The sequence below is a fragment of the Myxocyprinus asiaticus genome, chromosome 1 (genome assembly GCF_019703515.2).
Source record: "Myxocyprinus asiaticus isolate MX2 ecotype Aquarium Trade chromosome 1, UBuf_Myxa_2, whole genome shotgun sequence".
Taxonomy (NCBI): Eukaryota; Metazoa; Chordata; class Actinopteri; order Cypriniformes; family Catostomidae; genus Myxocyprinus; species Myxocyprinus asiaticus.
The window spans coordinates 48456680-48528768 of NC_059344.1; the positions used below are offsets into that span (position 1 = coordinate 48456680).

A 72089-nucleotide genomic window follows, 5' to 3' on the forward strand; every position below is an offset into this window, starting at 1 on the left:
TACATACAGTGGGGTTCAATGAAGCAACAGCACACGAACAAGAGTGCTATTTAGCAGCTGATCAACGCACGACTGTGAAAGTGATATTGCTTTCATACAACAGTTCAACAATTAAGTAAACATATTGAATAACTAATGTTTCAGGAAAACATTGCTAGTTTGTTTGTTCACCGCCAGTGAAATAGTTCCAGAAGAAACCACAGCATCAAGCACAGCTCTGCTCTTTGAATCAGTGTTTTTGAATTATTCTTTTAACTAAACAAATTGTTCTTGTTCAATTAGACCTTATTCAGAGTAGGGACATCTTTGATTTTTACAGGAATGAAAATGAGGCTGTGAGGGATAGACATCATCTCTTCAATGGCATACATCTTAAAGTATTTTTTAACATTTTAATTAAGTAGGATTATTTTAATTATTTTAATATTTCTTATTTTAAATTCATTTTAAGTCATCTTGAGGCCCCCTTGGAAGTGTGCTGAGGCCCCCTAGTGGGTCCCGGCCCCCTGGTTGAGAACCACTGATCTAGCAGCATTTAGAGAACATGCCATCAGAGATTAAGCAGGAGAACTGCAGCAGTGTCATCAAAATTGGCAAAAGCAGCGGTAGCAAAATAACAACTGAACACTGCTTTGCTTATGAAGCTAAATATTGTATTTGACTTGAATGATGCACATCAACTACTACGCTCTCAGCTTCCTGCTTCCCATATATGGGTTGTCCCGTGAACGTGCAAAATGACTGACAGGCAGAATGTGAGATTAAACAAATAATCTGACCGTGGCTAGTGACTCGATGTCTTTTTGTTTGCTATTTAATAATTTCAATATTTCTTATTGATGTTATGTCATAAATAGTTTTTTTTTTTTTTCTAAACCTTTTTTTTTTATTTTGTATTTTTTTCAGGTTTAAGTCTCTTTTGGATCCCACTGTATCCATATTAACACCCAAAATACATTTCCATAGAAATATTTTTGTAATTTATTCAAATGCAATAATTTGGAAATGCTATTTGTGCCTTGGATCAAACCATGCAGCTCTTTTCTCGTTTCCTAAATAGAGGCACATGTTTTCTCATGCAAAAAAATAAATAAACAAACAAATAAATAATAATACTGTTTTTAAGATCAACATGTATCAGTTTCATAACAAAATTTCATCAAATTAAATTGTGTAATGTTAAACAAAATCAAATGAATACAACTTATTTTTAAGTTTAGTTTTTATTTGATTTAGTAGTAATAATAATATAATAGTAAAACAGAATAATAATAATAATAAAGATCTATTCAATTTGATGGAATTTAGTTATGAAATACACACACACACACACACACACACACACACACACACACACACACACGCTGGTGGCCAAAAGTTTGGAGTAATGCACAGATTTTGCTGTTTCGGAAGGAAATTGGTACTTTAATTCACCAAAGTGGCATTCAACTGATCACAAAGTATAGTCAGGACATTACTGATTACTGAAAGCCATTACTGAAAAAAAGAAAACAGCACCATCACTATTTGAAAAAGTCATTTTTTATCAAATCTAGACAGGCCCCATTTCCAGCAGCTATCACTCCAACACCTTATCCTTGAGTAATCATGCTAAATTGCTAATTTGGTACTAGAAAATCACTTGCCATTATATCAAACACAGTTGAAAGCTATTTGGTTGAAAAAAGAAACAGCTTTCTCTAGAAACTCGTCAGTCAATCATTGTTTTGAGGAATGAAGGCTATACAATGCTTGAAACTGACAACAAAACTGAAGATTTCATACAAAGGTGTACACTACAATCTTCAAACTGGCTCTAACAAGGACAGAAAGAGATGTGGAAGGCCCAGATGTACAACTAAACAAGAGGATAAGCACATTAGAGTCTCTAGTTTGAGAAATAGACGCCTCACATGTCCTCAGCTGACAGCTTCATTGAATTGTACCCGCTCAACACCAGTTTCATGTACAACAGTAAAGAGAAGACTCAGGGGTGCAGGCCTTATGGGAAGAATTGCAAAAAAATTAATAAATAAAGCCACTTTTCAAAAAAAAAAAAAGAAAAAAAGAAAGAATGAAAGAAAAGAAAAAAAAGGAGTGGGCAAAGAAACACAGACATTGGACAACAGATAATTGGAGAAGAGTGTTATGGATCTTAACCCCATTGAGCTTTTGTGGGATCAGTTACACTGTAAGTGCGTGAGAAGTGCCCGACAAGACAGCCACATCTATGGAAAATGCTACAGGAAGCATGGGGTGAAATGTCACCTGAGTGCAGAAAACCTTTCCGGATTAGGTTACCTTTTATTCTTGTTGCTGATTGACCTTCATGGGCTTACACTTTTAGAGAGATTACTTTGAAGTCCATCTCAGAAAAATGGTCATGGTTTATTTTGAATGCTTAAATATTGCATAATAATATTTTACTGCTTTTAACAAGGACAAGCAAAACCTCTCTGTGCAACCCCTAATAAGCCTTCAAATGGAGACCTATTCCTGCGGTACAAGGAAGGAGACATCATCAGATCAGTGCAGTATCTTTGCTATAAACCCTACAAGCTCAAGGGAGCATCTCAGCGGGAATGCTTACCCAATGGCACTTGGAATGGAACTGCTCCTGTATGCATAAAAGGTACGCTGACTCTGTCCCACAACCTTATGCTGTTATGTGGATTGCTTTTGGCATAACACCCTATACTGACAAGTATGAGTCAGATGTGCTGATATGCCTGGTAGTCACACTTTGAATTGTAATCACAAAATATCAGCTATTTTTGAGGTCATTCAGACTTTAAAATGTATCATGATATAAATACTTTAAATGTATGCAATTCTCTAAAAACTTCTGACCTGATTTGTTAGTACCTATACTACAGTACTGCCATTTGAAACTCTGGTTTGATTACAGAAATTATCATTAAAGACTGTCCAAGTCCACCACAACTCCACAATGGATACTCCATAGAGGTTGCAGGCTCTGATGGCAAAATCAAATATGTGGAATTTTTCTGCAACAATTCCTACATTCTCAGCGGGGACTCCAAAAGAACATGCCAGAAGAATGGGACCTGGAGTGGCAGTCAGCCCCTGTGTATCAGAGGTACCATCCTTTCCTCACACAGTCACTAGTGACAGTAACATGTTTTATCATAAATCTGCCTTAAATATCATTTTGGTAGTTTTAAGAGATGTTATGCAAAACTCCAACCTTTGTGGATGTAAAATATACAGTACCTTGATGGATATCAGAAGCAGCATTCTTGTTATTTGAAATGTAAACAAAATCAGCTGTAACATAGTTGAATGTGAAAGTAACATAGTTGAGAATCCTGGTTATTTCACAAAATACAACAACACCATTTACATAGGAAGATATCTGTTTTAACTTACAAAGGAACAATATCTGATTAATTTTGTAAAATCAATTAAATTGAATCCCTAATCATCATGATTCACATGCATGCACGCACACACAAGCACGAGGGAACACACACCCTCAGTGTCCTCTGACACACACAGGCTTAAATTTGGACAAAAATTGATCTATGGAAAATAATTTACAGTATGTGGACACAGTAGGGTCAAGTCAACTATGTTACCCAAGCATTGGGCCTAGACAGTAACTTAGTTGATATGTAGCTCAGTTGAGAGTTGCCACATTTTGACTCATAATTTCAATGGTAGGCCTTGCCTGGCCATCCACATGTCATTTTCTTGATCAGGTTAAAATCAAATTTGAATATATATTTAACTTAAAATTAAAAAAATATTGCAAACCATAACTATGTACCCAACATAGTATCACGTTCAATGTGTTTTTGTTCATGTTTTGTGTTTCATGTCATGTGATTTCCTGTTCTTTGGTTATGCGTTTCATGTTATGTGATTTTCTGTTTTATAGTCATGTTTTTCCTGGTCATGTGATTTCCTGTTTCCCTGCATGTTCATGTGTCTTGTTTTCATTGGTTCATTGTTCACTCATTATCAGTCTTGTCTTTTCGTTGGTTTTAGTTTATTAGTCTTTTTATCTTGTTTATAGTTCTGTCTGTTCATTGGTTGTCTTGTTACCCTTGTCCATGTATTTATACCCTCATGTTTGCCATGGTCCTTGGTCAGGTATTGTTAATGTTATCGCTGGTTGGTTGTCAAGTCAAGTCAAGTCAAGTCAAGTTCATGTTTCTGTTTCTGTTCACGGTTTTTGGTTTTCACGTTTATGAATAAACTGCACTTGGGTCCTTCACATAATCATCGTCTTCGTCTGCCTGTCATTGCCAGCCGACGTTACACATAGTTGACGGTCAATTAATATTCTCCTTGACAATATGCTATTGTAGTTAAAATATTGAAGAAAAAAAAAGTTCACTAACCATGTATTCAAAATGTCGGCCATAGAGGAAAATGACATTACATAATGCTGGTCACATGGTTTTGGGATACACCATTTTTTTGTTGCAGGGGAGTTTGGTTAGTAACATAGCTGATGGAACTTTTGTGGACATGAGTAAAATAAGATATTTTCTTTATTAAATTGTCAAACTCAATCTAAAAATGACTATTTTTCTGAAGTGTTTAGAATTTAAAAATAAATAAAGTATTGATAATGTTGACATAAAAATTCTTTATTCATTATTTTGAACTTAAGACCCACTCACTTCAAAAACAGACAATGCATAAATCCCACATAGGAAATGAATGAATGAGACGATAAAACTGATTTGTCAAATAAAATCTATAAATCAGCCACAATGCAGAACACACAGCAATGAATAGGTGATACTATAACACATCCAGAGTGCGGAACGCACATGCTCGTACACACACACACACACACACACACACACACACACACACACACACACACACACACACACGTTGTTGCGGCTATCCTTATGAGGATTCTCCATAGACATAATGATTTTTATACTGTACGAACTATAGATTCTATCCCCTAAACCTAACCCTACCCCTAAACCTAACCCTCACAAAAAACATTCTGCATTTTTACATTTTCAATGAAACATCGTTTAGTATGTTTTTTAAGTGATTTGAATTATGGGGACACTAGATATGACCTCATAAACCACATTTATAGCATAATACCCTTGTAATTACCAGTTTGTAACCTAAAAAATGTCCTTGTAAACCACTATCACACTGTGAATATGAACACTTCTTGTCTCTTTTACAGCCTGTAGAGAACCTAAAGTTTCAAAACTGGTGCGGCAGAAGGTTTTAAAATTCCAACCTCCTTCCAGGTAGACATTTTTAAATTCTTTATGGCAGTGTGATATTAAACTAGTGTAACTGTTTTAAAGAATTCTGTGTGCTGATGTTATCCCTTTGTTTGTTAGGAAAAGCCCAGTCCACAAGCTATACTCTGCATCCAGACAGGGTGGGACAGAAGCAGTCTCGCTTGACAGAGATTTGCCTGTTGTCACAGATTTGCCACAAACCTTCCATCATCTGTATACCAGCATAGAATATGAGTGTATCTCAACGCTTTACAAGCATTCGGGAAGTGCACGTCGCACGTGTTTGAAGACTGGCAAATGGAGTGGTCGTCATTTTTCTTGTTTACCAGGTGAGGGCAGCACTAACACATTTACAGAACAGCAACACAATTTCCTATTCACTAACATTTTTGAAATACTAATAACCAAAACTTTTTAAAAATAAATTTAATACATTTGACCAAAGCTGGCTTTCACTCTACAAAAAAAAAAAAAAAAAAAAAAAAAAGAATCTGATATAACTCACTTTGGAAATCACTCTGTTGTTTGTTCCAGTATGTGGTAAATTGCCACCAGCCAGTCTTCAAAATTTAACAGAAATTTACTGGCCATGGCATGCTGCCATTTATACCCGTCTCCACCACATTAGTCCTCTTATGGGAAGGACGAAAAGACGGGGGGACACATTTGCCATAGATGAGGATGAGGAGGGAGTGAAAGAGGAGGAGGAGCAGGTAAAAGAGGGCCAGAGGTGGCAGCTCGTCTGCAGTGGGGCTCTGGTGAACCAGCTCTGGGTCGTGGTGGCTGCACATTGTGTGGCGGAGCCTGGAGGGTCTGAACCCCTCAGTGGAGATGATCTAAATGTAGTGATGGGAAAACATTACCTCAGTGACCTCAGAGAGAACAAGAGACTACAGCACATACAGGTAAGAGCTTTCAGATTACGCTCTCATCCTGGATGAAAGCAATCAGGCTTGTATTTCCTGCAGAAAATACTAACGGTGCAAGCACACTCAGTGACTAATTCAATTCTAACATGGACACTTGCACACATTTAGTTAAATTATCAAATTATTTGAGGTTTGAGAGTAATTATCTTTGCATTGAATTGCATGTCATATTTCAGTTTGCAACAATTAATAACCTCTGACATTAAGAGTGTGCAGCCTTTTTTACAAATCCAACAGCATGAGTTCTAGGAAAGCCCAAGGCCAAACTGAGGATACTGCAGACTAAATATACGCTTAAAAACTAAGAACATTCTTATCTATAAGCTATGATTAGGCTTTGCCGAGGTAGCCTGTTGGATTATTTACTTCTGAACTCACCAAGGCTCTTTCAGTTCTGGTCTTACACCTACTGTATCGTCTGTTTCCACACAGATTTCTCAGATCTTATTACATCCACACTATGATCCACATCTCTTGGACTCCGACCTTGCCTTACTAAAATTGGCGGACAAAGCTCGAATCAGTGAATATGTGTCACCTGTTTGCCTGCCACATATGCAGGGTGGGGAGGTCACTGCAAAGCAGGCTTTCCTCACTGGCTGGCCCATAACAGGTCAACACAGGTTAGCAGCTCACACAGATTCTGAGGAACCTCAGACTGGGCTGGTAGAATTAGCTGATGTGGTAAAGTGTGAAAGGCAATACAGCAAACAAGGGGTCCCAATGAGTCTGACTGATAACATGCTGTGTGGTCGGCAACATCCACTCAGCCCGTCAATGATCTGCCCCTCCCAGACTGGAGGGATCATCCTTGTACCCTCCACTGATACCCAACTGACTGCAGGGCTACAGATTTTGTACCCAACTGGAGCGGAAAACACTGATTCTAATCATGCTTGGGAACTACTGGGGCTGGTGAGTTTTGGCTATGATCTCCAGGGCTGTAATCCAGATTTGTTCTCCATTTACACACGGGTGGCCAACTTTAAAAACTGGATTGAAAAGAACATTACATAGAGCTCTATATCAAATAGAGATTTTCTGTACAGTGTTTTTCAATGTTCCACATATTATAAAGAGTGGAGATGAGATTTGTTGCAATTGGCCTTTGATATTTTAAATTACTTTGAACTGATTTATGACTTGGCAATATGATGCAAAAATGATTTTATCAAATGTACAGAACAGTGATGAAAGAAAGTGTGAAACTTGTGATTTCACAACTAGTTTATGCCATTGTGTGAGGATTTGTTTGTGCATGGTAAAATGAAGAGTAAGCATTTTATGTGAATTCAGTCTCTGGGTTTGCAGGCCTTAGCTTGTCTTTGGTCTCAAGCCCGCTTTTCAAAACCCAGTACTCATACTTTTTACACAACCAATATACTTACACTTGTTTTAATTGCAGCCCTTGCCTAAAACTAAAACTGGAACAATGTATTTGTCAAAACAGTGTGGCATTCAGTGTTTTTATTAAACAATTTAACTTTTGATTATTTATTATTATTATTATTTGTCATTTTAGCAAATGCTTTTCTATTACAGGTGTTTTTACAATCATGATTTTTGCTACATGTTCACATGTGAACATCACAGTGTTGCTTCTGAATGTTGCAGTACTAAATTGGCACCATTTTGCCAAGTTACTGACATGCACCATCTCCCATCAGACATTTTTGCATTGGTTCAAGTGTGTTTACTTTCTCCTGTAGTGCAACTGGAAGCATGTTGCGTCAACCCGGGGTGTGTCCACAGGGTGTGTCTCAGTGTCGTAAATCACTATATCGTGAACACGAATTCGGACACTAGCTAGGGTGTTGTTCCACTGATGACTCAATTACCCTCGACACGATTAAAATGTTGCACTTTAAATGCAGCTGGTGTTAATCGGCAACATTGCTGTAAGGTTTTGTTGTAGATATTAAAACATACAGTGTTATTATGAAAGATAAATTACATAAATCAAAAACAAATATACAAAGGAGTGTATTTTTAATCTTTTTATTAAAAAGATTATTTCCATTTCATGAACATTTATGGATGACAGCTAATTCTCTTTTAAGAAAAATAAGGCTTTGACATGTTATATTTGCACTTGCACATGTCATCTATCGACTCGAGAAATGTTTAGACATCCACATGGCAAAGTTTCCGATAAGGAAACATAGTGAGCAACAATGCTCCCTGGTTTTTATGGTGCTTTCTGGGATTCTTTTAGCGAGCAAATGTATCAGTGCACTGTCTGGAACGATTTTGTGATTGGGACAGCTATATAAATGGATGACTTGCTGACGAGTGATCTGACTACTGAGTTAGGAAGCTGATTGAGGCACACCCTCAGGTTCTCACCCCACGTTAAAACCAGGAAGTAATCGCGTTCGCATAATCAATGACGAGAGAGATTCGGTGGTTCCATTTTACCAATAAGGATATATTTTTACTCCACTGATAGTTAGGGTTGGGGTTTGGGGGTAAAGTTTATAAAATATGCATTCGTCTTCACTGTATAACATACTTTACAACTAAAAATAACTCGCTTTAGAACTTGCTTTTGGACCCCCTCTGTGGATATTCCACACAGACACTGGAGTTCATATGTGCCAATATGTTCAAAAACACTTCCTGCTTTGGCCAGTTTGGGCAGTGCTTTGAATATCGGAAAGCACTGACCAAGTTTACCTCAAGAAAAGTCATGAGGCGCCGTATTGGGTGTAAATAAAACTTCACTTACGCAAACATATTTGAAACACTTGCATACACATATGCAAATAACTCAGATGAGCATGTATACTATGGAATGCTCTAACAAATGCATATGAAATGCTTGCACTCAGCACTGTGAAATGCAGATTGATAAAAGTATACATTACACTCACGTATACATACAAACTAGACGCATGCACATTCACTTATGAAACGCTCACGCTTATCTACAAACTCAGCGCATGCCTACACTTATGAAACGCTCATGCATACATTCTAACCCTATGCATGCACATACGCTTATTAAACACTCTATCACTATTTTAAATATTTATTTATATCCACTCAACATAGAAATGCAAAAAGGACATAAATAGTTCAGATGCATGTTTGCAAGAAACTTTGCAGGTTACACATGTCAGTATTCAATCATTAGCATCAAGGATTCAGATAACAACGCCTCCTCCACACAATGCGACTACCAATAAAGGCTGATACAGAACAGTATTTGGCCATCTGTTTGGCCTTCCTTTTGGACATACCTGTAACCTGTAACCTCCTCACTACAAGCCTGTGTACATGGCCTAGACTCCCAAAAATAAAGATTAAGAGTTGACACTTATACCCAATGTTGTTAATACGCTGGTTACATTTAACAGGTTGATATTTAAACAGTTTAGTGAAAAAGACCTCCTCTAGACTATGGTCAAACGCACACCCCACTTTATCTCGTTTACAGTGATGACAACTGGGGTGTTTGCTGTTAAGTTTGAGAATACATCAGGATTTATACACATTTTAAACATGTCATATTTAACAGTAGAGTGTTTAAATATACCAGAAACAGAGGTAGCACAAGGTACATTTTCAGTCAACAAATCTACAATTCTGTCATGTCGGGCGATGTAAAGGCCCTTATATGCTGGACACCCATTTAATACATGACTCAAGGATTCAATTACTTCATTATTGTGGTGACTGTAAACATCTGGAGACATGTCTATCAGGAAACCATAAAGAAAGATTCAACCTTGTTGACAAGACTTGTAGTCTTGCTATTATTTTGAATCTAATAATGTCCTCATCAATTGCAGAAGTTCTCAATATTGAGTGAGAAACTGAGTGATCAGCTAAAGAGAGACATGCCAGTTTACCCTGCAATTTCAGTCCAGTCCAGTGGAGCTTTTGCTGATGTTTGTGCAAGTCTAAAAGATGTCTGCGTGCATTAGTGTCTGGAAGCTGGTACAATGTTCCATTTTGGCTCACTGTTGCCCTGACAGAAGACAACTGGTCAGTTATCAATTCCTCTGAGACTTTCAATGTCTCAGAGGAGGAACGTTTCCACTCCAAACTAACACCTGTCCAGCAGCAAAGATCATTCAGGTTGGGCCAATCAGACCAGACTCCAAAGCCAGCAACGTGTGTGTCCCCAAAAAGCTGGAATCTAGCAAGTGGAACTTTAAGCCGCTTATACACTAATTTATCATGCACGCATATATATATATATATATATATACTCTACGTATATACTGTATGTGCATGTGATTTCATGTGTAAATGTGCGTTAAATTCTCAGTGTAAACGGAAGGCATTTCAGTGTAAATGGAAGTCTTCATCAAAATTAACATGAGTTTAAGGGTGATCTTACTAGTTTTAAAGTTTATTAGTGCTTTTTTGCATTTACAAACTGTAATGAGGACGATGAAAATCTACTTCTTTATAGAGATTTAGATGACCACAGCAGGACAAAGTTAAAGTTAAATTCCATTTTCGTTGGATATTCGCCCAGGGGATCGTAAGGGATCATCTGAAAACTCCACACACTGCTCTAAAACGGCACTGGGATCTGAGAATTCATTGAATTAAATTGTATGTTATATCTATCCTAACAAACACTGTTATTTTAAATAAATAAATAGCTGCCTGTGTGATGGCTATACAAATGAATATACAGTTTTACATTTTTTTTAAATATTACACTGGCGGCCAAAAGTTTGGAATAATGTACAGATTGTGTTGTTTCGGAAGGAAATTGGTACTTAAATTCACAACAGTGGCATTCAACTGATCACAAAGTATAGTCAGGACATTACTGATGTGAAATACAGCACCATCACTATTTGAAAAAGTCATTTTTGATCAAATCTAGACAGGCCCCATTTCCAGCATCCAACACCTTATCCTTGAGTAATCATGCTAAATTGCTAATTTGGTACTAGAAAGTCACTTGCCATTATATCAAACACAGCTGAAAGCTATTTGGTTCGTTAAATGAAGCTTAACATTGTCTTTGTGTTTGTTTTTGAGTTGCCATAGTATGCAATAGACAGGCATGTCTTAAAGTCAATATTAGGTCAAAAATGGCAAAAAAGAAACAGCTTTCTCTAGAAACTCGTCCGTCAATCTTTGTGTTGAGGAATGAAGGCTATGCAATGCTTGAAATGGCCAAAAAACTAAAGATTTCATACAAAGGTATACGCTACAGTCTTCAAAGACAAAGGACAACTGGCTCTAACAAGGACAGAAAGAGATGTGGAAGGCCCAGATGTACAGCTAAACAAGAGGATAAGTACATCAGAGCCTCTAGTTTGAGAAATAGATGCCTCACATGTCCTCAGCTGACAGCTTCATTGAATTCTACCCGCTCAACACCAGTTTCATGTACAACAGTAAAGAGAAGACTCAGGGGTGCAGGCCTTATGGGAAGAATTGCAAAGAAAAAGCCACTTTTGAAACAGAAAAACAAAAAGAAAAAACGTTAGAGCGGGCAAAGAAACACAGACATTGGACCACAGATAATTGGAAAAGAGTGTTATGGATCTTAACTCCATTGAGCTTTTGTGGGATCAGCTAGACTGTAAGGTGCATGAGAAGTGCCCGACAAGACAGCCACATCTATGCCAAGTGCTACAGGAAGTGTGGGGTGAAATGTCACCTGAGTATCTGGACAAACGGACAGCAAGAATGCCAAGGATCTACAAAGCTGTCATTGCTGCACGTGGAGGATTTTTTGATGAGAACACTTTGTCATTTAAGAAGTTCTGAAATTTTTTTTTCAAATTGTAATAGTAATTTTTCATGTTATTAATTTCCTGACTATTCATTGTGATCAACTGAATGCCACTTTGATGAATAAAAGTACCAAAAATGTCTTTCTATAAGAGCAAAATCTGTACATTATTCCAAACTTTTGGCCACCAGTGTGTGTGTGTGTGTGTATATATATATATATATATATATATATATATATATATATACAGTATATACAATGTATTCACATTCCAGGGGTTGTGGTTAGTTCTCAGTGGATAGACAGACTTACTACTTGAGAGATCATTATAGTATGACCAATTATATGAATACAGTATTCAATTATACAAAAATAAAAAAATAAAAAATTATGACCTGTAGTAAGTTTGTATCCTTGGAGCCTACTGCAGCCTTTGGAATGTGAAATTTTAATTTTGATCAATTGTAGTGATTTTTCTTCTGTTCTAATGTATTACTATATTAACAGTATATGGAGAGCTATTGGCAAAATCTCACCTGAAGTCAGTCATCCCACTATATAGGAGCCCACTACAACCACTGGAATGTGAAAGTAACATTTTGGTGAATTTTAGTGTTTTTTTCTTAAATAATTGAATACTGTATTCATATAATTAGGCTTACTGAGATAATCTCACCTGCAGTAAGTCGGTGTATCCACTGGGAACTTTGGAATCTGAAAATAACCTTTTTTCTTTATTTTAATGATTTTTCTTTTTCTTTTTTTTAATGTAATGATTTAAGACTGTATCTGTATAATTGGACATACTGTAAAAAAAATCTCAGGTATAGTAAGTATGTGTATCCACTTGGGAACCTTCAGATTCTGCAAATAAAATTTTTGTGAATTTCAATGAATTTTTAAAAACAATTACTGAACACTGTATTCATACAATTTGACTTACTGTATTAATCTCACATGTAGTAAGTCAGTGTATCTACTGGAAATTCACAACAACCTCTGGAATGTGAAAATTTAATTTTGGTGAATTTTATTAATTAAAATAAAATAATTCAATACTGTATCTGTATAATTGGACATACTGTAAAAATCTCAGGAGTAGTAAATCTGTGTATCCACTAGGAATTTACTACAACATTTGGATTGTGAAAATAAAATCTTTGTGAATTTCAATGATTTTTTTCTCTTAATTGAATAATGTATGGATATAATTGAATTTACTGTAGGCCTAATAATCTCACCTGTAGTAAGTCAGTCTATCCACTGGGAAATTACCACAATATTTGGAATATGAAAATAAAATTGTGCATTTAATTTTTTTTTTTTTTTTTTTAAATAACTAAAAACTGTAGTAAACTGGCAGAAAAATTGTATTTATTTTAAATAACAGTGTTCGTTAGGGTAGAAATAGCATGGAAGTCAGTTTAATGAATGTTCATACGCAAGTAAAGCACTAATAAACTTTAAAACTAGTAAGATCACTCTTAAATTCATGTTGATTTGATAAAGGAGATTTCCTTTTACCCTGAAATGCCTTCTGTTTACACTGAGAATTTAACGCACATTCACATATGAAAATCACATGCACATACAGTATATACAGACTTTAAAGAATGGGTCTTTGCGTTAGAATTTCATAAGTATGTGTGCACGTAGAGTATATATATATATATATATATATATATATGTATGCATGATAAATTAGTGTATAAGCATGAGTTTGTGTGTGTTAAATAAGCGCATGTGCATGCGTATGCATGAATGTTTAAGTGTGTATGCATGCATAGAGTTTGAATGTATGCATGAGCATTTTATAGGTGTATATGTTTGTATTGAGTTTGTGTGTATGCGTGAGCATTTCATAAGTGTAGGCATGCATTGAGTTTGTATATACACTACCGGTCAAAAGTTTAGACACACGTATTCTTTATTATATATATATATATATATATATATATTTTTTTTTTTTTTTTTTTTTCACATTTAGAATAATAGTAAAGTCATCAAAACTATGGAATAACAAATGGAACTAAGGGAATTATGTTGTGACTAAACAAAATCCAAAATAAATCAAAACTGTGTTATATTTTAGCATCTTCAAAGTAGTCACCCTTTGCCTAGAATTTGCAGACATGTACTCTTGACATTTTCTCAACCAACTCCTTGAGGTATCACCCTGGGATGCTTTTTAAACAGTATTGAAGGAGTTCCCATCTATGTTGGGCACTTATTGGCTGCTTTTCTTTATTATTTGGTCCAAATCATCAATTTCAAAACCTTTTTTTTTTTTTATTACATTTTAGTTTTATAATGAAATAAATTAATATGGTAGCACAATTATATTTTTGTCTACAAAACTAATTTCAAACATTTAAGCATTCGCCTTCAGATCAAAAGATTTTTAAGATCATGAAAAACATTTCAGTCAAGTGTTTCAAAACTTTTGACCGGTAGTGTATGTGTGAGCGTTTCATAAGTGAATGTGCATGCTTCTAGTTTGTATGTATATGTGAGTGTAATGTAGGTGTCACGGAGAGACTCACGGAGGCAGAGATATGAACTCCATTGCAGGGTTTTATTGAACAAATGATATGAAGCAGCGATGTAAACAACAGGTGAGACAATCCAGAAACAGCTGAGATGTAAACAGAAGGTGAGTAGTATCCAGGCAGGGTATATTAGCGATTTACAGATGAAAGGTGAAACTCACAACAGTCCTTTGATCTTAGCCAGGAACGTAAACAACACAGGAGAGTCCCAACGCTGGGGAATATGCGTGGGGATAAACGACACCAACATCAGATGAGGAGAACACTAAACACAGCAAGTATAACCAGGTAAGTAACAAACTAGGGAGTCTGTAGTCACAGGTAGAACATAGACAAGAGGTCTGGAGTCTCTGAGATACTAGCGATGAGAACAGACCAAGAGTGTGAGTGAAAGCAAGGTATATATGCAGTCCTTGATTAGCCCCTAATGATGTGCAGGTATGTGTAATCAACACTCAGGGGAGAGTGAGCGGAGTGTGTCGGCAGTGAGGGAGATAGAGAGCAAAAGCCTGGTGGATCCGTGACAGAACCCCCCTTAAAGGGCGACTCCTGGTGCCCAAAGATGGTAGAGGAGGGCAGGAAGAAACAGATGACAGGGAAGCATCCAAGAGGTGATTATGAGGCCAAGGAGGAATTGGCGGACAATCCGGGGACGGGATTGGGCCAGGAGGCCTGGGAGGTGGCCATGGAGCAGGGACAGGAGGTGATTTGGTTGTAGGAGGTGGAGACTTAGGGGGCAAAGCCATAGGCTGATCTGGAAGTGGAGCAACAGGAGTAGAGGTTGGAGGTTTATGAGGTGGAGATCATGGTGGAACAGACTGAACTATAGGAGGTGGAGTTTCTGGGGTTGAGGTTGGAGCCGTGGAAGGCTCGATGAAGGCAGGTAGAGCCAGGGAAGGTGGAGCTGTGAGGGGCAGAGCCAAGGCAGGCAGAGCCGTGAGGGGCTCGAGGGGCGGAGCCGTGGAAGGCGGAGCCGTGGTAGGCTCGAGGGGTGGAGCCGTGGAAGGCTCGAGAGGTGGAGCCAGGGAAGGCTCCGAGGGCAGAGTTGTCATGGTCAGGAACGCCGGCAGCGAATGGGGAATGACTTCCATGGTCATGAGCACTGACAGTGGCTGGGGAATGACCTCTGTGGTCGTGGCAGGCATTGGCTCGTTGGCCGTGGCAGGCTTGGAACTAGGAGCCATGGCAGGCTTGAAGAGAGCTGATAGTGACTGGGAACTGACCTCCATGGATGTCAGTGCTAGCATCGACTGGGGAGTCAGAGTCATTTTCCTTCTCTTCCGGACAGCTAGGAGCGCTGCTGCGGGAATGGTCGAGGCTACAGGCATTGGCTCTGAGACAGTCGAGGCTACAGGCGTTGGCTGTGGCTCATTTACCATGGCAGGCATGGGCGTTGATAACCCGTGAGGAATGGCCTTCCTGGCCAAATGCACCGACATCAGTGGGGGATCATCCACTTTGGAAGACAGTGCTGAAAACAACGAGGTAAGCTCTGTGGCCGTCAGAGCAGGCGGCGGTGGCGGCATGGGGTTCCCGCCATAACCCACAGTGTAAGGGAGAATGTTACCTCCGTGGACATTACCGCTGACTGTGGCGGGGAATCGACCACCAGAGCTTGTAGTGTTAGCCCCTCCCTCCCAAAATGTATTTAGGGGGAATGTTGGGAGAGGAGTTACCTTGGGATTTGTGGTGATGGGAGTGAACTCCTCTGTCCAGCGTGTCGAAACTGGTGAGGAGTAATGGAATCGCCAACGTGGCTCGGACATACTCTGGAAAAGAAAGGTTCTCCGGAAGGGCAGTACGTTGGTGGAAGTTCAGTCCCATACTGTAGATGGATTTGAGGGAGGAGTCCGATATTGTGACTGTAACAGCAAGTTGACAGAACTTTATAGAATATTCCGGAAGTGGAAGATCGTCTCTGAACAGCTCCATAAACTCGCCCGTCCGCTCCATGCTCCTAATAGATAAACCCGCTGAGTTCAAGGTTAGGGTCTATTCTTCTGTCACGGAGAGACTCGGAGACAGAGATATGAACTCAATTGCAGGATTTTATTGAACAGATTATATGAAGCAGCAATGTAAACAACAGGTGAGAATCCAGAAACAGTTGAGATGTAAACAGAAGGTGAGAAGTATCCAGGCAGGGTATATTAGCGATGTACAGATGAAAGGTGAAACCCACAACAGTCCTTTGATTTTAGCCAGGAACGTAAACAATACAGGAGAGTCCCAGTGCTGGGGAATGAGCGTGGGGATAAATGACACCAACATCAGACGAGGAGAACACTAAACACAGTAAGTATAACCAGGTAAGTAAAAACAAACTAGGGAGTCTGTAGTCACAGGTAGAACATAGACGAGAGATCTGGAGTCTCTGAGATACTAACAATGAGAACAGACTAAGAGAGTGAGTGAAAGTAAGGTATATATGCAGTCCTTGATTAGCCCCTAATGATGTGCAGGTGCGTAATCAACACTCAGGGGAGAGTGAGCGGAGTGTGTCGGCAGTGAGGGAGAGAGAGAGCAAGAGCCTGATGGATCCGTGACATTAGGTGTATTAAGCTGCATTTCACATTGGTGAGTGCAAACATTTCATATGTATTTGTTTGAGCATTCCATAGTATACATGTACGTGTATGGCGTCATTTTTATATCACCAGAACTTGAATTTGAAAAAGCCTCTAAATTCATATTTCATATTGAAAAAAGACTGGGTGTAATTTGATGCTATCGAAAAATTTTGCTGTTAATTTTAAATATTTGAAAATATTTTGTGTGAATTCACCTAAAAAAAATTCAGTTTGTGAAATTCAAGTTTTTATTATTAAAGTGGTGGGTTTCAGGTCATGAAATTCAGGTCTCACTATTCAGGTTGTTTAATACGGGTTGAGAAATTCAGGTGGCAAAATTCGAGGATGACATGCAAGGAAGAGCAAACAAACGTTGATGTAATCCATCTCCCTCAGACAATCACTAAGAGATGGAAACAGCTCAAAAAAGTAATATTAAACAACTGTGACAACAACACTGTGAAAACACAAAAAGGTATACTTTAGGGATACATATTATAATGTTTCATTAATGTGTTTTTTAGAAAAGATCAACTTAATCAGTAAATTGGATCCTTCACCTAACAGCAAGTTTCATCAAGAACCTTATTTCATAATGATATGGGCAAAGGACATTTACAAATGGAAACAAATAATCAAATTACCTCTTTTTAACTGCAAGTCTGCAAAAAAATTTTAATAATAAATTTGTTGTTGAGAAGTATTAAATAATAAATCTAAAAATAAAAAGATATATTTCTATACATCTGTTAAACGGTTGTGAGATCAAAAATGGTTGAACATTTATATAACTATATATATATATATATATATATATATATATATATATATATATATATATATATATATATATATATATATATATATATATATATATATATATATACAGTGCATCCGGAAAGTATTCACAGCGCTTCACTTTTTCCACATTTTGTTATATTACAGCCTTATTCCAAAATGGATTAAATTCATTAGTTTCCTCAAAATTCTACAAACAATACCCCATAATGACAACATGAAAGAAGTTTGTTTGAAATCTTTGCAAATGTATAAAAAAAATAAAAAAAATAAATTTTAAAAAAAATCACATGTACATAAGTATTCACAGCCTTTGCCATGACACTCAAAATTGAGCTCAGGTGCATCCTGTTTCCACTGATCATCCTTGAGATGTTTCTACAACTTGATTGGAGTCCACCTGTGGTAAATTCAGTTGATTGGATATATACATACACCGATCAGCCACAACATTAAAACCACCTGCCTAATATTGTGTAGGTCCCCCTCATGCCGCCAAAACATGACCAACCCGCATCTCAGAATATTCTTCTGAGATGCTATACATCTGGCACCAACAATCATGCCACGGTCCAAATCACTGAGATCACATTTTTTCCCCATTCTGATGGTTGATGTGAACATTAACTGAAGCTCCTGACCTGTATCTGCGTGATTTTATGCACTGCACTGCTGCCACACGATTGGCTGATTAGATAATCGCATGGATAATTGTTGTTGCCAGACGGGCTGCTTTGAGTATTTCTGTAACTGCTGATCTCCTGGGATTTTCACACACAACAGTCTCTAGAATTTACTCCGAATGGTGCCAAAAATAAAAAACATCCAGTGAGTGGCAGTTCTGTGGACTAAAATGCCTCGTTGATGAGAGAGGTCAACAGAGAATAGCCAGACTGGTTCAAACTGACAAAGTCTACGGAAACTCAGATAACCGCTCTGTACAATTGTGGTGAGAAGAATAGCATCCCAGAACGCTATACTGAGATGCGGGTTGGCGCTGTTTCGGCGGCATGAGGGGGACTTACACAATATTAGGCAGGTGGTTTTAATGTTGTGGCTGATCAGTGTGTGTGTATATATATATATATATATATATATATATATATATATATATATATATATATATATATATATATAGTACTGTGCAAAAGTTTTAGGCACTTGTGAAAAATTTTGCATAGTGTGGATGTCTTCAAAAATAATGAAATAAATAGTTTTCATTTATCACTTAATGTCATACAAAGTCCAGTAAAAAAGTTAAATCAATATTCGGTGTGACCACCTTTGCCTTTAAAACAGCACCAATTCTCCTATGTACACCTGAACACAGTTTTTCTTGGTTGTTGACAGATAGGATGTTCCAAGCTTCTTGGAGAATTTGCCACAGTTCTTCTATCTATTTATGCTGTCTCAATTGCTTCTGTCTCTTCATGTAATCACAGACAGACACGATGTTCAGTGGGGGGCTTTGTGAGGGCCATGACATCTGTTTGGGAGTCTAACATTTATATTTCCTATTGACACACTAAAGCTGAAGATATAAATAACCATCTTAAGACAAATGCATTTGTGAAACATCTTATGTGCCTAAGACTTTTGCACATACTGTATATATATTTTAAATTAGTTTCTCTGCCTTCAGAGAACAACAGAGTGTGTTTTATCATTACATCCAAGGTAACATGAAACGGGTATATTGCTACCTCTTGTTGTTACTGTAAATAAGTGAAATAATACAGACCTATGGCTGACTGAAACAACAGCCGCCTTTACCTGTTTCATAAGTGTGTTGCATGTCTTGGCTGTTTGATAATATTTATTATAATTATATTTCACTTTCTCTTGCACATTTGTACTAGTGCTGAATGAAAATATAGTGAACTTCGAATGTACAACACACATTCTGTTCCTAATTGTTTAATCTCGCTTTTTAATATTTTTATCAAAATTCTGGATAGTCTAACCTCATATGTATTACATATGTAGACTATTGATGATTTGTCAGTGTCTTATTTATTATGTTTATTTTCAGGCAGACCATGTTACCTTCATGATAATACAAATCTGGGCTTCATCTATATACTTTAGAGAAGTGTTCTGTAATATGCCCTTACTAAAATTAGACAGCAGTATTCCATTGTAGTTTCTTTTGTTTTGCATGTAATGCATGCGTGAAAGATCAAAAGTGTTCATTACACGAGTCATTTAACCTTAAATGTCAGTCTTTTTCTTCCTCACATTTTCTTTTATGGATTAACAATCACACACACACACACACACACACACACACACACACACACACACACACACACACACACACACACATACACACACACACACACACTCATGTTGGTGTAGCTATCCTTATGAGGAATCTCCATAGACATAATGATTTTTATACTGTATGAACTATAGATTCTATCCCCTAACCCTAACCCTACCCCTAAACCTAACCCTCACAGAAACCTTTTTGCGTTTTTACATTTTCAGAAAAACATAATTTAATATGCCATTTCCCTTATGGGGTCCGCTGGCTGGTCCCCACAATGTAGGTGATCTCAGGTTTTACTATCCTTGTGGAGACATTTGATCCCCACAACAGAGGTTAAACCTGTACACACACACACACACACACGCACACACACACACACACACACACACAAACATAATAATAATAATACAGAGGCCTATAAAGTATTCTTTGTCATTTCCTGTAGCTATTATTAATCAGGTATTATTATATTGAATTCCTATACACTCAGTTCGTGCATATACCAAAAAAATAATAATTTACGGTAATGCATGAGCATATTGACCTGTTACATGTGACATCACTGTATGATCACGCTGCCTTTGTGACCAAAATTCCATTTACTTTCAGACAGTGTGCTGCACTGTGGGATGTGACAAAAGCCTGCACATTTTTTGTTTCTATTTATAAATCTTGAAAGTGTTATTGTTGTTTACTTAGCAGAGCCAACATTTACTTTTTTGTTTTATTATTAAAGTTTTATTTTTCAGGTGACACAGCTTCATTTCATCCAAGTCAAGCAGCGATGAAGGGGGAGAACAGAGATATAACACTTGTATGTTTCTTCTGTATTTAGACATTTCAGTTATCTGTGAATGTATCAAATACAGTACATATATTCATATGTTCATTCATGTATAATTTCATAACACCCAGACTATGGTTTGTCATGATTGTAACACATTATAATAATAATGTGTATATACTAATGTTGGTCAATAAACAACACATAAGATTATGAAGCACAGACTTTATTCACACTGCCAGACTACAATGTAAACAGTCATAAACACTGCCTCGGTTGCTTTCGCTTTTTGTGTGTTCCTCATGACTTAAAAGCAGCTTTTACATTCATACAGACGTGATCATCACAGACGTTTTTTATTTTAATCAGACCACAAAACAATACAAAAACATTTGAAACTTCTGAATGAGAGATGTTTACGGTGGTGTACCGCTGAGATTGGCCGGTGTTATGGATCAACCGTGGATCGTGTTCTCTGGTCATGTATGCGTGCATGTGAATGATTTGAATTGCCTTTTCAGCAGATTCGTTCAATGTGAATTGCCAAGGAGCAAAGAAAAGACGTTTTGCTATTATAAATGTAGGCTATATATATATATTTACTACTATATACTCTATGTATAATATACTGTATATATTCATTAATTCATTTAAAATTACTTTTTACTGTTTCCATCGCTTTGCAATTGTCCAAGAGAGAGATTGATTACATCGACGTTCGTTTGCTCTTCCTTGCATTCTCGGATGTCATCCTTGAATTTTGCCACCTGAATTTCTCAACCTGTATTCCACAACCTGAATATTGAGACCTGAATTTCACGACTTGAAATACACACCTTGAATAATAAAAACTAATAATAAAATTGGTGAATTCACACAAAATATTTTCAAATATTAAAAATTAACAGCAAAATTTTTCGATAACATCAAATGACACCCAGTCTTTTTTCAAGATCATGAATTCGGAGGCTTTTTCAAATTCAAGTTCTGGTGATATAAAAATGACGTGTGAGTGCATATGCAAGTGTTTCATATATGCTTGCATAAGTTTGATTTACACCCTATACGCCGCCTCATACAACCTACTCTTTCCGAATTCACTGTGAGATTACTGACACATTTATACAGTTAGAATAGCATGCAAACACACACGTGTAACCAAACAGTTTAAACAAATGTGAAATGCGAACACGGATTGTTTGCTGTTGTCACTAGGCTACAATTGCGCATTTACATTCATATCTTAGGCCTGTAACCATGTTAAAAGATTTATGTATTTTAGGTTACTGTTTAATGATCCAGAATAATAAATAGAATATTGATTTGTGTGTCAGCTTTAAGGATAATCTATTACCACTTTAGGGTCCGTATGGAGCATGGGCCAAATTTGAGTGTTAGCTGTGTTAGCCACTATGCCACACCAATGTGGTATAGGGGCTAATGCGATTAAACAAATTTTGATTTCTACTTGTTGAGAGCATACAATTTTATGTATTTATTATTTTTGTATCAGATATACTGATATAATGATACTTTAACAATTCTGTGTGGACTATTTAGGATGACTAAAATTTCATGCACAATATCAAAGCATCTTGATGCTGGGTATCTCCTTTGAAACTAGAGTTGTGTTCCATTTTCATGCTCTTCTGTGATGTCGTGCATCTGAAAATAGAGGGTGCAGAAGCTTGCTAATCTGTTACTACTTATGACCTGCAGGGTAGGATCCTGACCTTATGTCTGTGCGCATGGCTGCTTGTACGTGTGCTTGTGTGAGAGTATTAGGAAGTGTTGTATTTACAGAGTCTGTTTCATGTTAATAGTGAAAGGGAGTTATAAAACACTTCTCTTGAAGCTGATCAAGTCTAGGCAAAGCTGCATGTTTACGCCTAAGGTTTCTAGGCTTGTCTGTTTAAATAACTTTTTTTTCTCTTTTGATATAATCTGAGGAACAATCAAACACGATTTTTTTTTGTTTGTTTTTTTAACAGTGATATTCTGCTTCCTCCAAAAGATTAAACTTGAAAAGACCTTTCTGTACATCTGCATTCTGTACACCTGCACTTCCAGCTCTAAGGTGAGTCACTAATTTGCATTACAATAATGAGTTAAGGTGGTATCAGCTTACTCATTGCTTACTCTTTTGTAAAATGACACTGTGGGGTGCCGTTTTGTACTCAGCTGATTGGGATGTGGGAATGGTTTCACCTAAATCACCTGAATCACCTAAATAAGTAATTGCTGAAAGTTAAATTATGACTTTTTATTTTTAAATAAATTATTATTAAATGATTTAGAATGTACAACAATTCATGCATAATGCATTGAAAAACGTATTCAATTACACACTTATATACTCATTTAAAATTTTTGCATCATTGGGCTTCTGTAACATAAGCCAATTCTTATTCAAGTTGGCAAATTTGCATGTAGTTCACTTTTTGATTATGCCCACTTGATGCATCAGCACTTTGCAATCCATGAATGAGCCGGTTTCACATCTCTGACCACTGACCTTTGTGTTGCTGTCAAGGATATTATACAGTATGTTTACTCGTTCATATAAGTGATCCACTATTAGGTCCTCTGATACCAGTGTGGCAATAGAGGAAGCCCATTAAATTTGGATTTGAATATAAACCACCTACATATTTTGAGACTATTTGAATGATATACAGTACTTTTTTTTTTTTTTTTACCGTAATTAAACGCATTCAAGTGTTCAAAAAGTGTTCAAAACCTTTCACTATAAGGTGGAAAATATCTGTATCAGGTGGACAACACACAGACATCACACATATGAGCCACCACGTGTTTGTGTTGTAACTTACAGTATTCAAGCTATATAAGTCTTGGGAGTTGTAGTTTATTTGCACACATACACCAGAGCTCTTGGTAATCTTTAGGGTTTGTGTCCTTTTGATTGCAATATTCTGATCATTTTTTGAAGTTCTTGTATTGACAATTTTTGCATTTTTGCATTTAAAATAGTTTTAGAGAATGCATGTTATTGCATGAACGCAAGGTCACATAATTAAAGTGATTTTAAAACCATAGATTTCCTATGCAATGCTGTGTACCATATAGGAATGTACATTTTGTCTGTATATCATAATACATGTAAAGCTTGAAAGTGAAAGTGTGTGTACATAATGTACTCTCACCCGAGTATGTATGTGTACAATATGTGTGTGTGTAAACAATGTCTATGTATGTGGGATTAGGGAGGCTCAGAACAGATTAGTTAATTATAGACACCTGTCTGCTAAGCATGGAGACTGGAGTCAGGTGGATGAGCTTGAAGAGTGTGCTGGACAGCAGATGTGACACCATGTGCCTATGCACGTTCCCTGCATGTGGCAACACACCACACTCTTTGCTTTCACAAAACACATTTTTAGAACTCTGTTAGGCAAGTGGCTGACCAACAGGTTCACTAAAGATAGATTTAAACTAAGGATGCAGTGTTAGTATCTTGTGTCATTGGATACAACTGCATATAGCCATTGTTTTGTCAACACTGATTATTGTAAATTTCTTAGTGCAGTTGGTTTGGTTTTATGTAAGTAGATTGTTTGCTGCGTCATAAACATGAAACATCTCTGAGAAGGCCTCGGTTCTCATGCCGCTGTTAGTTCTCTGTTCTGATTGGATGGACATGAACAAAAGCCTGAAGTGTCAGCGCTTAGAGGTCATGAGAAGTCCCTGCCTATTTCTGTCATGTTGGACCTGCGTTTGCATGCAACTGTAAGGTCATCACAGGGTAAGATTGTGTTTCCCTTAAATGAAGCAACGTGCACACTATTATGACTCCATGAAAGATTTCAAGGAAAAGCTCATTTCAGAGCTCAATAGAGAAGATCAGACCCTGGTGGGTTGATGGAGGGGGTGAAACAATGAGTGAGTGAGAGAGAGTGAGAGAGAGAGAGAGAGAGAGAGAGAGAGAGAGAGAGAGAGAGAGAGAGAGAGAGAGAGAGATAAAGTACTTTAAAATTGAAATTGAAATTGAAAATTGAGAGAGAGAGAGAGAGAGAGAGAGAGAGAGAGAGAGAGAGAGAGAGAGAGAGAGAGATGACGAGAAGTCTCAAGCATATAAGCTACTACTTACACATACTGTAATCTGGGTGCTAGACTCCTCCCTTCTGTTGCCCCGGGGAGCCCTTAGCAGCACCTCTTCGTCCATTTCACTAGCACTAATGGTGGGATAAGACCAATTCATAGAGAGAGGATTGAATCTGGAATGTTTTGTCTGTCAGTGTGATTGCATTAGAGCCATCACTTATTGTACTGCTGTCCATCCGGTGCTTGGAGTTTTTATTGAAATTTCTAATGACCTGGACCGGATTCCCTGATGGATAAATTGTAGATTGACTGTTTATCATTCAAAGCCATTTGTATAGCTCATGGCTGTATAGCAAACTGCTGTGAAGCCATTCCCTGTCAATAACTGCTCTACAACAGGTAAGGTGGATTGATGAAAAGCCTCTCAGGATATTTTTCTCAAGACCTTCTTGATTGCTCTTGCATTGTTGCTGTTTTTGTTTTGGAAATTTTGAATAGCTTTGATGTAATGGGGATTTGAGCTTCATTATTACATTTGGTTTGCAAAGCTATTTGTTTATTTAACTTTCTTTTGTTTGTGATAAGATTATGGATTCTGCAGGTGGTTGCAGCAAATGCCTGTACATTTCTTTAATATTATTGCTTCAGTTAATTAAATACTATAAATGAACTGATTTCTAAAGGGATACAATTGCCAAGCACTTAATCTAGAAATAATTTACAAACTCATTTTGTCACCCGCCCGTTCATGTCAATGAGATTTACTTTGTAATAGATACAAAGGACCTTGGTAATAGATCTAATGGCATTGGAATCAAGTTTGTTTTATTCAATGCATTGCCCTTTTACTTTTATGGTATCTACAGCATTTTCACACAATAATATAATGTTTAGGTCTACGCAATACATTTTGTTGTCAGAACTAAGCAATTACCAATCAAATCTTTTTGGAGAGTTAGATATGCTATTATTTACCATGTCAAACACAAACATTAATTGACACCTTGACTTTTCCAACATATTCGCTACTGTTGTGCAACTCAATTAGCTGCTCGAATGGCTAAAATTATCCAGTTACCAGGCTTATGTCTCAATAGGGCTGAAGCTGTGTGTATCAGACAGCCACTGATTTCCTTGGCATCTTTCAGCTCTTTAATCTTGTTCAGATGAGCCTGAGCCCTGCTACTCTGAGAGTTCACAATGTACACAAACAATACAGGACATTATTTTATGTCATTAGAAAAGATTGTGTTTCTTTTCTAAGTATTTTGTTTTGGAAGTTGGGGATGTAGAATTTGCAGTGAAATCTAATTCATTTAATATTTCCATGCAGGTAATGATCATTGGACAGTACGGGTCCAAAGATGGGTATAGTTAATTAATTTGTAATAGACTGCCTTTTCTTACTAGTCATCTGTATACACCATTGTTAGACAAGACATGCAACTTGGTTGATACTCAACTGGACATCATAAAACATTCTGCAGGACAGTTGCATGTATGTGCTTAATTACTGCAAGCCTAGAGGTTATGTAACCGATCAAGGTTATCTCTGTTGGGAAGGGAAGACTGACTTCTAAGAACCTTTTAATCCAAACCACAAACAGTAAAGCTAAACGACTGTAATGTCATGTGACATGAGATGACTACCTGTACTAGTTGGTGGACAGCTGGTAGAAGACACTAAAGGTAATGACAGAGTGCCAGAGGTGTTAAAAGCATGGAATTCCTGGAAAATTAATTCACAGTACCACTGATGTAAACATACTGTATACTCAAACTTCCACATGATCAATACAAGTTATCTTAAGGCCATTACTTGGAAGCTGATATCTGATATTATAATGCAATATAAACAAAAATCTCCAAACTCATGATTACACTCAAGTCCTCTTGCCTGTACAAAAAAATAAATAAAATAAAAATAAAATACTTTGATAACATGATTACAATATTCATGTACCATGGTATTTACATGGTACTCCAAGGTACTTGAATATCATGGTAGCCTACTGCCATGCTGTGACAGTAAATGTCCAAAACCCATGGTAATAACATATGGGCTTTTTAGTACTTTCTGTTAGTGAATTTACTATTTTATAGAACACATATTACTATCTAGACAAATACTCAGAAACCCAACCAGACATGCCTTTTTGTTTTGTTCAGTAAGAAGTGTGCATTTGCTTTCTTGATTGATTGCATCTGTAAAATCAATGTAGTTAAAAACCTTAGATGTAAATACAGGTTATTTGCACAGCATTATCATGCTGTGTCAAAATGTCAGCAGGACATATCATACACAAACACATCTTGGTCACACATGCTGACAGCAACAACAATTTCTTTTTTTTTCTTTTCTTTTCTTTTTTTTTTTTTACATGATTTATGAATGAATTTTGTTTGAATTGGTAATTCTCAGAAGGACATGGGAAAACACAAGCTAGTACCATACTGTACTGATGATGATCCTCAATCAGATCTTATATATACAGACAGCTCATGCGCCAATTCTTTTCTTCACCAGTGGCAACAAAATGCAGAGGCAAGTGGAGGTCAAAATGCACGAGAGTCATTTGGATCCCCTTCCGCCACCTGAGGAACCCATGTGTGGAGGCATTTGTGACAAAATCACGAAGAACATGCTACTAACACTCACTGTTCTTGGCAAGTTACTTTAGAGTGTGTCTAAGTGTGTGTGACATATATACATTTAGACACCATGTAGTTTGTGCAATACTAGAGGTGTATGCTACTCCTTGGTGAAAGTCTGCTAATGAAACAGCAGTCATTAGTGACTTCGGTAAAATATGCATGGATAGAATTAATTTAATTGCATGAAAGATTTGACAACATGATGGTTCCAAGCTATCCAAGCTAACAGTAAGCCTTTTTCTCAGTTAGATGTTTATTGCAGTTTTTATGCATGTTTGCAAAATTACTAGTGTATGTTCTATCAATTAATGTCTGATGTGATGAATATTTATGTGGAGATGTGTCATAAGATAGTGGCACAAAAGAACATGCAATAAAGTATATCCATTTATTGCACTCTGTTACTGGATTAAAGCACTGAATTCACTAGTTAATAAGCTGACAATATTTTTTATATTGCATGTTACTCCATGCAACTGGCATTTAACACCTAGCAGGCAATATTTGCAGTAGACTTTTTAGCATATGTGGTATGTGCGTCTGAAGAAATAGACCACCATTTGTTAATCAAGGTTCTTTTTGCTTCTGTATTTGGCTATAAGAAATGAGCATCAAGGCCTTAAATTGTTATTTTAATAGTAGTAAAAGACATTGTTTATTTATCTATTTTACACTGATATTTACTCAGTTGGCTATTAATTTCTGATCCAAGCAACATGACCTAAAGACAGATGTCTAAGTTGTGCTCAAATAGTGGAACATTGCCATTGATTCTTTATATTTACTTATTGTAGTGGTTTAGAGTGATTATGAACCCCTTAACAAGAAGTCCATAAATAAATCAAAATATGAAAAGGCTTGTTGTCATCATTTCTAAGCTATATACACAGAAATATATTTGCTATTGGTTATTTGTAATTTTCCACATGTTCTCTACCAAAGCAAATTAGAGTACACTACTACTAGCATAGCTCCATGGAACAACCTAAAATGCATCGCTCAAGGGCACAACGGTGACATGGGCTCTCTTTGTAAATTTCCTATGGTTTAGAGCCTTACCCACCAAGCAATAACCATTCACCAACTAAACCACATCTGTCATTGTTAAAGAAGTGGCAACACATCACTGCCATTAAAGTTCATGTCTAAGTCAAAGTTCACAAAATTTACATTTTGTTTCTTGTGGCAACGATGCATTTCTATACCAAGATGTTAATGGCTGTTCTCTGTCTGTACTTCAGGTGTGATCACAGGCTCCGTAGCTGGTATTCTACTGCGGTATGCATCCCCACTTCCCGCCGATGTCATTATGATTATTGCCTTCCCTGGTGATATTCTCATGAGGATGTTAAAAATGGTGATTTTGCCTCTGATCATATCAAGTTTGATCACAGGTACTGCTACACAATTTGCTTAACACCTCCAATAGTGAGAGCAAATCAATGACACTAATTTTTACCCAGTTATATTGATAATATATGCTGGACAGGGCCTTTTCTGAACATATGGGGGCCCTAAGCGAAATCCTACTTGGAAGCCCCCCGCTATCACCCCCTCGGATTATTATATTCTCCCTTCCCTCTCAGGCCACAAGTGTGCCCCCTATACTGGTCTTATTGAGCCATAACAGATGTCTGAGTCTTACTGGCAGCTTTTAGTATATACTGTATGTGAAAAAAAAAAAAAAAAAAAACGACTTTGCTTTACGGGGCCCCGTGGTGGCTCGGGGGCCCTAAGCGCCCGTTTATACAGCTTATAGCTAGAAACGGCCCTGATGCTGGATAACCTTTCAAATCAATATACCAGCAAACAACAATTAAAAAAAAAAAAAAAAATGTACAAAAAAAATTTAAAAAAATGAGAAATTAAAAATGCAGTTAAATAAATTTAGTCACAGAAAAAATCTGCATCTAAATTTTAATTCTCAGCAACAGTAATTTGTTTAAAAAAGAAAGATTGTAAAAAAGAAGAATAACCACAGAATTAAAGAAAAAGCTTTGCTGTGTGAAACCACAAATATACATTTTATATAACTAAATTTCTTATTTACAAGTGTAGACAAACATTTATGTGAAAATACAGGGATATTGCATGGTAATACAATTTTAATGAAAAAAAAATGTTCTGTGTTTGTAGGGTTAGCAGGGTTGGATGCCAAGTCCAGTGGCCGCTTGGGCACAAGGGCCATGGTGTACTATATGTCTACCACCATCATTGCTGCTGTGCTGGGGGTGGTCTTGGTACTGCTCATCCACCCTGGTAACCCAAAGTTAAAGGCAAACCTCGGCGAAGGGAAAAAAAATGATGAAGTCTCCAGTTTAGATGCCTTCTTCGATCTCATCAGAAATCTGTTTCCAGAGAATCTTGTCCAGGCTTGCTTTCAACAGGTGTGTACTTCAGTGTTCTTTTTATTTCGAATGTTTGTACCCCAGAGGATTCAGTTTCATATCTGATATAATGAAAATAATTTCAACCACTACAATCATAACCTGTATTTGTAAAGCACTCATTAGTCTTTCATTAATATTAAAAAAATTATTTCTCTCTTTATGTAGATCCAAACTGTTACTAACAAGGTAGAAGTAGCTCCTCCAACTCCAACACGATTTGGACGAAATGCCACCAAGACTGCAGCAAAATATGTGATCAAGAAATCTCTTCAATTCAAGAGTGGCATGAATGTGTTAGGTACCGTATTAGATGCCTTTGATTTTTATGATATATGAAAAATATATATATATGCTCAGTGACCACTTTATAAGGTACACCTGTACACCTACTTATTAATGCGATTATCTTATCAGCCAATTGTGTGGCAGCAGTGCAGTGCATAAAATCATTTATATACGGGTCAGGAGCTTCAGTTAATGTTCACATCAACCATCAGAATGGGTAAAAATGCCATCTCAGTGATTTCGACCATGGCATTATTTTTGGTGCCAGATGGGCTGGTTTGAGTATTTCTGTAACTGCTGATCTCCTGGGATCTTTTTTACGCACAACAGTCTCTAGAGTTTACTCAGAATAGTGCCAAAAACAAGAATCCAGAATGCATAACATGTCGATCATTGGGGCAGATAGTCTACAAAAGTCGAATACCATGTCGGGTTCCACTTCTGTCATCCAAGAACAGAAATCTGAGGCTTTTTTGTTTTTGGCACCATCAAAATCACTGAGATCACATTTTCCCCCCATTCTGATGGTTGATGTAAACATTAACTGAAGATCCTAACCCGTATTTGCATGATTTTATGCATTGCACTGCTGCCACACAATTGGCTGATTAGATAATCTCATGAATAAGTAGGTGTACCTAATAAAGTGCTCACTGAGTGTATAAATATATAGTTAAAAACTGCATGTAAACTTGATGACTATGTGTGTTTTTATAGGTATCATTGGCTTCTTTGTTGCATTTGGGATTTGCATGGGAAAGATGGGAGAAAAGGCCAAACTCATGGTTGACTTTTTCAACGTTCTAAACGAGATCGTCATGAAGCTTGTCGGCATGATCATGTGGTCAGCTTTCATCATTATTAATGACAAGAGTAGTTTACATGAGTTCCATTTTCCTCTTTTAGTAATGTATTTGTGAGTGGACAATCCAACTTTGACCGGTTTTATTAACTGTAACATATATAAAGTATGGTGAAAATTATGGTGATTGTAACTGTCTGCCATCAACCTGTATAGAACTGGCTTGCTAATCAAGTGTCTGTCGCATTTTATTGCCTGTCATTCAATTACTGATTATTACCAACTATTAGTTTCCCTTGACCTGAACGTCTCTGTTCTTTAACAGGTATTCCCCCATTGGTATCGCCTGTCTGATCTGCGGAAAAATAATTTCAATCAATGATCTGGAGGTGGTGGCAAGGCAACTTGGAATGTACATGGTCACTGTTATCGTTGGACTTATCATTCACGGAGCCGTGTTCCTTCCATTAATATATTTTGTATTTGTTCGGAAAAACCCATTCACATTCTTTATGGGAATGTTCCAGGCTTGGGTCACTGCTTTAGGAACAGCCTCTAGGTAAATAATATATTTTTTCTACTTAATCATTGCACATTGTCTTTGGACCTTTGGATTTAAAAAAATAAATAAATTGTCATGTGGGCCTTGAAATATAAGTTTGCTTTTAATTTGGGTTATGAATAATGACAAGAGCTTGTCTCTTCTTTTGCAGTGCTGGCACATTACCTGTTACTTTTCGCTGTCTGGAGGAAAACTTGGGCATCGACAAGAGAGTGACCCGATTTGTACTACCTGTTGGAGCAACAATCAACATGGATGGTACAGCACTTTATGAGGCTGTAGCGGCCATCTTTATTGCGCAGATGAATGGAATAGAACTTGATCCTGGTCAGATTGTTACTGTCAGGTAAGCCCAAAATGTCCAGATATATGGAGTACATGTATTTGAATGTGAAATACAAAAAAGTTTATAAAATTCTGGTGTATTTGCTGTATTCACGTATTTGCTGATTCACTTACCACTTGACAAATACTAACATAAAGCAGGCAGTTGCCCAGTGGCTACATAAACCCTGTTGAAAAAATAGCTTAAACCAGCCTAAGGTGGTCTTAGTCAGTCTATTGGATGGTTTTAGAGAGGTTTTGGGCATTTTTTTAGCAGGACAGGCTGGGAGATCTGCTTAAAGCAGCTAAGAATGGCAAACAAACTTAGGTTGGTTGGAAATTATTGAACAAAAAAATCTAATAATAATAATTTATTTTATAAATTGAGTAAAAATATATATAATAAAAATAAATCACACTATTCCCCTTTCAAAGTAATAATGGGAATCTTATGTAATCAAATACATTTTTCCTGCTGTGTTTTTGCATAGTCTTACAGCTACCCTTGCCAGCGTAGGAGCAGCCAGTATTCCCAGTGCTGGTCTGGTGACTATGCTTCTGATCTTGACTGCGGTGGGATTACCGACTTCAGACATCAGTTTACTGGTAGCAGTCGACTGGCTACTGTAAGTAAAGCCCACCTCTTCTTTTAATTGCAGTTTCAATGGTCCACAGTTTTTAGTTCAAGTAATGTTTTCAATCAAGAGCATAAATGGTCGCAACTTTAAAATTCTGCTGTAAAGTAAATTTCATGACATGTTTGGCCATTTGCTTTCGATGATGCACAAGCCCTAATGGTATATACAGGTGCATCTCAATAAATTAGAATGTTGTGGAAAAGTTCATTTATTTCAGTAATTCAACTCAAATTGTGAAACTCGTGTATTAAATAAATTCAATGCACACAGACTGAAGTAGTTTAAGTCTTTGGTTCTTTTAATTGTGATGATTTTGACTCACATTTAACAAAAACCCACCAATTCACTATCTCAAAAAATTAGAATACATCATAAGACCAATAAAAAAAACATTTTTAGTGAATTGTTGGCCTTCTGGAAAGTAGGTTCATTTACTGTATATGTACTCAATACTTGGTAGGGGCTCATTTTGCTTTAATTACTGCCTCAATTCAGCGTGGCATGGAGGTGATCAGTTTGTGGCAATGCTGAGGTGGTATGGAAGCCCAGGTTTCTTTGACAGTGGCCTTCAGCTCATCTGCATTTTTTGGTCTCTTGTTTCTCATTTTCCTCTTGACAATACCCACAGATTCTCTATGGGGTTCAGGTCTGGTGAGTTTGCTGGCCAGTCAAGCACACCAACACCATGGTCATTTAACCAACTTTTGGTGCTTTTGGCAGTGTGGGCAGGTGCCAAATCCTGCTGGAAAATGAAATCAGCATCTTTAAAAAGCTGGTCAGCAGAAGGAAGCATGAAGTGCTCCAAAATGTCTTGGTAAACGGGTGCAGTGACTTTGGTTTTCAAAAAATACAATGGACCAACACCAGCAGATGACATTGCACCCCAAATCATCACAGACTGTGGAAACTTAACCCTGGACTTCAAGCAACTTGGGCTATGAGCTTCTCCACCCTTCCTCCAGACTCTAGGACCTTGGTTTCCAAATGAAATACAAAACTTGCTCTCATCTGAAAAGAGGACTTTGGAACACTGGGCAACAGTCCAGTTCTTCTTCTCCTTAGCCCAGGTAAGATGCCTCTGACGTTGTCTGTGGTTCAGGAGTGGCTTAACAAGAGGAATACAACAACTGTAGCCAAATTCCTTGACACGTCTGTGTGTGGTGGCTCTTGATGCCTTGACCCCAGCCTCAGTCCATTCCTTGTGAAGTTCACCCAAATTCTTGAATCGATTTTGCTTGACAATTCTCATAAGGCTGCGGTTCTCTCGGTTGGTTGTGCATCTTTTTCTTCCACACTTTTTCCTTCCACTCAACTTTCTGTTAACATGCTTGGATACAGCACTCTGTGAACAGCCAGCTTCTTTGGCAATGAATGTTTGTGGCTTACCCTCCTTGTGAAGGGTGTCAATGATTGTCTTCTGGACAACTGTCAGATCAGCAGTCTTCCCCATCATTGTGTAGCCTAGTGAACCAAACTGAGAGACCATTTTGAAGGCTCAGGAAACCTTTGCAGGTGTTTTGAGTTGATTAGCTGATTGGCATGTCACCATATTCTAATTTTTTGAGATAGTGAATTGGTGGGTTTTTGTTAAATGTGAGCCAAAATCATCACAATTAAAAGAACCAAAGACTTAAACTACTTCAGTCTGTGTGCATTGAATTTATTTAATACACAAGTTTCACAATTTGAGTTGAATTACTGAAATAAATGAACTTTTCCACGACATTCTAATTTATTGAGATGCACCTGTACATTAAAGTTGAGAGATGTGGCACCTGTCTTTGTTTCCTTTTACCTTATCAAACAGGGATCGTTTCCGAACATCGGTCAATGTTATTGGTGATTCGTATGGGGCGGGCATTGTGTACCACCTCTCCAAAGATGAGCTCGACTCGTTTGATGCCCAGCAAATGAGGCCTGAAGAAGACTTTGAGATGGCCAAGACACAATCCTTTTTTGAGAATAACAGTAACCATGGTGTATATTCATCTCGCAACTCCTGTCAACCAATCCAAATAGATGACTGCAAGGTACATTTCACTCTCACAGACATAGAGACGTGTATGTAGATGCTTTATTTTCGTTCCCTATCACTGAATGATCCATTATGATTTTTTGACCCTTTTTGTATTATGGACATTTTTTATGTGAATGCATAAGATATCACAGAGATGAAACCAAATAAAGGAATAAATAAATATGATCTTATTTATTTGTTCTGGTGCTAGGTGAAATAGCAGTTTTTGTACAGGATTTAAAAGTGTATCCATATCCACCTCAATGTTTGGAGATGGAACAATTTGGCATTATATACAGAACTGTTCTATGTCCAAAGTTTTAAAATGTTGTATTAGTATTAAGGCCAAGCTGGCTTTGGCTGATCTCATCTGAAAATGAAAAGTGAGACGATATTACAGTGTATTAATGAGCACCCAATTTTTGATTACCATCTTCTTCATTTGGGTGACAAAGGCTGCTATTTCTTTAAGCTTGAAAGAAAAGTGATTGTTCCACCAGCAAGAAAACAAATCTTGAACATTTCATCAGCAGCAGTTGTACGTTTCTCTTTTTTTGTGAACTTTATACCATTTTTTCACTGCAATTGAGTAGACTTTTTGACCCTGTGTTTCAAATATGCATAGGTCTGTGTGGTAGCAAGCATGGCACTTTTTCACAACCCCTTTAGAAGATCAGCTTTGGGCAGAGAAGTAGGAAAATGTCAAAGAAAATATACTTATATATAATATATAATCAAAATGATTTTTTCTATCTGTATTCAGTCTTTCAGCATTCTGTAAGGAATCCCGCTGCAGCTAATTAGTTGATCTGTCTTGTGGTGGGTACATTTCTGTAAATTTGGATATAAAATGTGCTGTTATTTCAAACTACCTGGATTCTCTGCTCCAAACCATAGACAGTTTAGTTAGCACCGGTAAATGCATTTTTACTGTGCCTTGGTCCAACAGTTAGTTGTCCCTGATAATTGCTTTCAGGTAACCTTGGCCTCAAATGGCTCCCCTGCGGACTTCTCACTTGTTGAGGAGGAACCATGGATACGCGGCTAACACAGCACACAGATCCAGCTCCGCCTTATCCTGAGTCCCACAAGCTTATCCTTTCGGGTGAAAACCAAAGCATATTGTCCGTCAGAAGTTAACATATATCTTTTCACACGCACAAGCACTGATTTAAAAAAAATAAAATAAATGATAATCTCAGTACACTTGATTCATGCGGGGGGGGGAATTTAGCTTGAAGTATTTTGTGCTCTTAGGGTTCATCTGGCATAGTGTATAGGCACTGACAATTGGCAGCATTTTGAAAGTTTTATTTTGGGTGAGAGCATTCTCAGCATGAAAGCACATTAACAATCTCAATATTTGTAGTATCAAAGTGGCTTGCCCCAGCCTGGGATGCCAAACTGACTGTAGAGCACTACTAGTTGCAGGAGGAGAGAAGTGCAGTTTGTTTGCTAAAGATACCTTTGACTGGCTTGGCTTAGATGGATTAACCCTTGGTGGCGGCACTCCAGATCAGCCTCTTATAAGAGCTTACCAAAGTACTTAGAGGTTCTGAAGTGGTTTGCCTCCAAATGCTGGCACTTATTTTTAGAGGCTGCTCGACGTAAATGCCACGTCACCAATTACATGGAGCGATCACATATGCAGTATGACACTGAGGAGAGTGCCGTTGTCTATCTGCAAGGACTGTTGGGTTACATAGAACATCTTATAAAATCTTATATAGTGGACTGAATAAGGGGAAACACGTTTTTCATAATCATTTATGTGTCCATGCGTGTGTTTGGGCATGTGTACTTGTTTATAATTGAAAGAAGTTTTTGTGTTTGAGTGAGGGGACTTCCCTATGCGTCCGCATGCTTAAGCATGCGTTTAGGTTATGTCTGTATTCTGTGTGCTTTGTTAAGTTGTTGATTTATGTATTTATTTGTTATATTTCAATCTTGCCTTGAAGACAAACTGCAGAATGTGCAGAAAAAATGCACATCACAGCAGACTGTATGACTCCAACATCAGGTGCAGTCACATTTTCTTTAATCATAGATTGCTAATCTTTGATTCCCTGTGGAGCCTTCTTGGAAACTCAGATATGAAGTCCAGTTGAATGGATTGTTAAATATTTATATTTTCATGCTGATAAGCGAGGCCCTCACATTGTTTGGCGCTGAGGTTGTTAAGTGTTACTCTAACAGAAAAGAGATGAAAGAATTGAGATTCTCAATTAAATCTGCAACATTTATTTGGTAGTCTTTGATTACGTTCATAGCAACATGAGCAACATTCCACTTTTTGCACCAAAATTTTCTCATTAAAGTGCCTCCTTGCACTTTGTGTAAATAAATACATATACTGTGTCATATTTTAGGTATTCATACAAACTAAAGTGTAGTATGAAAATTATAAAAATTATGTTTTTATTTCACTTGGTTATATAGATTATAACAGGTTGTATTTAGTAGCTATCACTAAAATATACTGTACACATCACATGAAACTGTGAGAAATGTAAGATTGATGAGTAAACATATATGTATATAAATCTAAGAATATGTTTCACTTGCAATCCACAATGGATTTGTGTTCAGTTATTTTGTTTTGTTGAACATGTTAGAGATTATGGCATTAGGGGGGAAAAAATCAAATTACTAAAATTATGAACCAGCCTTGATACAGATTAAACAGTCTTGCAGAGTGCAGAGAAAATAAAGTGTAAGAAGTATCTTAAGAAAATGAAACACAACCTAGATAAATATAATATGAATGTGTGCACTATATTGGAATAATAACTACAGGCAGGGCCTGACAAAACTTTTATGTTAGTTGTGAGTATGATTTAGAAGAATATGGGTGCATATTAAATTAAACCATCCAGCTCTTTTTATTTGTGCAACCCTGTCTGGTTTCAAAGACATTGTACAACTTGCTTACCAAACTTGAATTTGTGTATACTTTTTCAATTTGTCTTTTTCCTCTATTTTTCTATGAATATCTTTAACAAGTTGTAAATAAAGGCAATGTTTCTTGTCTCATTAGTCTGTTTCTTTTTTTCTTCCAAAGTCTTTGGACAGTGGGTCTAAATCATATAAATTTTTGTTTATTAAAATATGTAAATAAGTTATTATTACTATTAACTATAAAAAAATATATATACACCTGTACATAATTTACAGCAATAATTGTATTAAAGATTTAATTGTTTAAATAATGTAAATATATATATATATATATATATATATATATATATATATATATATATATATATATATATATATATATATATATATATATACCGTATATATATCATTCACACATTTTATTGAAAGACTCATCCCACTGTAACTGTGCTCTAACTGAGTGTTGACAAAATACATCTTTAGGGGTACTTTAATAAATGCCTTTTTCAAATGCAAAGATTCACAATTGCTTCATTACAAGATTGGAAATTATTTCTGTGATTCTTAAAAATATTGCAGCTTCTTCTTACATTCAAAAAGTGTATCATATCTCACACAGACAGTACATAGTACTTACGAATGGATGTTGACAACCAGTACAAACATTTTTTCTCACCATATCATTCTTAAACATTTGTCTATAAGAGAGGAGCATTATTTATGTCCTATTGAAAAAAATAATACCTTAAAAAGCAGGCCTCAAATAAGAAATGTAAAAAAGGCTGAAAATGATACTGTGGCAACATAATGGAAGCAAATTGCACTAAAAATCTGACTGAGCAGAATAAAAATCATCATAATATCAGTGTATTAAGCAGAGCAGCAGAGTTTAACAAAATCAGAATACACTATCTAAAGTTCTTATAAAGTATATTTGGTTTCAATGCATTTTGAGTGCTTCAGTCAAAGCTTGGGCATTTCATGTCCATAATATTTCCACTTTTTAGCCTCACTTGTGCTGCATCAAATATTCTCTCTCATGCTCATCCACACAGGTAACTGTAATGTCCTCCTTGGTATCATTCTTCAGATTCCCAACGCTCATCAATGTCACCATCTCCTGCTCTTTCTCTGAAAGTGGCAGTGTTGCTGCTTTACTGTACTCTTCAGACGTGATGTTTTTGCTCTGTCTTGGTCCGTACCACCTAATGAGGGAGTTACATTTAATAAACTGAAGCTGGAGTGCAAAATCTGACGAAAGAAGTGAAAAAACCCAACTTACATGTCTTTTGTGGCAATAGCAGCAAATAGGCACAGTATGGCTCCAACAACCACACAGAATGCAAAGATTATCAGCCAAGCTGCAGAGGATAGAAGGTGGTGAGAATAAGATAAATAAACAGAGTTATATTATGTTAGTCAAATTAAGAACAGAGAAAGTGATGGCATCTGTCATACTGTTACATGAACTTACTAGGTGTACCTTCCCCCTCTTGACCAGCTGATGTTGGAGGTGAATCTGGACCAAGGACATCATCATGCTTTCGGCTTTTAGGTGGGACTGGAGATACATTTGTTATGAGACGTAAAGGCATGATTAAACAAATTCAACAACATTCAAGTTATGTACCACATGATATTAATAATAGAAAACAATGATATTGATTACTTATTTACATGACTACAATGACTAAGAAAACAGATCATCATGATAATATGTAGAAGTACTGTAGAGTGAGATATCTCTCATTGTGGAATTAAATGGGCAAAGATCTGAATTCAGACTCAACTCTGTATGTTGCCCTTTATTACCCCAACTCTGACAATATCTAATGAAAGCAATGTTGGGACCTTCACCTTTTGAATTGGTATCCTGTTTTGGAGCATCCTTACGAACCTCCTTATTATTGTTTTGGAAGGTTTCTTTATCAGCTGCCTCTGTAGTAACTGGCCTTGTAGTGAAATGAGTAAGCTCAGGTTCTATTGACAGTATCCCAGTATCTGATCCTGATCCACTGCCCTCTGTCTCAGGGAGCAGGAAATTGGTGATGATAGAGAATGAGCTCTTTCCAAAGTGGGGCTTGTTTGTAGGACCTTTGGTGTCTTCTGTGTCTGTTTCTTTAGTGGGTTCCTCCAAGGAAGGAAGAGTATAAGGTTTCATGTTCATATTGGCTATATCAGGGACAGTTGTCTGTGTCACACTGTTTTCCCCAAGTATATGAGTGGTATTTTGCATATGAGTTGTTTTTGGGACCTCCATGTCAATCGGTTCCTCATCTGATTTTGCAGTGGAGAAATCTTCAGAGCCCATAAGGTTTATTCTGACCAGTTCAGGGTCTTCAAATGGTGTTGTGCCACCACGCTCTGTTTGAAGATTTGAGTCTACATTTTGTTCTGTGTTTAAACCACCTGGGGTGGGGATTACGTCATCATTCCGAGGTGAAGTTTCTCTTTTTACGATTTTTATTATCTTTTCCTCATCTACTAGGAAGCCTTCTGTCTCGGCCTCCTTAAGAATGTCGTCATTTGGTTTTCTGTCTTTTAGGAGGAAAAAATTGAAAACATTACTGCAAGCCAGTGCCTACAAGGGATAATTCACCCAAAACAATGACAATGCTGTCATCAATTGCACACCCTCATGTTGTTCCAAACCTGTCTGACTTACTTTCTTCCGTGGAACACAAAATGAGATGTTAGGCAGAAAGTTAGCCTCGTTCACAATTCACTTTCATTGCATCATTTTGCAATACAATGAAAGTAAAAGGTAACTCAGTCCCTACCATTCTACCTAACATCCCCTTTTGTGTTCCACTGAATGACATAAGGGGGATTAAATGATGACAGTTTTCATTTTTGTGTGAACTATCCCTAAATAATTAAGTGATATATCAGTGTTTTGCATTATTGTCCTGATGCCAAAGGAAGAAGTATAAAGGAATGTTGAGTTTTGAATTAAAGTCTGCACACACATTATATAGCATAGTATATTTGTTATTATTGCATTAGAGACTTCCTTAAAAACAGAATGTTCAAATCAAATCAGCAACCTTTTTTTACCTGCTTCACAGTATTTTTTGGTTCATAAAGGAGAAGGTGTGTAAAAAAAAAAAAAAAAAAAAAATTAGGTCACATGAAAGATTCAGTGTGACTAATCTTCTGGTTTAGGTGTGGTGAATAATGAACAACGAAGTGTAAGTCTGGTGCATGTCTTGCTTCTTCGCAATACACACACATCAACTCATTATGAGCCTTTACCAAGTAAAAATAAAACACAAAAAGTCTAAGTGATTGTTGCTTTTTCAGTTCATCAATATGTCAATCTAGGTACTGCAGAATTTAAACAAGACAGAACTTACTTGTTGTGACTGTGTTTCCATTGGTATATGTCTCAGGTTCGGACTTAATGGAATCTTCACAGTTTTGATCAAATGAATCTATGCCAGGGGTACATGAAATGTCAATAAGAAACCTGAAAACTTCTTAAAGCATGTTTGTTTTTAATATGTTTCTGAATGAGACTTTTAACACTCCACTCACCTGATGGGTTAAAGCAGTAGACATCAGAAAGATATTCTGACTCTTCAGCATGGAAGGTTACCTCAGTAGAACTGGATTCACAGTTTGGATCATTGATATGTGGAAGGAACGTGACTTTCTGGCCATCAATCCAGCCATATCTAAACAAAGGTGTGGAGTTAATTTAAAAGTACTCCCATGAGGCAATTTTAAATGCTTTTATTTCAGAACATGCTCTGGTCCAAGACTATCGTATAGCCTTTTTTCCCTACCTGCATGTTCTCAAGCCATTTTTAAAAGCTTCAGTGACCTGCTCCACTGTTGCCAGTTTATAGCCTGAATTCTGACACAATTCCAAAGCCTGCTGGAAAGTCAGAGAATAATGGCTGGTCCCTTCCACATAGAAAACACTAGCAAAGCTGCATCTTCCACCGTTTCCTATCAAAAGATATATTAATGTGAATATTTAAAGATGGAAATCTTCATGTATATACCATGTATAGTAATGATTAGTTTACAAATGAAGGCCAGATGCAGGCTTTGTGTGTACGGAAGAACAATTTAGCAATTTAATAACTGAGGTATCATTAGATGAACTAAGTTAGATGAATAGAGTTAATGATTCATTGCATTTACAGACTTGTGATCAACTGTAACTAATCTAGGACATCTGCAAGCCTCAGATTTTTTACATGCTTTGACTAGCACACAATTTTTAAGAGATCTATTCTGCCCTACAAAGGCAAAACACATGGTTATGCACTGATTAGAAATGTACAGTACTGTACAGGAATATGTGCATAGCTTTGCAAACTAAACCTAACCCGATTTTGGTTTTAACTCAGTTTACTGTATTAGCACATTTTTTAAAAGTTGTAGCATATGTCACAGTCTCAGAAAGGAGGCTTGTGAGATAAATGTCCAGAAGAACTGACTGACGATTTTATATGAACTCTAAACTTAACAAGTCATGACTTAAGCTATCATAACATCTCAAATGTATTTAAAAATAAGATAAATGTGGGTGCACTGAAAGTGCAATTGTAAATTGCAGTTATCTTTACCAAGACTACAATCTGTAAAGACAGATCAAAGGAGAACATTGCCTCACTAGACGCACCACAAAGATAAAAAGGTAATGCATTCAGCATCACTCACCCTGAGCTGGTGCTGCTTGAAGTAGAGTTGGCGATCCAGTAGCAACCAGTACAAGTATCAAAGTCCACATGGTCAGTGCTGTGTAAGAATGCAACTGTACCTGTTGGTTGGCCCTGAACCAGTGTGAAAAAGCTTTGATTCTGTTTGAGTCTTTGTGGTTCTCTGAGCCCTCTAGACATGTACCTCACCTCTTTTATATACTCCGACTAAAGTACTTGGTGACACACTCTGAGCTATGATGGATGGTACTATGAAGTACACACCCTCTCCATTGTCTCCCTTACTTCCTTGATCTGTGTGTCTGTGAAGTCAGCATTAACTTTCCAGACACCTTTACATAAATCACTTTAGATAAATCCACCAACCTGATGACAAACTTTGCAAATTTGCATAGTGAACAATCAGTTTGTGTATGCTTTAATGTCAGTATTGCCTGTAACTGCAAGCATTGGGTGCCACTATTTGTAGGCTAACAGGACTATGATCTATAAAATAGAGACAGTCACTTACAGAGAAGGCATTGTGTGAAATACTTTTGTTTTGTGTTGTGTTGTTCCTTGCTTATATATATATATATATATATATATATATATATATATATATATATATATATATATATATATATATATATATATATATATTCAACATGACATTACAAAGCTAAGCAGTGGGAGAAGCTAATTCATGGTGAGAAGAGTGGCCTCAGGGATAATGAGTCACTTATAACTTTTTTTAAGTGGAGTGGCTGACTCAGGTGAGTAAGTTTCCTCCCCCTCATGTGTGTTCATACATGCTCACTTCCTGTTTCGAAGGGAAAGCACTGGTGGCTGGAGAGGCAGGAGGTTATCAGAAATCAGAAAAGTGAGTGCTTTGGTTTTCATGTCTGATCTTGTAGAAACAAAACAAGGAAATTGAAATTCATGAGACGATTTCTTAAAAAACGAATTAGATAATGAAGTCTAAATAAATAAATACTAAGACACATGGATTACCTGATAATAATGTGGCTGAAGCTAATATGAAGCAGTCTTGGGACTATTTAAATGAAAGTCAGTACTTATATATTGATTGTTTATTGATATACAGTATATTTATTTTTTTTGGAGCAGAGTTATGATCATAAGAGAAATGAATAAAAGGTTGTCAGTTCATGATCAGTTCATTAATAAAAGTTCTACATGTCAACAGCCAAGTAGGACTGAAAATCAACACACTCAAGCATGTACAAAAACATGAACTTAACAAATCAGATGTAAAGCTGGGGGCATAAAAACAGACACTTCACTTCTTTTGACAATTTTTCATAGATCCCTCCACTGAAATTCCCTTCGATTGCTCTCCAGTTTATGTCCACATGGCAAAATTTGAACTCACATACCCGCCATTACATGTCTTCCATAATATTTTCAAATACATAGAATTATCATGGGAATAAATGAAAAAGATATACTCTTCTCTTAAATGTATTATTTTTGGTATGCAGTCATTATATAGGCCTAATTAGCTGTTAAAATCTAGCTCCCATGTACCCAGAATATGTGATCCATAAATTTTAGCATCCAAGCAAGAACATTTATTTTAAAATAAATTTTTTTAAGTGATTCACAATACTATGATTCATATAACACCCAATAGTAAGACACAAACTCTATTATATTGTAATATTGTTTTTAATTCATAGTAGTGACACATATTTCCATGCTACTCTAAAGTAATCCCACCTGGCACCAAATAAAATGGAGCAGATCCATTAATAAAATGCAATATAAAAATGTAACAAAACTAAATGCAGTGCACATGTCAGTCTTTCACACTATACTACTGGAATATTAGGCTATAGAAAATTAGAATATTATAATTTTTCTGCTACCGTTTCAGACTGTTGAATATGTCAAAAATTGTTTCTTCTTTTTTCTTGTCTTGTCTTATCTTGTCTTTTTTTTTTTTTTTTTTTTTTTTTTGCGTCCTTAAGGAGGACTCTTATTATCGCATAAAGATCTGCTTTCTTCACTTCCGCCCTCCGCTCTTGCGAATGCGTATTAAAGTTGGGTCGCTGCTCAAAACCTTTGAACTTTACATTTGATCATAATAATATATTGTTTTTTACATGACTAGTCGTGTTTAAATGCTTTAGATATGTCGTCGGTCGTGAGCTCTGGTAATGGGGAGTGCAACGCAAAAGAAATAGGGGTAAAACTCACAGCTAAATATAATATTCTTGTCCTGTCGGTTTTATAATGCAACCAAGTGCCTAAAATACCCTGTATGTAATATAATACTCACTGTATGTCTTATAAGCCTATAACGATCCTCCTTATCGAGACAACAACATTACATATATTATAATAGTATTGTATTCAGTGTCCTGTGTGTTTTGTGGTTGTTATTACAGTAACAGATCATATATTATTATTAATTATAGGACCAGGAACATCCTCGCGTGCTGATCCCAGAGCTCTGCAGGCTCTTCTATGAGCTGGGTTGGGTGACAGGTACAGGGGGAGGAATAACCCTGCGGCATGGGTTAGTCAATAATGAAATCGAGTTATGCAATATTCCGTTTATTTTAACTCAGATATGTATTGTGAAATATGTCATTTTCTCCTACAGAGACCGCATTTATATAGCTCCCTCAGGTGTTCAGAAGGAGAGAATACAAGTAAGACATTTTGTCATTTTAAAATGGACCACAAACCACTTTTGTGTAGCTGAGAACATGGTAATCCCTTTATGAAATAACACCAAAGAACTATCATTCCATCCTTGTCCATAGCCAGAGGACTTGTTTGTGTGTGACATAGATGAGAGGGACATCAGCTGTCCACCTCCACAGAAGAAGTTGAAGAAAAGCCAATGCACGCCCCTCTTCATGAACGCCTACACTATGAGAGGTACGCGTCTGTCCACACACAAAGTATTGTTCCTGTTTTTTTGATGTATTTGTTATAAGTTGACATTTTCACAGGAGCTCAGGCAGTTATCCATACACACTCAAAGGCTGCTGTCATGGCAACTCTCATGTTTCCTGGGAAGGAATTCCACATCACACATCAAGAGATGATCAAGGGGATTCGAAAAGGAAACTCGGGCACAAATTACAGGTTGGACTTCCTGCTGAGATGCTTCACTTGTCTGTTATCCCACTCATGCCATTTCACATTACTAATGCCTATTGTGTTCTTGTCAAATGAAGTATTACATCCAAAAAAAAAAGAACAACTTTCATGGTCAAAGAAAGGGGTTTTCAAACTTTTTTGATGCCACGATGATCTCCTTGCGAGGGACCCCCTGCTTAAAATACTGTATAAAGGCAGCTATGTATTTTCATGTTAGAAAACCTATTTGTACGGTGCGAGAAAAATAGTGAGCATGATGCTGTAAAGACAACACGTTGTTTGCAAAATAAAATAATTGGCATTTAAGAAATTATTTAAATGTTATCTGGAAAATATTTACTCTGTAGTCAGGGTTCCCACGTGTCCTGAAAAACCTGGAATTTTGCAATGCAGTTTTCCAGTCATGGAAAAATTGAAAAATACCTATATGTCCTGGAAAATAATTATAAGTATAATAGAATTGTTTGACTGTGTCGCTAAGAAGGTTTTTGTTACATACACAAAACATGGTAACGATCAGGACTCCAAATAGGAGTCAAATACAGATTCGTATAATTTTGTCACTGTCCCTGGCGGTGCATTGTGAAACAACATCAACGGTTAACTATCATGAACAAATCCCTATCACATACTTTCTCTGTTCATCTGCTGTCATCTCTGCATTGCTTCAACAAATAGTTTAAGCACTGATATAGTACAAAATAAGATTTATTTTGTTCCAACATTGCTTTGGTGTTAACCACAAAAAGATTTGAGTAATAAACTTTAGACAACGATGACTGTCTTCACACCTCGGGATGTGAATTAATTTTCAATAATTCAATGATCAGAGTCTGCTTATACCACGGTTACCACATGTAGTATGCAGAAAACACGGTCAGAATCACGGAATCTAGTTATAAAAATGACATTAGCTATAAAACACAGAATGTCATGGAATATAACACATTCTGTTTGAATGCATAATTAATCCAATTAAAATTGCAATATGTCCTAGTGTGATAATTAAACTGCAAAAGTCTGTGATTTATTGAATAAATATATAACATGCAAGTGATGTGCACTTCAAAATGAATGTGAAGCCAGCCGGTCATACCATGAAAACACCTCATCATGATCATCAGGAGCGCTTGTGTGTGTGTGTGTGAGATGATAGAGATCTCTCCAGAGATGTTCAATCGGGTTCAAGTCTGGTCTCTGGCTGGGCCACTCAAGGACATTCACAGAGTTGTCCCGGAGCCACTCCTTTGTTATCTTGGCTGTGTGCTTAGGGTCGTTGTCCTGTTGGAAGATGAACCTTCACCCCAGTCTGAGGTCCAGAGCGCTCTGGAGCAGGTTTTCATCAAGGATGTCTCTGTATATTGCTGCATTCATCTTTCCCTCGATCCTGACTAGTCTCCCAGTTCCTGCCGCTGAAAAACATCCCCACAGCATGATGCTGCCACCACCCTGCTCCACTGTAGGGATGGTATTGGCCAGGTGATGAGCGGTGCCTGGTTTCTTCCAGACATGACGCTTGCTATTCAGGACAAAGAGTTCAATATTTGTTTTATCAGACCAGAGAATTTTGTTTCTCATGGTCTGAGAGTCCTTCAGGAGCCATTTGGCAAACTCCAGGCGGGCTGTCATATGCCTTTTACTGAGGAGTGGCTTCCGTCTGGCCACTCTACCATACAGGCCTGATTGGTGGAGTGCTGCAGAGATGGTTGTTCTTCTGGAAGGTTCTCCTCTCTCCACAGAGAAACGCTGGAGCTCTGTCAGTGTGACCATTGGGTTCTTGGTCACCTCCCTGACTAAGGCCCTTCTCCCCCGATCGCTCAGTTTGGCCGGCTGGCCAGCTCTAGGAAGAGTCCTGGTGGTTCCAAACTTCTTCCATTTACGGATGATGGAGGCCACTGTGCTCATTGGGACCTTCAATGCTGCAGACATTTTTCTGTACCCTTCCCCAGATCTGTGCCTCGATACAATCCTGTCTCGGAGGTCTACAGACAATTCCTTGGACTTCATGGCTTGGTTTGTGCTCTGACATGCACTGTTAACTGTGGGACCTTATATAGACAGGTGTGTGCCTTTCCAAATCATGTCCAATCAACTGAATTTACCACAGGTGGACTCCAATCAAGTTGTAGAAACATCTCAAGGATGAACAGTGGAAACAGGATGCACCTGAGCTCAATTTTGAGTGTCATGGCAAAGGCTGTGAATACTTATTATGTACATGTGATTTTTTTTTTTTTTTTCCGTTTTTTTTTTTTTAATAAATTTGCAAAGATTTCAAACAAACTTCTTTCATGTTGTCATTATGGGGTATTGTTTGTAGAATTTTGAGGAAAATAATGAATTTAATCCATTTTGGAATAAGGCTGTAACATAACAAAATGTGGAAAAAGTGAAGCGCTGTGAATACTTTCCGGATGCACTGTATTTGTATCCTGCTTTTCATTACTACATAAATATTGTTCCTAAGCAGCTGTACTGAAAATATTTCTCTACAACTCTCAGTGAGCAAATTAAAAGTGACAGTGTCGAGTCACAAACTATTCTCGAAATTATGTATGTTGCAAGGAGAGATGAATACTTAAATTAGAAATATTTTTTTCACAAAACTATATGTAGAGTTGTATTTAGCTGTGGAAAATAATGGCTGTCGATAGATTAAACTCATGATTTTCGACCAGTCTTTAGGCAACAGAATGAAACTGTAATAATGTCATATTAAAAAGATTTTGCATTTTTTTGCGGACCCTGTAACCCCCCCTGGACCCTGGTTTGAAAACCCCTGCTCAAAGAAATTTGTGTGTCAGTATCTAGAATAAAGCAATAGGCCACAAGAGGTTGTGCATGGCAAAATGGTTATATGATTAATTAATGGTAGACTGTTAACAGTGCTGTTTGTGTATTAATATGCCAGTAGAATTTTTATAGTAATTTTAGCTTTGAATGTACAGTTGAAGTCAGAAGTTTACATACACTTAAGTTGAAGTCATTAAAATGTATTTTTTACCACTCCACAGATTTAATATTAGCAAACTATAGTTTTGGCAAGTCGTTTAGGACATCTACTTTGTGCATGACACGAGTAATTGTTTACAGACAGATTGTTTCACTTTTAATTGACTGTATCACAATTCCAATGGGTCAGAAGATTACATACACTAAGTTAACTGTGCATTTAAGCAGCTTGGAAAATTCCTGAAAATTATGTCAAGCCTTTAGACAATTAGCTTCTGATAGGAGGTGTACTGAATAGGAGGTGTACCTGTGGATGTATTTTAAGGCCTACCTTCAAACTCAGTGCCTCTTTGCTTGACATCATGGAAAAATCAAAAGGAATTAGCCAAGACCTCAGAAAAACAATTGTGGACCACCACAAGTCTGGTTCATCCTTAGGAGCAATTTCCAAATGCCTGAAGGTACCACGTTCATCTGTACAAACAATAGTACGCAAGTATAAACAACATGGGACAACCACGCAGCCATCATACAGCTCAGGAAGGAGATGAACGTAGTTTTGGTGCAAAAAGTGCAAATCAATCCCAGAACCACAGCAAAGGACCTTGTGAAGATGCTGGAGGAAACAGGTAGACAAGTATCTATATCCACAGTAAAATGAATCCTATATCAACATAACCTGAAATGTTGCTTGGCAAGGAAGAAGCCACTGCTCCAAAACTGGCGTAAAAAATGAGACAAAATGATGAAACAAAAATTTAACTGTTTGACCAGAATGACCATCGTTATGTTTGGAGGAAAAAGGGTGAGGCTTAGGGTTAATGTGAAGCATGGAAGTAACAGCATCATGTTGTGGGGGTGCTTTGCTGCAGGAGGGACTGGTGCACTTCACAAAATAGATGGCATCATGAGGAAGGAAAATTATGTGGATCTATTGAATCTCAAGACGTCAGCCAGGAAGTTAAAGCTCAGTCGCAAATGGGTCTTCCAAATGGACAATGACCACAAGCATACCTCCAGAGTTGTGGCAAAATGGCTTAAGAACAACAAAGTCAAGATATTGGAGTGGCCATCACAAAGCCCTGACCTCAATCCAATAGAAAATTTGTGGGCAGAACTGAAAAAGCGTGTGCGAGCAAGGAGGCCTACAAACCTGACTCAGTTACACAAGTTCTGTCTGGAGGAATAGGCCAAAATTCCAGCAACGTATTGTGAGAAGCTTGTGGAAAGCTACCCAAAATATTTGACCCAAGTAAAACAATTTAAAGGCAATGCTACCAAATACTAACAAAGTGTATGTAAACTTCTGACCCACTGGGAATGTGATGAAAGAAATAAAAGCTGAAAGAAATAATTCTCTCTACTATTATTCTGACATTTCACATTCTTAAAATAAATTAGTGATCCTAACTGACCTAAGACAGGGAATGTTTTTGTAGGAAACAGTATGTGTGAGCTAGGAATTAATTTAAACTGTCCTTATTCTACGTCATTATTATGTAAGAAAATTTATAATGGAATTAGTCACGTTCGACAACCATTATAAGCAAGATAAATGACAAATAAGTAGATTATTTGTCTGAATAAAATTTTCCACCATTAAAATCATAATAAAACGTCTCGTTGTATCCGCTCACAATTTCTATTGTAAGGAATTTGCTTTAATAAGGGAATTATGATTAATTAACTTATTGGAGTAATATTATTCTCATGGCTTATTGAAAATAATATCACACACATTTAGGTATAGCTTTGAAGTGAAATCTTTTAAAAACAGGGATGAGATTATTTATCAAAATATACCACAGTCAAATTATCTTTGAATACAAACAAACTTTATTGCTATTCTAAACATAAACTAATCTAACACATACAACATGAAACAGGTTGTTGAGTAAAGTGACAGAATGATCAATACAGAGAAAATTAACTTTATGGAGTCTGTTGACAATGCCTTAAGAACCATTTATCCTTCTTTGAGTCTAAATCGATTTGCAATCGGATTACCCAAAGTATTTAACTAATACACCAGCACTTTGAGCAAAAGTCTGGAGATGTACTTGCATGTCGTTGCGTTTCCTTTTGTTGCTTGGTTCTTTGGCGTTTGAAGAAAGTTCGTTCCGTCGATGTCTTGGACTCTGTTATGATCGCGGATAGTTATTGTCTGGATGCATGATGTGGGCTTTGAAGCAAGAGGCCGTTTTCTAAGAGAGCGTTCTTCCGTGGTAGGGAAGTTTTTAACTGAAATAGGACACCTTTGGGGTGCGGCCAGAGCCAATCAGAAGTGGCTTTTCAGAGTCATATGGTCGACTGGTCAGTCCTTTTCAAAGTTGATTTACGATCCTTTGTGTGAAGGATTCTTACACGTCCCGCTCATACCAGTGAATGTTTAATCATGAACTTTTATATCTTGAAAATGGTGCAAGAGATATGACATTCGTTTTCATCAACATTTCTACGTAAACAAGCAAGCATTTACATACAAAATATGACATACTTTCAAAAATATTATACGTGCAAGTAACAATTTGGTCTTACAGAGGGTTTAAGTGTGTGGAACAAAGAAGGGTCGTCTTTATTGGTCAGCTCTGTCATTACAAATACTAGTTTGAGATTAAGCAGGCATGGGAGAGACGGTCTCCTTCAGCAATTTAGGCACCATGGATTCGTTTTTATGACTCTCTAATGGCTCGGTGGGGGATCTCTCTGATCTGTGGAATGTGGTTTTGTGTTCATTTGATGGCTTCGTTCATGGATAATCTTACATTTTCTATGATTAAATGTCAGGAATTGTGAAAAACTGAGTTTAAATGTATTTGGCTAAGGTGTATGTAAACTTCTGACTTCAACTGTAACTCATCTAAACAGAATTTATTGTCATAACGTAACATTTTTATAATACTGCTTTTATATTTACTGTATGTATGTATTCTGATCCAGGTATGATGACACTCTAGTTGTTCCAATTATTGAGAACACCCCAGAGGAGAAAGACCTGAAAGAGCGCATGGCCCGAGCCATGGATATGTACCCCGACTCCTGCGCTGTTCTCGTCCGCAGACATGGGGTGTACGTTTGGGGAGAGACCTGGGAAAAAGCAAAAACCATGTGAGTTAAGAAGTGAAATGCACACATCATGGCTGTGTTTTGTGTATGTTACATTGTTTTTAATCTATATTATTTTTCAGGTGTGAGTGTTATGATTATTTATTTGACATCGCTGTTCAGATGAAACGATGTGGCCTGGATCCCTCGGCTGTTCCCACTGAAGCTAAAGGCATTGTTTGACATAATTGAATATCTACAATCAACAACTGTAATCTTCATGTTTATTAAATATTAAATGATCTTTTCACATTGTTTTTAAAAATGTAAAATTCAGTTTTTCTAATTTAAGATTAAACATTTACAAACTGATGAAATTGTTTTTAATGACCTTCATAACAATATTTGTATTTTTTTACAATCAAAGTTACATGTGAATTACCTGCAAACAGAACAAAACTTTAAGAATGCAGCCACGCAGAATGCCAGTCCAGAACAGTATGAAGCTGATGAATGTAATTCTTTTGTTTAAATACTCCGCTCAATAACCCGCCCCATGCGTGTGCGCTCCACTCAGCCGCTCACGGCCCAAGCTGACACTTGCTCAAGTACCGCTCACGCTCAATGGTAAAAAAGCGTTCGCTCAAATCCTGCTCCGACATTAAATGTCTCTGTAGGATACTTGGTTCCAAGCACATACACAGGGGGTAGCTACAGTGGCCCAAGCAACTGCCCCTTTGCCCACATGGGCTGAGGTGCCCCTCTGGGTGAAATATAGACTATAGGGCGACATTTATTACATTATCAAATGATTAGTAATGTACACATCTGAAATTATGTGATTGTATTGTTGTGTTTTTTTTATATAAAATCTCGCTGTTTATTTTGGACTGGTTTACAACGACTGTTAGATAATCGGGTCTACCAGACCTTCTTTATCATTTGTAATCAGTCTAATATTTCTCTGTTAGCACACATGTCATTGAAAATCTTCAAATAAGGCCTTAAAGAAATTTCTGTTCTAAATTACCTTTATTTACTTTAAACAAGTCATCAAACATGCCTCTAAAAGTGATAAAAACATCATGGAAACGCATACGCGCAAATTTGCGCTTTTCAGTATAAACTGGACCCGAGTGACACAACCGACCCAGAAAAACACAATCTTTTCAACTTTAAATTTGTTCAAATCCTTTATGGCAGTAATGAAAACATGGACTGGTACCAGGAAAAATATTGCAGGTAAAAGTGAAAATCATAATTGTTTTTCAGTTGTCTCCACGGAATGATTATACTGTAGATTTGATAAATGAATAGGTTACTGATTTAATGCTATCAGACTTTGGGTCTGTAAATTAAAATGAGCAATTTCTCATCCTAATTTTGTGTTCAGTTTTAAGGGGTTTATTAAGATATCCAGAAAACAGCAGTGAATGTTATTCTCTTTTTCAGTATTGTTGCTTTATTAATATTCCTTATAATTTCATATGTACGAATCATATGCTATCTAAAGAACTGTGGTTATTTATATAATAATTATTATATTAGTAGATAGCATGTTGTAATATCCGAGGTTGTTTCCCCTCCTACCAACCACCAGAGGGAGCCCTCTCCCAAATACTGATCGTCTCCCATTTCTTCCATGTATAAATAGCCATTCACCTCCATTGTTTCTTTGTGAAGTATTGCCAGTTTACCCTAAAATACCAATTGTTTTTCCATTGCCTTTACTCTTTGTTCTCATGTTATGACCATTGCCTGTTTTACTGAATTTACTGCTTTTTGGATAACCCTTTGTTTTGTTTGCCTGATTGGACTGATTGTTTGGTATATTGGATTTAACTGCCTGCTTACCGACTACGTACATCTGCCTGCCGATTTTGATTGTTTGCTTGTGTTCTCTAATAAACTTCCTGCACATGGATCCTAACACCGTCTCCATGGCCAGTTCATTACAGAATACTTCGCCAACCTGGATTCAGCAGAAATCTCACAGCTCCAGGCCGCATTCGCACACTAGTGCGAGGTTTTAAAGGGTTATCAAGACCAGCTGAACAATTTATGAGCTGCCAACGAATGTTTGACTCATTACATTCACTCACTGCCAGCTCCCCATGCTGAACCGGTAAGCTTTGCTCTCGCTGATAAGTTTGATGGTTCTGCTGAAAGTGCCGGGGTTTTTTATGACAATATAAAGTCTATTTTTCCAATCAAACTGAATTATTTAATCATGATGCCAAGAAATGTGCCTTTATGATGTCACTGCTTACAAGATAATCCCCCAAATCCGCCCAAAGCACTTGATTGGGCCGCTGCTGTTTGGGACAAATATCCTCAAATCCAGGTCTCGTTTGACTACTTCAATCAACAAATCCACGAAGTTTTCGAGTATCCAGCAGGTGGTCAAGATATCTCTGTTCAGCTGCTTCATCTACGCCAAGGCCTTAAATCCGCAGTGGATTATGCAGTTCTGTTCAGGACACTAGCGGCTCAGAGTGGGTGGAACGATGTCGCTCTGAAGTTTTCCGCAAAGGGCTTAACCTAAAACTCAGGGCGGAACTGACATGCAAGGGTGAGGGTACTACTCTTTCTGAATTCATAACCATGACTATCAAGATGGATAACCTGCTTTGGAATGCTCCACGGCGTCAGTTTCTCTCCACCTCTAATTCTACAGTCTCAGTACAGGCCCAGGCATCCACTGTATCACCTGAACTCATGCAAGTTGCTTACGCTTGTGTCTCTATGGAAGAACGCCAACATCAACAGAACGAAAAGCTTTGCTACTACTGTGGTTTACCAGGTCATCTCAATGCTGCATGCCCACACAAGAAATCAAGTTCCATGAAATCAAGGCAGCATGTGAGTACCCTGAACTTTGTATCACCCGCCTTTCACAGGTTTTTTTTGCCGGTAGAAGTTTCCATTGGTGATTTTGCAAGATGTTTTTTAGCATTAGTGGATTCTGGGGCTGCTGTGAATCTCATTAATCAAGAGATCATCCAAGAGCTCAATAAACCCACCATTCAATGCTTCCCAACGATCAACATCACCACTATTGACAATGCTCCTATTGGTACTGGTATAACCCAACAGACCGTTCCTATAACCATCAAGATTGGACTATTTCATGTGGAGAACATTTCACTATATGTCATCAACTCACCCAAGCATGCTCTTATCCTGGGTCATCCTTGGCTGGCCGTCCACGACCCATCGATATCCTGGAACCAAGGTGAGCTCATGCAATTGTCAAGTTACTGTCATGAATATTGTCTCCATGTTGCTGTTTCCATGCCTTGTCTTACTACCAGTGTGGAAAGTCCTGTGTCACAAAGAAAAACCATGATACCTGAGGAATATGCAGCGTTCCATGATGTGTTTAGTAAGGTCAAAGCTACACAACTTCCTCCTCATCGTCCATGAGACTGCGCCATTGAACTTCTTTCCAATACGCCCCCACCGAGAAGCAAGGCCTACCCATTGTCACACCCTGAGACCCTCACCATGGAAAATGACATCGAGGAGGCCCTTGCATCCGGTTACATCCATCCCTCCACCTCCCCAGCAGCTGCAGGCTTCTTTTTTGTGGAGAAGAAAGATGGGGGTCTCCGTCCATGTATTGATTATCGAGGCCTTAACTCTGTCACCACTAAGTACCATTACCCACTGCCACTTATCCCCTCAGCCCTTGAACAACTCCTTGAGGCAAAGATCTACACCAAGCTTGATCTAAGAAGTGCTTATAATCTCATCAGGATCCGAGAGGGAGATGAGTGGAAAACTGCATTCATCACCACCAGGGGGCACTATGAATATTTGGTCATGCCGTATGGACTTGCTAATGCCTCCTCTGTTTTCCAGTCGTTTATCAGTGAGATCTTTAGAGATTAATTGAATCATTGTGTGGTGGCCTACATTGATAATATCCTTATCTACTCTCAAGACAAGACACAGCATATACAGCGTGTAAAGACGGTCCTATCACGTCTCCAGAAACACCAACTTTTTGTCAAGACAGAGAAATGTGAGTTTTATTCCTCTCATACCACATTCCTAGGCTACAATATCAGCCACCAAGGTGTAGAGATGGATGTTTCTAAGATAACTGCAGTTTCCGAATGGCCTCAATCTTCCACACTCAAGGAACTACAGTGGTTCCTGGGCTTTGCAAACTTCTATCGCTGTTTCATCAGAAACTACAGTATCATTGCAGCACCACTCACGTCTTTGATCAAGTGTAAGCCAAATAAGTTGCCATGGAACGACGCCGCGTACCTAGCCTTCGTCTCCCTCAAGTCAAGCTTCACGACTGCCGCGATACTGAAACATCCCGACCCCAATCTTCCCTTCGTCATTGAAGTAGACCCTTCAGATTGTGGGATTGGAGCAGTCCTGTCACAACGTCACAGTACCCCAGGCAAGCTTTACCCATGTGCCTTCTCCAGAAAGTTAAACTCCACAGAACGAAACTATGTGGGAAACAAGGAATTACTTTCTATGAAGGCAGCACTTGAAGAATGTTGTCACTGGTTAGAGGGGGCAGTCCACCTGTTTCAAGTTATCACGGATCACAAGAATCTTGAATATATCAAGGCAGCCAAGAGATTGAACCCACGTCAAGCCTGATGGTCATAGTTTTTAACCAGGTTCAATGACATCCGAGGTTGTTGCCCCTCCTAGCAACCACCAGAGGGAGCCCTCTGTTGATCATCTCCCATTTCTTCTCTGCTAATTTCCTGTTTTCACCATGTATAAATAGCCATTCACCTCCATTGTTTCTTTGCGAAGTATTGCTAGTTTACCCTGCCTTACCAAGTGTTTTTCCATTGCCTTTACTGTTTGTTCTCATGTTATGACCATTGCCTTGCTTTTTGGATAACTCTGTGTTTTGTTTGCCTGATTGGACTGATTGTTTGGTATATTGGATTTAACCACCTGCTTACCGACTACATTTATCTGCCTGCCGATTTAGATTGTTTGCTTGTGTTCACTAATAAACTTCCGGCACATGGATCCTAACACCGTCTCCATGGCCAGTTCATTACACATGTACCCCCTTTATTTTTCCTTGATATTTTTATAGCAGCATAAAGTGAATCTGGACTTTGTGTCAAAGGATCATATGTTGTGCATGCGCTCTTTATATGTACATCAAGGTTTAACCGTGGATTGAACTAATACAAAATATATATATCCTTCAGAGATTTTGTCCAATATATATTAGATGAAATCATGTTTAATGATCCTAAAACAAATAAAAATGATTTAATTCACAAATTACACTGCCTTCGTTTAAGAAGTTGTTTTTTTTTTTTTTAATGTTCAATCATTTATAGGTTTTTTTCTCTGTGCGTGAATGCAGCAAGCCATGTCGGAAGATGTTATCTGCAACCACTAATCTAGAATCATTTTTATTTATTTTTTTACATTTCATTTATCGTTAAGGTGTGGATTTGGCTTTGGGAAACTGACCAGCAGTTATGTGCCACTTTATCCCGAAGTAGAAACCGAAAGCAACAGGCGGTCGATTAAGAGAATAGAAAGAACTGAGAGAATTCCGCAATGAAATCTCTATGCGAGAGCTGAAATCTTTATTAATCAAATGCTCAATTGTACAATAGAGGCATGAAAGCAGAATGCTCTGCCTGCAAATTAGGACACACTGATCTGCAAGATCATACATGTTTATTAGTTTTTTGTAATTTTTATTTTTTTGTGTGTGTTTGCTGGTATTCAAGGAAAAATGCTTTGCCAATATACAGTATTATTAAGCTAACATATTCAGTTGAGGGTGCTCTAACATTCGCAACCCTGCAGAACTGGGCCTGCATCTAGCTGGCAGCTGCACTGATGTGATGGCAGAACAATACACATTACTTATCTATTAATTTATTATCGAATAGTAGTGTAGCCTACTAGCTCACCTTTTGCTGCACTACCATGTTTGCGTAGCACATCCTCATGCTCTCTGGCAATGTGACACCTAGGATGCCAGAAGGAATATTTGCTAATTCTTGCGGTCTCTCCACAGTCCACACTCCCTTTCGATTTCCTCGTTCTTTACTTTGATTTATACTTTGCATTTATATAGGCAATAAGGTTTGCAAGTTAACTAAAACAATGTTAGAGCTCCATAACCTCAGGCGTGTTGCTTATTTCGCAGATTCCCAAACCAGCATATCAAAGTGCATTCGGGGTTGAGCAAGCGGCACTGAGCGGCCTGAGTGAGCGGAACGGAGCGGAATCTTCAAAAAGGCGAAATTATCACCGCTCCGCTCACATGCTCTGATTACTGGTCTTTTTTCATTATTTTTTTCTTTACAGCCCACAGTCTGTGTTGCAGTTGATTGTATCGTGATCAGTACATGTCAGTATGGCAATAAATTACTTTTTAAAATCATATGAATTGTCATGATGAATTATTTTCATGTATTTCATGCAGGAAGTTTTGAGACGATATTTTATCCCAAGTGTAAAATTAGTTAATAAATAATTAATGCTTGATTTGGGTCTATTCCCAACAAGAACATAAGAAGAAAGAAAGAATACAACAAGGGGATGCATCATGAAGGAAAAATAAATTACAATTTATTTAAAATCAACTCAAACAAGTAAATGGGGTTTCCTTATAGCTCTTGTAGTCCATGATATTTTCTGAGAGAAGATAAAAGTCATACAAAGTTTAAAACATAACTCTTTATTACCAGATTCAATGGGATTGGAAAAAACATGACAGAAATATTCACAAAGTTATAAATTGCAAGAAATAAAGAAGCTAAAATTAGTGACCAGAAACAATTTGTGTGACTGTAAGGGCAAAAATAAAGCATCTCAAACTGCTTGTTGGGAGCATTAAGAAGTATTAAGTAACTTCTGATTGCAATACAGAGACTTTGCGGCTGTCAGTGAACGACATGTACCCGAAGACCGACTCGGGAAGTTCTGTTTCCTGTACAGAGTTGTCCCTGCGCCAAATGAACGAAACACGAACACGGATTTTGCACATGCGTGGCTGCGACAAAATGAACGAATCACTCCCTGAGACTACTCGTTCTTCCGAGTCATAGAAAAGATTCGTTCAAAATAAACGACCCATCACTATTACCTAGAAACTATTAAAAACTGTATGAATGTGTTTTTAATAGATTGTTTTTCTTTATTTTACACTCTGATTTGCACAAATAAATGCTACCAGGAGCCAAGTAATATTAATTCGCTTCATGTCCACTTAAATACTTATTGAATGCATTTTCTTTTTACTAAGCACATATTGTTTGGGATTCATACTAAAGTTTTTTTTTTTTTTTTAATCGCTTTGCTACTCTTTTCACATGTAAGAGGTACATTTTCACCAAACTGATCACACTTGTAACAGATGTAGTCGTTCTTTCAAAACCTCCTAAGTGCTTTCATCAAAGCTGTACATGTTTCCTTTCATATAATCACTGTTTCAGAACACAAGATTATTGTGACATGAAATGTACCAACCAAACTCAACAGAATGATCTTCTTTCAATTTAGTCATTTTATCAATCTGTTCATTCTGTTATTTTTTTGACAGTACTGTAAAGTCACATTAGGAAATACACTTACATTGCCTGACCAAATTGACATTACTGTAAATTCATGCCTGTATCATCAACCCAATGTGTAATCAAAAGATGTGATCAATGAAGATGCAGTATGATGGTGGACTGACGTTCTGTCAAATCTGACAGTACAGAGTATGTTGTCAATACGTGATACAGTAAGAATTCTGTAACAAGTACAGTAATGTACACTGCAATGTCATGTACTGTACCATACTCCGTATATTCCGTACTCTCACAGTGCAGTATTAATTAAATTTACAGTTTACATTTTCAGATTGGTGTAATTACATTTACTTTTACTCATTTAGCAGACACTTTTATAGTAACCAAAGTGACTTACAAATGAGAGAGACTCAGAAATTTGTCACAGTCCTGTAATTTGCTTTACAGTAGTTAGGCCTTTGTTTACTGAATCACATAGTGGACGTTGATGGCCCAGATGTCAATGGTCTCACCAGTTCCTGCCCTCTTCCTCCCTCTGTGACCTGTCTGACTGGCCTCCAGTATACAAATTCATTGTTTGGTTCCTCTTCCTCTTGTTTAAGGAATAAATTGTAAATGCTCATACACACACTCTGAATACATATGGGACATACTGTAAACAATAGTGGTTACATATGATATAAATTGGCAATATTGTAATTCATTATGTTTTCCTGTTCTGAACATGTGATTTACTGTAGATGTTGATATATTACAAACACATAAAATAGTCAAACCAGTTAAAAATCTATAGATATACCAAATGATTCATTGATTAACCATCAAGATCAGTTGGCTCAAATGATAGACAAATGTATTAAACTGAATGGGAACAGATGCAAACAAAAAGTTTGATGTATGTTAATATCATTATGAAAGGCAGTTACTTTCAATGAAAGGTATATATAGATGAAACACTTGTTCGGTGTGGTGAAAACGTTAATTATTATTATTATAATTTGTTTTAATTATTTTTTTTTGGGTACTTAGTCAATTTAAATTATGTTGAAATGTTTGAAAAAACTGAATTTTTTATGATCTGTTGTGATATTAGTACTAAAAGTCTTGATAATTTACCAATTGTGAACATTCTAATGCAAAAAAAAAAAAAAAAAAAAAAAAAAAACTGTTAAGGCAGGGGTATGTAAATACAGATATTTATAGCCAGGAGGTGGCAGTGTTGTCTCAGAAACCTTGTTATACTTTGCAAATATTCATGCAGATTTGCCCTCAGCAAGTTAGACATGTTTGTATTACCCATTTAAAGTCAGTCCGCCCTTTAACAATTTGAGTGTCATTGGAACATGAGAACAAGTGCGCTGTGACAGAGTAGGGACACAGAGAAATGCCCTTTTTAAAAGATAGATAAGGAAAATCATGCAGGCATTTTTTATTGCATTCCATTTTTCTCTGCTTCTACTTGCTCATCCATTTGAAAGAACATTATTCTCATAGGTCCAGTAACTCACAATCTGCCCGTGCTTACTAGAAGCTGTAGGGCTGGTCTAAACTGAGCTTGGGAGATTCAAAACCCATCGCCAGCATGGTAGATTGGTCTGATTTTATTCCATTGCTCATGGATAACATTAAAATGACACTAGATCGTTTGAGATATTATAAATACAATTTAAGCAAACAGGCTCTAGTTATCAGCAGAATCTGAACTGAGTTAAAATCAAAGGCTTTACAGCGGAGTCTGTATAATGAAAGTAGTTTAGCATATCTATTTCTTTGAATGAAGAACAAAGTACAAATGTTAAATGAAAATAGGGAAGTCTCTCTGATTTTATGGTTGTGCTCTTTGCCCTCAGATTTCTATAGATAATTCATATACTTCTATTTAAGTAACACAAAGACAGACATCTTATTCCATACTATTCCATGTACACTATATTGCCAAAAGTATTCGCTCACCCATCCAAATAATTGAATTCAGGTGTTCCAATCACTTCCATGGCCACAGGTGTATAAAATGAAGCACCTAGGCATGCAGACTGCTTCTACAAACATTTGTGAAAGAATGGGCTGCTCTCAGGAGCTCAGTGAATTCCAGCGTGGTACTGTGATAGGATGCCACCTGTGCAACAAGTCCAGTCATGAAATTTCCTCACTACTAAATATTCCACAGTCAACTGTCAGTGGTATTATACCAAAGTGGAAGCGATTGGGAATGACAGCAAATCAGCCACGAAGTGGTAGGCCACGTAAAATGACAGAGCGGGGTCAGCGGATGCTGAGGCGCATAGTGCGCAGAGATCGCCAACTTTCTGCAGAATCAATCGCTACAGACCTCCAAAGGTCATGTGGCCTTCAGATTAGCTCAAGAACAGTGCATAGAGAGCTTCATGGAATGGGTTTCCATGGCCAAGCAGCTGCATCCAAGCCATACATCACCAAGTGCAATGCAAAGCGTCGGATGCAGTGGTGTAAAGCACGCCGCCACTGGACTCTAGAGCAGTGGAGACGCGTTCTCTGGAGTGACGAATCACGCTTCTCCATCTGGCAATCTGATGGACGAGTCTGGGTTTGGCGGTTGCCAGGAGAACGGTACTTGTCTGACTGCATTGTGCCAACTGTGAAGTTTGGTGGAGGGGGGATTATGGTGTGGGGTTGTTTTTCAGGAGCTGGGCTTGGCCCCTTAGTTCCAGTGAAAGGAACTCTGAATGCTTCAGCATACCAAGAGATTTTGGACAATTCCATGCTCCCAACTTTTTGGGAACAGTTTGGGGATGGCCCCTTCCTGTTCCAACACGATTGCGCACCAGTGCACAAAGCAAGGTCCATAAAGACATGGATGAGCGAGTTTGGTGTGGAAGAACTTGACTGGCCTGCACAGAGTCCTGACCTCAACCCGATAGAGCACCTTTGGGATGAATTAGAGCGAAGACTGCGAGCCAGGCCTTCTCGTCCAACATCAGTGTCTGACCTCACAAATGTGCTTCTGGAAGAATGGTCAAAAATTCCCATAAACACACTCCTAAACCTTGTGGAAAGCCTTCCCAGAAGAGTTGAAGCTGTTATAGCTGCAAAGGGTGGGCCGACGTCATATTAAACCCTATGGATTAAGAATGGGATGTCACTTAAGTTCATATGCGTCTAAAGGCAGATGAGCGAATACTTTTGGCAATATAGTGTATATATACTGTATATGGATATAAGCAAAAAAAAAAACAAAAAATGTATGCTGCATAATGGTTCCAAACTGTGGAGATGAAAAAAAATGTTGGGCACTTGTTGAAAACAGCAGGGCCGGGGTCAAGCGTAATTTGCTGTCTTTGTCTGTAGCTCCCACTGTGCCGCATCTATCAAGATGGATGACTAATTTTCACTCTATTTCACTCACTCTCTATCTCTCTCTACAGGAAAATTGCATTGTTGAATGGATCCAAGAGAGAGCAATGTGGCTAATGACCTGAGTATCCTGGCTAGGAGGTTATGAGACAACCAAACCTGTTTATAAAAAGGCAGAAAATATCTGCTGTGGGCTGAAATGAAATGGTGAAATCTCTCAATGGTGAGCAGGGGTGCACTGAAACAAAGCCAGTTAAAATTCTTCTGTGTTATTTTCAAACTGAATTTGTGTGTATGCAGGTACCTTGGATTTAAGTTGCTCTTATTGATTTCAATCACATAACCTTCTCTGGCAGTTTTTAGAGAATTTAGAGTGGGCACTCTATAAAGAGTGAGATAACTAATGGTATAAAAACAGGCATAGATGAAGCTGTGTAAGCCCTAAAACTGTTTGACGTTCAATTTTGTTTTAAACTGATGTGTACAAAAAACAAAAACAAAAAATCCAGTTAAATATTTACTAATTTCCCAGCTTAATATGCAGAGACAACTAAGTAAACCACTGGTAAGTTGATTTCAGAAAAAATCTGAAGATTTCACTGTTGGCTTGAGCATCCCGACCAGCCAGACACAGCAACAATGACTTAACCAATAGCATGAGTTTAGGGCAGGTCTATCTGTTTGTCGACCATTGAGAGATGGATGGAGTATTTTGGAAAACAGTTTAAAAACAATGTTTATTTTTGCAGTTCAGTTTGGTGATGCTAGTGGCACAGAAATGTCATACTTCAGCTTTAAAACTCTTTAAAACACTGTTAAATGACTCTTTGAAACAAACTGTTAGATGTAATCTAATTACAAAGTAATTTGTCAATGTAATCTAATCATTTCTTAAATCAAAAAATAGTGTAATACAATACTGTACATTTAAAATTCTAGTAATCAAAATACAGTTACTGGCTTTCAATCAAAAAGTTAATTAAATTAACATTACTTTAGTTACACATTTGCATTATTTATGTACTCATTGCTGCACATGGAGGATTTTTTTTATGAGAACTCTTTGAAGTAGTTTAAGAAGTGTTTTTTTTTTTTTTTTTTTTTTTAATTGTAATTTTTCACATTATTAATGTCCTGACTATACATTGTGATCAGTTGAATGCCACTTTGGTGAATAAAAGTACCAATTTCTTTCCATAAAAGCAAAATATGTATATTATTCCAAACTTTTGGCTGCCAGTGTATACGTAAACAGTGAAATAAGAATAACAAATAAGATACAACAGATAAATATATAGAGGAAACTACAGAAGGGCAATATGTTGTTCAAATATGTTATTCACAGATATACAGTTATGTGCAAGGTGATTTAATGTATTGTGAAGAAGAGGTGGGATATGTCAAATAAATATAAATGGAATATAAATATGAATGAATAGTTGAATATGCACATGATTCTATTGCCAAAATGGAGAGTATTGGGGGCAGTTTTATCTGTTCATAAGGTGAATGGCCTGAGGGAAGAAACTGTTCTTGTGCCTGACGGTTCTGGTGCTCAGTGCTCTGTAGCACCAGCCAGAGGGCAACAGTTCAAAAAGGTAGTGTGCTGAGTGAATGGGGTCCAAAGCAATTTTTCCAGCCCTTTTTCTCACTCTGGAGGTGTACAGTTCTTGGAGGGTGGGAAGGTGAGAACCAATAATCTGCTCAGCAGTCCGGACTATCCATTGAAGACTTCTATGTCTGACTTGGTAGCTAAACCAAAGCAGACATTTATTGAAGAACAGAGGACAGACTCAGTGACTGCTAAGAAGAACTGGATTAGTAGCGCTTGTGCCAGCTTGAACTTCCTCAACTGGCAAAGGAAGTACAACCTCTGCTGGGCCTTTTTCACAGTGGAGTCAATGTGGGTCTCCCACTTCAGGTCCTGTGAGAGGGTAGTTCCCAGGAACCTGAATGACTCCACTGCTGCCACAGTGCTGTTCAGAATGGTGAGCGGGGTCAATGTTGGGGTGTTCCTCCTAAAATCCACTATCATCTCCACTGTTTTGAGCGTGTTCAGCTCCAGGTTGTTTTCACTGCACCAGTGAGCCAGCCATTCAACCTCCCTTCTGTGAATTTCCCCAGTCTCACTAATTGCTGCCTGTCTGTCAGAAAGCTGGTGATCCACTGACAGATAGTGGTAGGATCCGAGAGCTGGGTTAATTTATTCCATAGGAGAGCAGGGATAATGGTGTTGAAAGCTGAATTGAAGTCCACAAATAGAATCCTTGCATAAGTCCCTGGTCTGTCTAGATGTTGCAGTATGTAATGCAGTCCCATATTGACTGCATCATCCACAGACCTGTTAGCTCGATAGGCAAACTGCAGGGGATCCAGAAAGGGTCCAGTGATGTCCTTCAGGTGGGCCAGAATCATTAGCTGAAAACTTGTTTTCCAGCTTTTCAGAGTAGCTTCTTTTAGCCACTCTAATCTCAGTGTGTTTTGGCCTGATTATACAAGATTTTATCCCCATTTCTGTAAGGATCCTCTTTGGCCTGACGAAGCTGTCTGACTTTTGTTGTAAACCATGGTTTGTCATTGTTGTATGTTAAATAAGTCCTTGTAAGAATTTCCTCACAGAAACTGATATATGATGTCACAGTATCTGTGAGCTCATCCAGGTCGGTGGCTGCAGCTTCAAAAACACTCCAATCAGTGCAGTCAAAGCAGGCTTGTAGTTCCAGCTCTGCTTCATTGGTCCATCTCTTTACAGTCTTAACTACAGGTTTAGCTGATTTTAGTTTCTGCCTGTAGGTTAAAAGAAGATGAACCAGACAGTGATCAGAGAGTCCCAAAGCTGCTCTAGGGACAGAGCGATATGCATCCTTTAATGTAGTGTAACAGTGTTCCAGTATATTTATGTCTCTGGTTGGGCATGTAATGTGCTGTTTGTATTTGGGCAGTTCACGTGTCAGGTTTGCTTTGTTAAAATCCCCAAAAATAATAATAAGTGAGTGTTGTTGCTCTGTGTCTGTGATCTGATCAGCTAGCTGTTATTTGTCCTACCTGTTACTTGAAGACTTGAAGTAAATGTGGCCTTGCGCTCAGGTGTTGCTAATAAAGGTCTTCATGAGATTTTCAGTATCCAAGGTGCGATTGATCTCCTTGTGTATGTGCATTAATCCAACATGTGTGAGTCTTTGTTGGATCATTTTACTTCATAGCCAAGAAAAAACGAGCTCCAATAAGTTTAAATCACTGGCATAGAATTGGGGGAGACTGTGAATGCTGTGAAGGGGGTGATTTTTCCCCCCAATCATGCATCTGTCCTTGTTTATATATTTTTATCAATGCTGAAAATAATTGATATAATTTGCGATACCTTGCAAAAAAATAAAATAAAATTTAAAAAAATAACATGGAAAGGGAAACTTTCTGAGATCACTTGCTAAATTAATCAATTTTGCAGAGCTATTACAGAAGAAATGTCTATTTTTACAACTGCATTTTTTAGTAATTAGAAATATAGAGAAAGACAGGCTATTTTACTGTTTGTCCACCAGAGGGAGCCACACGACAAGAAATGTATTTTTGCTTGCACTATTTTAAGAAACACATTAATCCTGCAGTAGCACAGTAACATAATGATTGATGTATTGCAGCTCATGACAGATATAGGTGGGTTCAGGGGTTGCGTTAACCGAAAAATCCTATGGAAACGCTGAATGCGCAGCTCGTTGATTATCATCGCACCTGTCCTCCATAACTCTCGTTTCTGTTGTTTGTCGCCAGTTCATTGTGTGTGCTTGTGAGTTACACCGACCTCCCAACGGCTTGCCTCGGTCAGTGTGTTTGCTGTCAAGTGGGGATATTTGTGACCATCAACCTAAAGAAGCAACAGCGGTGAATGGAGATACATCCGTGAAACAACATCAATAAAAGCATCCAAATGTTGCTTTTGATACATGACAAGTGCCAGGAAAAGTATGTACAGGTTTGAAGGCAGCAGAAATGTTGCCAGATTTGACTTTCACAGATATTTTATTCATGATTAATCTCCGTACGCCGGCCAGTCTGACGTGTGATCGTCGAGCACGCACACACGCACACACACAGACAGAGACACAGAGAGACAGAGACAGACACACAGACAGACAGAGCAGAATATCACCATAAACATCTCTCATTCAGCAGTTACAAATGTTGTTGTTTTCTGGTCTGACTGGGTCACAATATTACAAAACGTCTGTGGTGATCCCTCATGTATGAATGTAAGATCTGCTTTTAGCTCAACAAGAGAACACAGAAAGCAACAGAGGTAAACAATCTAATGCAAATATACATGGAGTTTAATTACTATTGTGTTTTATTTATTTTGTCATGCATATGTTGTAGAGTTGGGGTCCTCCAGTTCGGACTCGAGTCACAAGTCCAATTTTAATGGACTTGTCACGGACTCGGATGCATTTTTACTCGGACTCGAGCCTTTTGGACTTTTTCAGAGTCCGGCCGAGTCCATGGCATTTGTGATGCAATGAAAAACAAACAAACAAACAAGAAGATAACGTAACATAGGGTGACCATACGTCCTCTTTTTCCCCAGACATGTCCTCTTTTTCAGACCTGAAAAAAGTGTCTGGCCTTGATTGCAAAATTGCCTCTAAATGTCTGGGATTTGGCATTGTGTTCATATTGATGTGCTCTCTACAGTTAAAAATCAGCCACCGGGAGGTGCTATCACAATTTTAAGCACAGAAATGGCTGTATGTCTGGCAGTGTTTAACAAATACACAAGTAATTCATATAGCTAGACAGGTCTCCTCACCCTGAACAACTTTGCCTTAAGAACCATTGCTGTCAATCAAATCGTTTTAGCATCATCAATTATTTGAAAAACATACTTTTGCAAACTAGTCATATGTTTTTTGTCCAATCAAAATGAAACCAGTTCAGAAATATTCTTTGTCCATACATCAATAATTATCAAAAACATGTTGAACTTCATGATTCACATGGCTATAATAGACCAATGAAATCTTGTGGATGGAGCCTAAAACACTTATAAGGCTATAACTCCTGAACGCATTGAGCGATCTTGACCAAACTTGAGACAAATTTGTAGGGGATCAAAATGAGGACATATAATAAATTTGCCTGGGATTGGCCACTTGATGGTGCTATAATAATTAAAAATCTACAAATGGCTCTAACTATGGAACCGTTGGTCTGAATGACTTGAAATTTTGCATGCTGTGTCTTTGTCCAAGGTGCCATCAAGGTCTATGAGGACATCTGCATATCTTGAAAAAACATGGCTTCCATTGACCAATCAGGTTAATCGCTGCTTGCAGCTATATTTATTATTATTTACTCCGCTAAAACTGATTGTGCAGACCAAACCGTAAGGCCTAGAGACATGAAACTTGGTGGGATGGTAGGGTGTTAAATTTTGAAGCATAAGGCCTAGAAACAATTATTTTTTTCCAGTGTTTCCTTGCGTCATGCCGAATATTTTTGCCCCTGTCAAATGTTTGCTCCGCCCCTTCATTTTCCCGCTATTCCCAATATGAAAAGTTATCAAAAATAGTTCAAACTTTCGATTGATCGTCGCAACAGAATGCCAAACGTACGTGTGGGAAATAACCATTTACTAAAATGGTTATAACTCTTGAACGGAATCAGATATTGTCACCAAATTTATGAAATGTGGTAAGCTTATTTGTCTCTTGGCCCAAGAGGTCTGTGCAAAATGTGAAAAAAAATTGTCCACCAGGAGGTGCTATCATGTTTTACATGCGCATGCATGAGGGTTATAGAAATTACTATACTCAAGTAGGGTATCTACACGAAACCACATATAAAATTTTGTGACAAACGTCCACACAGTGGTGCTATTCATGTGTTTGCTAATAACTCCAGAACCGTATAGGCTACAGTAAAAAAATTTTAGCTTCTCTGAATCCACCAGTGCCCCCAAATCATATGGTCACTCGAATTTCCATTTCCGCAAGAAATGTATTCTCCAGTTTCAATTTATTTGAAAAACCTACTTTTCAAAAACTCACACCGTGGCATCCCAACATTGAATATACTTTATTTATCTGTGCATTCATTTAAACTGTTATTACGCATTGTGTGATGTTATAATGAAACATTACAACACTTCCAAACCATGAGTACATATGAGTAAGGCACAATACTCTTCTGTAGAAAAAAAGCTTAAGATTGAAGATAGATTTTTTTTTTATTCATATAAACTGTAATTTTGGACTACAATATTTATAATTAAACAATAGTAATGATACAATAACACAATTTAATCTTATTGTCGAATATCTGTTTCATTGTTAATCACGTTTGTCTTTTTTGCTTTTGTGCTAATAAATGGCAAAAAGGAGAATAAAAAGTTCACTAGTAACCATCACAACGGCACTCTTTATTCCGGCAGAGCCCTGCCCACAAGCATGACAAATCTCTCCGAAGTGGTACATGATTTTAACATAAATGACAGATATACTGAAAGTGAAAAGTGCATTTATGCAGTATATAATAAAATGAAATATATGAAATCTTGTTGATAATATTTTCCAGTCTTGCTCACTAGAGGGTGCTTTAGCACCATCAGCACCCCCCTTCCCACGCCTTTACCCTCATGCCATCCCAGATATGACTTCTGCTGAACACATACAAAGATTTTTAGAAGAATATCTCAGCTCTGTAGTAGCCAGAACTTTGAAGCTCCAAAAAGCACAAAGGCAGGAGAAAAGTAATCCATATGACTAAATCCATGTCTTCAGAAGCAATATTAGGTGTGGGTAAGAAACAGATCAATATTGAAGTCCTTTTTTTTTTACTGTAAATCTCCACTTTAACTTTCAATTGCACATTCTTATTTTTGTTTTTGGTGATTTACATTCTTTGTGCATATCACCACCTACTGGGCAGGGAGGAGAATTTGTAAAACACTTAAATATTGATCTGTTTCTTATCCTCACCTAATATCGCTTCTGAAGAAATTTCTTTAACCACTGGAGTCGTATAGATTACTTTTATGTTGACTTTATTTGCTTTTCAAAGTTCTGGCCACCATTCACTTATATTGAATGGACCAACAGAGCGGAGATATTTTTCTAAAAATATTTGTGTTCATCGGAAGAAGAAAGTCATACACATCTGGGATGGCATGAGGGTGGGTAAATGATGATGGAATTTTCATTCTTGGGTGAACTAACCCTTTAATGTGTGATCGATAATATGAATTACTCTTTGTTTATAACTTTTTTTTTACATCAGTTTTGATTTACATCAAAACTTTATATAAAACTTTACCTTTCAGCCACATTGAAAAGCTTTAAAATATGTGTGTCACACAAGTCAAGGTAGACAATGAATAAACAGCAGGATATGTGATTTCTTTTTGTTTGTAATGAAGGTCTACTGAAGTCATCTCCTGCTTGGCTGAAAATGAATGGGAATCTGGTGGAATGAGCAAGGGCACTGGGATACATTAAGGGGGTAATAATGGTGCTTTTTCAGCTATACACTCTGTCAATGCCTAGTAGTGGAAAAAACCGGAGTATTCAGCTTTCGCTGAGCTGCGTCTCTAGAGACATTGATCATCCCAGGTCCTTTCCACAGGCTTTGCTTGTTTTGCACACATACTCATTTCCAAATTGATTCAGGCCCCATCGATTCAAAGTCTTGAATCAACCATTTCGCACAATTACAAGAGTGACATCTTTTATTCCTCACCATCACTGGTGACAAGTAAAACACAAGCTAAAGTACTGATGATTAAAGCTGCTGCGACGAGTGAATTATCAGTCTGAAATGATGTGTCATTTTGATGTTTATTTTTTATTACCAACAGGCATCGTATTAGCAGATACGCTATTAGAGGTGTGTGCAAATAAAAGGGTGATTTCTTGAGGGAAAATCTATATTTCACAGAGACTTAAGTTTCAAGAGTCAGGTGTGTCTCAGATTTAGGCAAATTGCAAGTAAAAATGCTCACATTGCTTTATAGAGGCAGCCATAGCAACAGAGATGGTTGAGTGGCAAATATGACACATTTCACTACAGTACTTTATAAACAATACCTGAAATTTTGAGCATATATATTGATACGTACAGCACACTAAACAATTGATTTTGTGCATATAGTATGCTACACTTTTGAAACTTTTTTGGACTGGCCACGTTCACTTTCATTGTAAGTGCCATAACCAAGATTTTGCTTTTTCTTTAAATAAATTCTATTGTACAATTGTGGTAATCAACATTATGCCACAAATGCTGTTGATTGAGTTTAACTTGTATTGAACATGGAACATTCCTTTAATATTACCTATAGCTTTTTAACCCATTTTATCGTAACCATTATTTCTGAGGAGTTACTGGCTGAAACCATCCAACCTATGCAACATGTGACACTGACTAGTCAAGAAGCTTAAAATTGGTTCCGTCAAGCAAAATTGCTCAGGTGTTGTGTTTATTGACACACTAAAATCATACCAAGACGATAATATTCATATTCAATACAGTTATCATCTCCAAACCTTGCTTTTTATACACATGATTTGATAACCAAACTAACATCTTGACTACTAAGCTATTCTCTTTCCCTCTCCTTTTTTTCTTTCCCCCTGTCTTTTGCCTGCCCACTCCTCCTCTCTCTGCTCCCTTTGTATTTTTTTTTAAATTGCTGGCTATTGCTGGGAGATTCCTATCAGAACAGGTTTTGAACTGAGGGGAGACACAGAGCACTGCTAGAATAACAATGAGGCCTTGGCTCCAGCTCTAATATTAACTTATGGAAAGAGTCCACGGGAATTGACTCGCCATTGCTTTCTTTAGCGTATGTCAGCATGAATATTATTCTTTTGATTTTGAACCTATTAATGAAGGGCATCTAGAAAGGTTAGTCCATCAGAGAGGAGGAAATGAGTAACATTCAAGAGTCTCTGATGTTTAAATCCCTAATATCTAAGAAGATAATGTCTAAAACCGAACTCTGCATTTGATTTATTTATTCTTTACAGAACTCAATATTGCACAAATTCTATGAAGGTATTTTATTATTCTTTGTGTAATTCAATAAATTGCCATTGCATCACACAGTACAGAACTGCAGGAAATCATAGTTTGTGTTCATATGGTGTTCTGTACTCTGGTGCTTAGATACACCACTCTCATTGTGCAGAGACCTTTTCCAGACACAAAAATAAACCAGGATTGAAATAAACCCAGTGTTACATAACATCAGACAATTTACTCTTGCAGTCTCAGAGTCTGTGCCTGCCTTCCAATTTGTTGCTCATGATGTTCTGTTAGTTTTGCTATTCAGTTCCTAACAAGGGTTACAGTGAGGCACTTACAATGGAAATGAATGGGGGCCAATTTTTGAGCGTTACAATACTTTTTTTAAAGTATAGCCACAAGACATAAACAATATGCATGTAAACATGATTTTAGTGTGCTAACATCAATTACTAACCTTTTCTGTGTAATGTTATAGCCAATTTTACAACTTTGTTGCCATGACAATGTAATGTCAACAAAGATTTTTTGTAAAAATTTGTAAAAATTGCAATTTAAACAACTTTACAGCTCAAATAATACATGAGTTTTAAAAGAAGAATTAATGTTAGTGCTTTTATAAAATGATAAGCTTCACATTTCTGCCTTTAAACCCTCCAGAAAATGGCCACATTCACTTCCATTGTAAGTGCCTCAATGTAACCTAGATTTTTGCTTCTTTTTTTTTCTTCTTCTTCTTTTTTTTTTTTTTTTTTTTTTAAAGGAAAAGGAGGGACAAGTCAAAATTAAAATATGTGGTAATCAGCGTTATGCCACAAATGCTGTCGATTGTGCTTAATTTGTATTGAACCTGGAACATCCCTTTAAGGCTGTCTACACTGGACGCGTTGAAGTGAACATTCTTGTTGAAGTGCGATTG

General features: G+C 37.4%; 4 protein-coding genes across 9 annotated transcripts in view; 3 read left to right on the forward strand and 1 right to left on the reverse strand.

Moving 5' to 3' along the window:
• The window catches only part of pamr1a (peptidase domain containing associated with muscle regeneration 1a), a 10277-nt gene extending 2606 nt beyond the window's left edge, over window positions 1-7671 (forward strand). The window contains exons 6-11 of the mRNA XM_051683052.1: window positions 2441-2632; window positions 2909-3100; window positions 5189-5255; window positions 5352-5581; window positions 5787-6157; window positions 6614-7671. Coding sequence (XP_051539012.1) covers window positions 2441-2632; window positions 2909-3100; window positions 5189-5255; window positions 5352-5581; window positions 5787-6157; window positions 6614-7198 — 1637 coding nt within the window. The 3' untranslated portion in view covers window positions 7199-7671. The remainder of the gene's footprint in view (window positions 1-2440; window positions 2633-2908; window positions 3101-5188; window positions 5256-5351; window positions 5582-5786; window positions 6158-6613) is intronic.
• A 9231-nt stretch (window positions 7672-16902) lies between these two features.
• slc1a2a (solute carrier family 1 member 2a) lies at window positions 16903-37741 on the forward strand. 6 transcript variants are annotated; one of them, XM_051683287.1, is made up of 12 exons: window positions 16903-17017; window positions 22879-22941; window positions 27454-27593; window positions 28823-28975; window positions 29718-29968; window positions 30137-30269; window positions 30974-31100; window positions 31384-31617; window positions 31772-31966; window positions 32436-32570; window positions 34390-34612; window positions 35576-37741. In XM_051683287.1, the coding sequence occupies exons 3-12, from the start codon at window positions 27464-27466 to the stop codon at window positions 35645-35647; spliced, it is 1653 nt and encodes a 550-aa protein (XP_051539247.1). In that variant the 5' UTR covers window positions 16903-17017; window positions 22879-22941; window positions 27454-27463; the 3' UTR covers window positions 35648-37741. The 6 variants fall into 6 exon arrangements, 5 of the variants coding, with proteins under 5 accessions (XP_051539247.1, XP_051539164.1, XP_051539332.1 ...); XM_051683204.1 differs by lacking the exon at window positions 16903-17017 and adding an exon at window positions 22616-22758 and having other exon boundaries at window positions 22856-22941; XM_051683503.1 differs by lacking the exons at window positions 16903-17017; window positions 22879-22941 and adding exons at window positions 25072-25325; window positions 35363-35418.
• A 230-nt stretch (window positions 37742-37971) lies between these two features.
• Window positions 37972-42385, reverse strand: LOC127432474 (CD44 antigen-like). Its single transcript, XM_051683628.1, has 8 exons — window positions 42172-42385; window positions 41286-41451; window positions 41035-41174; window positions 40854-40931; window positions 39355-40035; window positions 38972-39058; window positions 38780-38858; window positions 37972-38702 (listed from the first exon to the last, which is right to left on the reverse strand). The coding sequence occupies exons 1-8, from the start codon at window positions 42239-42241 to the stop codon at window positions 38507-38509; spliced, it is 1497 nt and encodes a 498-aa protein (XP_051539588.1). The 5' UTR covers window positions 42242-42385; the 3' UTR covers window positions 37972-38506.
• A 1798-nt stretch (window positions 42386-44183) lies between these two features.
• LOC127432644 (methylthioribulose-1-phosphate dehydratase) lies at window positions 44184-51669 on the forward strand. Its single transcript, XM_051684004.1, has 7 exons — window positions 44184-44361; window positions 44594-44694; window positions 44782-44830; window positions 44945-45062; window positions 45137-45272; window positions 51180-51347; window positions 51428-51669. Exons 1-7 carry the CDS (start codon window positions 44308-44310, stop codon window positions 51525-51527), a joined length of 726 nt encoding a protein of 241 aa, XP_051539964.1. The 5' UTR covers window positions 44184-44307; the 3' UTR covers window positions 51528-51669.
• The last annotated feature ends 20420 nt before the right edge of the window (window positions 51670-72089 follow it).

What these genes read in the sequence shown, in the direction of transcription:
- slc1a2a (XM_051683287.1), top strand. Translation starts at nt 27,464, where the DNA reads ATGCAGAGGCAAGTGGAGGTCAAAATGCACGAGAGTCATTTGGATCCC. An exon ending in TCCAGGCTTGCTTTCAACAG is followed by an intron (nt 29,969 to 30,136) that starts GTGTGTACTTCA and finishes CTCTTTATGTAG; the next exon opens with ATCCAAACTGTTACTAACAA. An exon ending in GTAGCAGTCGACTGGCTACT is followed by an intron (nt 32,571 to 34,389) that starts GTAAGTAAAGCC and finishes CTTATCAAACAG; the next exon opens with GGATCGTTTCCGAACATCGG.
- LOC127432474 (XM_051683628.1), bottom strand. Translation starts at nt 42,241, where the DNA reads ATGTGGACTTTGATACTTGTACTGGTTGCTACTGGATCGCCAACTCTA. An exon ending in TGGAAACACAGTCACAACAA is followed by an intron (nt 40,036 to 40,853) that starts GTAAGTTCTGTC and finishes TCCTCCTAAAAG; the next exon opens with ACAGAAAACCAAATGACGAC. An exon ending in AGAGGGGGAAGGTACACCTA is followed by an intron (nt 38,859 to 38,971) that starts GTAAGTTCATGT and finishes TATCCTCTGCAG; the next exon opens with CTTGGCTGATAATCTTTGCA.
- LOC127432644 (XM_051684004.1), top strand. Translation starts at nt 44,308, where the DNA reads ATGTCGTCGGTCGTGAGCTCTGGTAATGGGGAGTGCAACGCAAAAGAA. An exon ending in GGAATAACCCTGCGGCATGG is followed by an intron (nt 44,695 to 44,781) that starts GTTAGTCAATAA and finishes TTTCTCCTACAG; the next exon opens with AGACCGCATTTATATAGCTC. An exon ending in GAACGCCTACACTATGAGAG is followed by an intron (nt 45,063 to 45,136) that starts GTACGCGTCTGT and finishes ACATTTTCACAG; the next exon opens with GAGCTCAGGCAGTTATCCAT.